Source organism: Ochotona curzoniae, unplaced genomic scaffold (genome assembly GCF_017591425.1).
Source record: "Ochotona curzoniae isolate NIBS_2020 unplaced genomic scaffold, NIBS_Ocur_1.0 contig_1957, whole genome shotgun sequence".
Classification (NCBI taxonomy): domain Eukaryota; kingdom Metazoa; phylum Chordata; class Mammalia; order Lagomorpha; family Ochotonidae; genus Ochotona; species Ochotona curzoniae.
The window spans coordinates 90,850-162,938 of record NW_024465270.1 but is presented as its reverse complement, the minus strand read 5'-3'; the positions used below and the strand labels follow the sequence as shown (position 1 = coordinate 162,938).

At 42.5% G+C, this 72,089-nt stretch overlaps 1 protein-coding gene, 1 long non-coding RNA gene and 1 pseudogene across 13 annotated transcripts; 2 read left to right on the top strand and 1 right to left on the bottom strand.

Annotated features, from left to right (window-relative positions):
- The first annotated feature begins 13,323 nt into the window (after nt 1–13,323).
- Nucleotides 13,324–35,427, top strand: LOC121149417 (dimethylaniline monooxygenase [N-oxide-forming] 4-like). 12 transcript variants are annotated; one of them, XM_040970062.1, is made up of 12 exons: nt 13,324–13,470; nt 13,576–13,675; nt 14,900–15,000; nt 15,466–15,596; nt 18,455–18,594; nt 20,659–20,847; nt 21,414–21,576; nt 27,235–27,377; nt 28,754–28,953; nt 30,004–30,356; nt 32,444–32,513; nt 34,704–35,427. In XM_040970062.1, exons 5-12 carry the CDS (start codon nt 18,463–18,465, stop codon nt 35,113–35,115), a joined length of 1,662 nt encoding a protein of 553 aa, XP_040825996.1. In that variant the 5' UTR covers nt 13,324–13,470; nt 13,576–13,675; nt 14,900–15,000; nt 15,466–15,596; nt 18,455–18,462; the 3' UTR covers nt 35,116–35,427. The 12 variants fall into 12 exon arrangements, 10 of the variants coding, with proteins under 10 accessions (XP_040825996.1, XP_040826003.1, XP_040825993.1 ...); XM_040970069.1 differs by lacking the exon at nt 14,900–15,000 and having other exon boundaries at nt 13,612–13,675; XM_040970059.1 differs by lacking the exon at nt 14,900–15,000.
- A 9,491-nt stretch (nt 35,428–44,918) lies between these two features.
- On the bottom strand, nt 44,919–48,654 carry LOC121149457 (annotated as a pseudogene).
- Nucleotides 48,655–49,210: 556 nt separating this feature from the next.
- On the top strand, nt 49,211–55,965 carry LOC121149467. Its single transcript, XR_005882660.1, has 7 exons — nt 49,211–49,767; nt 51,300–51,402; nt 51,684–51,898; nt 52,737–52,794; nt 53,439–53,501; nt 54,104–54,291; nt 55,438–55,965. It is a non-coding gene; the product is annotated as an uncharacterized LOC121149467 (long non-coding RNA).
- Nucleotides 55,966–72,089: the final 16,124 nt, after the last annotated feature.

Sequence of the window (72,089 nt, the reverse complement as noted above, 5' to 3'; positions counted from 1 at the left end):
CACATGACCACCTGGCTAATGACTTCATTTCCCAGCATTCCTCCCAGTCAGTGTAACTATGCAATCGAGATCTTGCAAATAGAATGTAAATATTAATGTCTTAAATTTCTCCTTCTTGACTGGAAAGGGAAAATAATTACTCCAAACTTCCTTACTCTCTTTTCTGCAAACAATTCACTTTAGCATACAGCAAGGACAAAATCTTAAAAAAACAACCAAGTAATGAGATAAAAAGAACAAAATTCCCCGAATGATCCAGTTCTCAAGACTACTTTGTGGACTTAGATTTGTCAAGTTGCTTCATAATAGAGAAATATGTTTTGTCTTATTTGATTGATTGTTTCAGTAGGTCTCTCAGCTACAGCTTAGCTTCTATGTAACTAATATAAAGTCTCCAGTGATTGCCTTCTCAAAATTCAAATTTGCATTGTCAGGCAACAGTGACTTCTCTGTCCATCATCTTGCTAGTTAAGTAAGTCCTGACATTGCCACTACAGACAATGGCAGAACCCTATTGTCAAGACACATGTAGCAGAATCACTGGGAGTCCATCTTTGATTTGGAAGCAGACATACATACTACACCATGTATACATTCCCCTAAATGAGAAGCCACAAAACAAAATCAATAGCAAGAATAAGGTTAAAACAAAAGATTTACAGCACCATGGAGTTAAGTAACGTATTACTGAATAACCGATGTGTCGATGAAGAAATGAAAAAGAAAACAAATGCCTCTTGGAGGAAATGATGTTACTGTGTGATCTATGGGTCTGTGAAGAATTTAATAAGAGAAAAGAAACTATTTCAGAGAAATGAAAATAAAAACAAAAATATCAAACCTATGGGTTGCAGCAAAAACAGTATAGAACGGGTTATTGATCTTACAATTTGCATGAAGGTTGACTTATATCAGACAGGACATATGGTATTTGTCCTTTTGGGATTGGTAGAGTTTTGTTCTTTTTAATGGCTGAATAGTAATTCCCATGGAGTAGATGTACCAAAGTTGCCTTATTCACTCCTCTTTGGATGGGCATCTGGATTGTTTCCATATTTTTGCCATTACAGATTATACTGCTGCAAATATAAGAATACAGACCCCCTTCTCATATGCGGTTTTCATTTCCTTCGGGTATATTCCTAGGAGTGGGATAGCTGGGTCATATGGCAGGTTTATTTTCAGTTCTCTAACACTCTATATACTGACTTCCATAGTAGTTGTACTAGCCTGCACTCCCACCAACAGCGAAGCAGAGTACCTTTCTCCCCACATTCATGCCAGCAGGTGTTGTTAGTAGAGTTCTAAATGTAGGCCAACCACACTGGAGTTAGGTGGAATCTCAGTGTGATTTTCATTTGTATTCATCTGATAGTCAGGGGGCCTGAGCATCTTTTCTTCTTTTTAAGATTTATTTATTTTTATTGGAAAGGCAGATACACAGAGAGGAGAGACAGAGAGGAAGATCTTCCATTTGATGCTTCACTCCCCAAGTGACCGCGACAGCTGGAGCTGAATCAATCCAAAGCCAGGAGCCTCCTCTGGGTCTCCCACATGGGTGCAGGGTCCCAAAGTCTTGGGCCGTCCTCAACTGCTTTCCCAGGCCACAGGCAGGGAGCTGGGTGGGAAGTGGGGCTGCCGGGATTAGAACCGGTGCCCATACGGGATTCTGGCGCATTCAAGGTGAGGACATTAACCGCTATGCAATCGTGCCAGACCCTGAGCATCTTTTCATATGTCCATTAGCCATTTGAATTTGTTCTTTTGAAAACGTTCTGTTCATTTCTTTCACCCATTTCTTCACAGGAATATTTGTTTTACTGTCATTGATTTTCTGAAGCTCTTTGTAATTCCTGGATGTTAGTCCCCTATCAGTTGTGTAGTGTACAAAGATGTTCTCCCATTCTGTTGGTTGCTTCTTCACTTTATTGATCATTTCCTTTGCTGTACAGAAGCTTCTTAATTTGATGAGTCCCATTTGTTTATTTTGGCTTTGACTACCTGTGCCTTGATTTTTTTCTTTTCAGAAGTCTTTCCCTATTTCACCTGCAGTGTGCTTCCAATTTCTCCATTTTAATGTCTTTTTCTATTTCTTTTTGTAATTGTTTTTTTTTTAGTTTTCATCATAAAGATATTCCACAAATTTATTTAGATTATTTCCTATGTCTTTAAGATTCCTCCCTAATATTTTAAAGGTGACTGTACTTACAATTTATTTCTCAGCCATGGAATCATTTGCATATACTAGCACCATAGATTTGTGTTCACTAATTTTGTATCCTGCTACCCTGCCAAAGTCTCTTATGAGTTCTAGTACTCTCAACTCAGTCTTTTGGTTCTCCCAAGTAGAGAATCACGTCATTATCAAATAGGGGTAATTTCAATTCCTCATTTCCAATTTGAATTTCTTTTATGTGTTTTTCTACATTGTCTTTAATATATTGAATAGAAGTGGTTAGAGTGGATATCCTTGTCTAGTTTCAGACTAAGATGAGATAAGATAGAAAGAATGGGTGCTGCAAATAGCAACACCGTTAACATCTTGTTAAATGTATGCAGCTCTTATAATGACTATCTACTTGTGATGGGGTCTAGGTGCCTTTCTTGACTAGGTGCCTAGGTGGCATTGAGGGGTAGGTTCCAGAAGGTATGCTGGGGGTTGGTGGGGCAGAGCAGACATGGAAACTCCTACAGGTGCTTGGGTCTTGTGCATGGGCATGGCAAAAATGGAAATGTCAGGGCTCCAAGGTGGCATGCAGGTGTGGTGGGCTGTTCTAATGGACTTGCGAACTCATTAACATGTTTGAGTCCCAGGTGGGCAAAGGGGGAAGGTCCCAGGTTGGCATATATGCCAGAGGACTGATTCTGGGGTGCCAGGTGGGTCCCAGTTGGACAGGCAAGATTGCAAGCCAGAAAATGAGGCTGGGGAACCTATGTGTTCTGTTGTGGGAATCAGGTCTATGGATTGATTAGGGAAGAGGGTTTGTGCTGTGTAGGAAGGGGTCATGCTAAGGGAGTTTATTGCAGGTGAGGAATGACTCCTAGGAGACTTCCTTCAACAAGGCCACTGTACTTCCTGGTAAGCAAGGAAGCTGACACTGAGGGATTTTGAGGGGGGAGACTGTGTCAGACCAACGCAGCCAACTACATGGGACCACAACATCCACCGGCTCATACAAATGCTGAGACTGGGGCTAGATTATGCTGGCTAATGCCTTAGAACTAACTAGCATGTGTGAGATCTGGGTGTGGGACTGGGCTTGGTGGGAGAATTTGAGAAACTCCCTAGAGGACCATATCTCGCCCTGGTGAGCATGTGAGTCAGTGCCGGGTTTGGTCAGTCCACACCAGGCTGCTCCACTTGGCAATTGTGCCGGCTGGCTCAGCAGGGTCAGACTGGACAGGGCCAGGCCAAACAGTAGCATACTGGCATGCATAGGAACCTGATGGGATGTGGGCCATACAGAGATATGTTATCACATCTTCCAGTTTGCATGAAAGTCAGGGAGGAGAGCAAGTTGGCAAGGCTAGGCTACAGCACCTACCAGTGAGATAAAAGACTAGGGGCTGGCCAGGTTGCAGCACCCAGTGGCAAAGGCCAAATCAGGGAAGGGGTTATGCTGGGCTGGGTTGAAGCAATCACCTGTACATGCAAGATCTGTGGCTGGGAGCAGCCTGGTTGGGGATTTGAGAGAAAACTCCAGCTGGATTGTGGTTCCTCTGGTGAGTACAAAGGCTGGAATGGGTGTGGACTGGATCTGGGGTGTGCCAGACTGGGTTAGGCTCCAGTACTGATCAGTGCTCACAAGAGCAGGGTGGATGTAGGACAGACTAGATCTCTGCACCTGCTGAGCCACACAAAAGCTGGGTTTGAAAGTGGACCAAGCAGGACTGGTGTGGGCCCAGAATGGGCGTGAGCCTGTCAGGCAAGGCCACTGTCTATGCCAGGACAGAAGGTAGGCCAAGTTCAAACTGGCCCAAGAACCCACCAGTGTGTCAGAGATCTGCAATTGTGGGGTGACTTGATTGAGGAGCTCGGGGAACTCCTCTGTCAGGATATAGTCCTTACAGGTGAGTGCTCCTTACTCGGAGCAGCCCAGGTCAGGCCAGGTTATACTACCCATTGGTATATGGGTGGGTCAGGTCTTGGGGCAGGTTGGGCTGAGCTGAGCAAGATCATAGCACCCACTGGCAGCCATGCGAAACAGGCTGGGATAGGTGACAGCACCCACAGTGTAGCTGGAACTGAAGGTAAACTTCAGCACCTGTAGGTGAATGCCAAGGGGAAGAGGTCATGCCACACTGGGCCACAGCTTCTATAGCACAGTCTTTACTGAGGTGAAGGACTGCAAGTGTGGAAGGGGAGCTATGGAGGGTTGCCCTGCTGGGCTTCTGTTCCCACTGGTGAGCATGAGAGCCGGAATGTGGGGCAGACCAGGCTAGCCAGGGCTATAACTCTTATTGGCCTGCACGTGAGCTAGATTAGCTGGAGAGCCAGGTTGGGCTAAGTGACCATATGCACGGGTGTATGCAGGAGCCAGAGTTAAGTGCAGAATGGTTGTGTTTTGCCACAGCATCAGCTGGCAGGTGCTGGACAAGGGGGAAATCCTGTGAGGCTAGACTGCAGAACCACCTGGAAAGTACAAGAATGGGGGCTAGGAGTGGGCCTAGTAGAGAATTGTGGGCACCCTTTTAATGGGCTTCATCTCCCAATGGTGAGTATTTGAACTAAGGCTGCAGGTGGGTCTGGTTGGGCAGGCGGTAGCACATGCTGGCATAAGTGTGAGCTGAATAGTGGGGTCAGTTGGGTTGAATTAGGCTGCAGCACCCATTGATGCATATGAGAGCTGAATGGGATGGGGGGGCTGACTGGACTAATTTGCTATACATACTGGCATGCACATGAACCAAGGCTGAGGGTGGGCCTGGTGTGGGAGTAAAAGGGTAGTTCTGACTAGGCTTCAGTTTCTGATGTTATGCATCAGGACCAAGTGTGTGGTGGGCAGGGTTGGGCTGGGCTATAGCATCCATTGGTTTGCGTATGAGATGGGGCCAGAGACAGTAGTGTCCAGGAAACTGCAGTGACAGGCATGTGTGTAGGCTGATGTGGGTGATGGCTTGAAGCTGGACCCAGCAGTGGCTGAGACACACAGGAGCCATGTCTGGGGTCATTTCTTTTGAGGTTTATTTAGGGATTCTCCCCTCCCCAACTAGACCACTGCTCTCAAAACTCCAACCACAGGGAAAATCACAGGATTTGTGGTCTGACCACGGAATGCATGTGTCAAAACTGGGCCTCCTCAGTTGCTGAAGCCTATTCAATGGATGGCATGATCAGATGTATGCAGGAGACATGACAGATCATTGAGGCCTGCAGAGAACGTCTAATACCATGGGAGGTAAAACAAATTAGACAACTCGCCCAGGCAAACTTTGACAGCAAGTGTCTGGCCGAGTGGAGACTCTAAGGTGTAGTGGTTAAGTATGTCAGTCAGTGGACCTTGGAAGGATTTCCTCAATCTTGGGACAATGAAAATAATAACTTCAGGACTAATCAAACCATTTAAGCAGTACCTTCAAAACCTGCTGCAAATCAGGGACCCGGGACGATATTGAGGGGCTGTCCTATTTCTTCAGGTACTGATACGGTTAGGCTGCTGCAAGCAACCCTCTGCTTTTTGCTCCTCCCTTCTTCCAAATACAGGAAGAAAAACAAAAAGTGGGAAACAAATGTCTCATCCAATTTCCCCCATCCTACGCTATGCACATGGCACCTGTCTTTCTCCAATATGTAAACACCATCAACAATAAAATTAAAACGAATTTTAAAAGAATGATCACCTACAAGTTGTAACACAGAAAGAAGTCACAACAAAAGGTGCAGTTTTAAAAAGGTGAGCATGCTACAGAATCATGATTGCAACAATATGCTACAACAAAACAGCTTGTTCCTTTTCTAACAACTAGCAAAGAATTGTAACATATTTCTACCATCATTTCACCCGCCTATCTGCTGCTATATTCATATCTCATTGTTTTTACTGTCCTTAAGCCGGCCACACTTTATTCCTGTACTTACATCCTGTATTCCATCTTTCTCCTCTCCTATAATTTCTCTGTCAAAGTGTTGAGTTACCATTTCTATTGGATCATTCTGTACCTAATACAAATATGTTGTATTTTTATTTTTAAGAAGTATTCTTAAAAGTGCGTCTCTTTCAGCAAGCATGTACATGATTGTGATAAGACGTCATTTACAATTTGAAATCGCCATTCCAAAGAAAGATGGGAGAGCAATGGAAGTAGGGGACGTATTCAAAGGTTCTTGAGAACACTTCCAGCAGCAAACCATGTGATGTTAACCAACCTCACACTGTACTTGTTGGAGGCTAGAAAACCATCACAGAAAAAGAAAGCGAAAAGAAACTTAACAGCTACATGCAATTTTTATATGTTATTTTTATTTATTTATTTAATGCAATTTTATTTGTTCCATAATCAGGAAAAATACAAGTACAAAATGAGCATTGGGTTCAATATATATAAATGAATTAATGTGTATACAATATGAATACAGCAGAAGATAAAATAATCATCTAAATGGATACAGAGAATGCATCTTAAACATTCTTTTTTATAATTTGTATTTTTTTAAAGATTTATTTTTATTATTTTTTTATTGGAAAGGCGGATATACAGAGAGGAGAGACAGAGAGGAAGATCTTCCGTCCGATGATTCACTCCCCAAGTGAGCGCAACGGTCGATACTATGCCGGTCCAAAGCCAGGAGCCTCTTCTGAGTCTCCCACACGGGTGCAGGGTCCCAAAGCTTTGGGCCGTCCTCAACTGCTTTCCCGGGCCACAGGCAGGGAGCTGGATGGGAAGTGGAGCTGCCGGAATAGAACCAGCGCCCATATGGGGTCCCGGGCATGCAAGGCGAGGACCTTAACCACTGCGCCACTGCGCCGGGCCCCATCTTAAACATTCTACATAGAACCTCACAAAGGTTTCTGGAGTGATAAAGACAAGGGTGTCCACTCCTTGCACTTCCATTTCGCATAGTACTGGGAATCTTAGAAAGAATAAATTATCAAATAAATAGCATAAAAGGCATCATAGTCAGAAGGGGAGATGTCAAATCTGTAGATATCTGGTGAGGGTCTCCCTTTTTGGTTTATAGATGGTCATCTGCTCAATGTAATCCCACAAGGCAGAGAGAGCCAGATCTAATCTCTTTGTCATTATCTAGTATAACCCTGGTCCTATTTGGACATTTAATGTTTATAATTTCATCTAGATATAATTCCCTCCCAAAACTCCACCTTGTAATACCACCTCATCTAGAGCATTTTAACCTGTGAATGTGGAGGAAGTGTCATAAACATGCAGTCCAGAGCAGACATTTTCTGTAGAAACAGGAAAAGTAAACCTGAAATTCTTCTGAAACCACAACAATCTCTAAACAAATAACCCCGTGAAAGAAAAGAAAAACTACAAGCATTATACTTTTTGTTTAAAACTCTATTACAAATGACAGCAATTAAAACAATCCCTTACTGTCATGAAAACAGAATACAGGGCAATAAAACAGAATAAAACAAAACAAAACAAAAAGAGAGTCAATGAGAGAGTTTACAATGGTAAACTGATTGTATACTAAGTACATATAATGTGGAAAGAATAGACTCTCACATAAATAGGGATAAGATATATGCAAATGAAATAGGACTTTTTTTCTTATACCACATATAATGATGATATAATGATGCGATAAAATCTATTTAATACTTAAGTGTAAGGCTGGTGTTGGTTCAAGTATTTAGGTTCTCAACCGCCAATAAATTGCATTTCTGGCTCCCAGTGTCAGCTTGACCCAACATTGGTCATTAACAGCTATTTGAGAAGTGAAGCCAGTGGATTAGATACTCTTTCCATATCTCCCTCCCAAATAACTTCAAATAAGTAAACAGTGGTATGCCTATAAATGCTTAACAAATATCTCTGAGTAAGGGGAGCCAATGTTTTGACAATTTCTATTTTGTAAATATCCACACTGCGATCAATGTTATAAAAAAATATTGAATTTGGAAGAGATACACCCATTTTCTCTGTGAAAGTCAACTCCAAAACATTAGACATGGGTACTTCATAAAAAACTCACATTGACGAGCCAGGCATGGTAGCCTAGTGGCTAAACTCCTCACCTTGCATGCTCTGGGATTCCATATGGGACCTGGTTCTAACCCTGGAGGCCCGGTTTCCCATTGAGATCTCTGCTTGTGGCCTGGGAAAGCAGCTGAGGATGGCCCAAAGCCTTGGGACCCTGCACCTGCATGGGAGACCCAGAAGAGGCTCTAGGCCTCTGGTTTTGGATAGGTGCAGCTCCAGCCATTGCAGCAGCCTGGGGAGTGAATCAGCGAATGGAAGAGCTTCCCCTCTATCTCTCCTCTCTATATATCTGATTTTCCAATAAAATAAAAATTACATTGACTTTGTTAGATGTGGTCATGGGAGTGTAACTACATAGGAGTGTTCATTTTCTTGTGAGATACACACATCCTGATGCTTGCAGATTACTTTTAGAAGCCTTGGCAAAAGAGAAGTGTGTGTGTGTGTACATGTGTGTGTACTGTGTGTACGTGTGTGTGCATGTATGTGTACATGTGTGTGTGTGCAGAGAGTAGAGAGATGCTCTGTGTCTGAAGATTAATAGTGTGTAACCTCTTTTATTGTAGTAACAAAAATGCTTGTGATGAATGCATTGGTGTTCATTAATGGAGACTCTTCAATGCTGCAACATGTTTGATATTTTTCCCAAAAAAAATGCCAACCTCTTGACAATAGCAAATTTCATATTAAAAACTGACTGTAGTTTTCATTGAAAAGAGCCTGAAGCCTTGGGATACTAGATTCATACTCTCAAATCAGCTATTTACCTAAACTGAATCCTCAGGGGTTGAGCTTTCCACCTGGTGCTTACTTGCCAACATTCTTCATTGATCTTACCTTCTTTATTGTCGTACGCATTTGTATATGCTAGTGCAAGTTTGACCTTGTTTTAACTCTTTTTTATTATTATCACTTTATGATACAGTTCCATAGGCTCTTGGGATTTCCCTTATCCCAGCCCCAATTTCCCCACCACCACCACCTAGTTCCCCTAGTCATTACTATAGTATAGTTCTTTACACACAGTCATATGTCCATCATTGTGGACATGGACAATGGCAGAGAGTCCGGCATCCTATTGTCAAGTATAGCAAACAGTTTCATTGTAAGTCCATCTTTATCTGGAAGTAGAGATGCATACTACAGTGTATCCTCACATCTGGATGTTAGTCTCCTTTCACAGCTACAGTACATCCCCTCAAATGAAAAGTCACAGTACAAAATCAACATTAGGAAGAAAAATAGAAATTTACAATGCCATGAAGTTAAATAATATGCTACTAGATATGACAGTCTCCATTACACAGCTACTACATATCCCCTTAAATGAAAAGCTACAAAACAAAATCAACAACAGGAAGAAAAAAGAAATTAACACTATGAAGTTAAATAGCATGCTGCTGAGTGATTAATGTGTTGCTGAAGAAATGTAAAAGAAAATCAAGAACCTTCTTGAAGAAAATGATGCTACTGTAGAATCTATGAGTCATTGAAGAATTTAATCACAAGAATCTGTTTTGAAGAGATGAAACTAACAAAAGCAAAAACATCAAAATCCGTTAGATATAGCTTCTGCTGATTTTTATTGGTGAAATTTGTCTCCTCCAGACAACAAATAGCTGTATTTTGTTTTTTAATCTAGTCTACTAATCTATGGCATGTGATTGAGCTTAAGTCAACTACTTTCAGGGTTAATACAAATGGCTGGTAATTTGGTCCTATCATCTTAGGAATGGGTTGTTCACTGACTTAGTCTTCTGCTTTTATTTTACTGGAATGTTCTTCCCATTTGCCTTTGGTTTTGGTAGGTGCTATTCCTCTTCTCTCTCAAAAGAACATCTCTAAGTATCATTTTTAGGGCAGGTTTGGAAGAGGCAAATTCTTTTAACTTTTCTTTACAGTACCATACAACCTGAAAATAAACTGAAAATACAATACAATAATCTGAGAATCAAGATGGCAGAATATGGTAAGGACACGTTTCAACAGATGTAGAAATATTAGGTAATGTGAAGCCAAGAGGGCACATTGTAGGAAATGGGAGAGGACAGAACAACAGTAGAGGGGTACCTGGAAACTGTCAGACACAGGAAAGCAGCAAAAGCAACAGTGTGGTGTTGCAGAGACCGATATACCAGCCACATTCAGCTAACAGCGATCTGAACTCCAGCAGCAACCAGGTGGGAAGGGAGGTGAACCTAGACAAAGAACTGTCCATCCTGCTGGTCTGTTTGATTTGACCAGGAGCAGAGACAGAGCAGCAGATCTCAGATGGGCAGTGTGAGAACAGGGTGGATTTCACAGCCCAGTCAGCCCCCTAGAGCCGAAATGGGCACTGTTTTCCTTAAGGAAGCAAAGGCAAGAGAAAGGACTGAGCATTAATCTGACGGAAGTGAACTCATTTCTGACTCAATGCACTGCAACAACATGGCATTCTACAGGTTCCACCCGGGGCAGGTCTGGGTAGCCCTCAGACCTGATGGCAGATCAAGAATTGTAGTAGTGGTATGTCAGGTGCCATTTTGTACAGTATGGCAAAAGTTTAGAACTGCAGGGGACAACAGTGAACTGTGCATGCATTAAGCTAGGCAAAAACTCACTGAGTTCAGTGGATTGCACTGGTCCCACAGGAAAATAATACCAACTGTGGCATCATATGAGTCAAAATAGGTCCATATGGCACCCAGACCTAACGTCCAACAGGTTCCAGCAAGATCAGCACCACCAAGAACCTAATTATATTAGACACCTGGTATCTTTCTAATCCTGGGACTTGCTCCAACGGGAAGTGGGAGAAAGGTTACAGAGACAACAGTGCAGCCTCTGCACGGTATCACAGGAGGTGGAGAGTGGTGAGCCAGGAGCTGCGGCTGTGGAGACAACGGTGGAAATCTAACTTAAGAACGCAGACTGAACTCACTGGAGGTTGTGGCACAAATGGCTGCAAGCAAAAAGTTGGGTACCAAATGCAATAAGTAAAATCAAACTGTAGACCTATGGGTGACACAGCTTAGAAACCTGCCCCAAGGAGAAGACTCTGCTAACCAGAAATATAATGATCAAGAGCAAATGAGGACACACAGGCACAATGAATATTAATGAAAACTCCCCTGCAAAGGAGCAAAACCCTATGCTAACCTCAGAGCTAACTGAAGAAGACATTGAGAAAATGGGGGACACAGAATTCAGAAAACTCATTTTAAAGCTTCTGATCAACACTGAGAAGCACATACAAGAGTTCAAAGAATTTCAGGAATATGTTACACATGTAATAGCAGCAATAAAGCAAATCAAGGCTGATATATCAGAAATTAAGAATGCAGTAGAGCAAATTAAAAGTACAGTGGAGAGTCTCCAGAACAGAATGAAGCAAGCAAAAGAAAAAATCTCAGACTTGGAAGACATTTCCCATCACCAGGGGGAAGCAAACAAAAAGCTGGAAGCAGAGCTGGATCAGGCCAAAAAAGTATTCAAGAATTGAAAGACACTATTAAGAGGCCCAAAATAGAAGCTATGAGAGTCCTAGAAGGTGCATAAAGAGAAGCTGAGTTTGCAAATGTATTTAATGAAATAATCAAGGAAAATTTCCCTAATCTAGAGAAAGAATTGGGAAACAAGATCCAGGAGGGGGACAGAACTCCCAACAGGCTTGATCAAAAGCGATCTTCACCAAGACACATGATTATCAAGCTCTCTTCAATTGAACATAAAGAAAACATCCTTAAATGTGCACGTGAAAAAAACCAATTGACACATAATGGAATGCCAATTAAACTCACAGGAGACCTCTCACAGGAAACTGCACAGGCAAGAAGAGAATGGAGTGACATATTCCAGATTCTAAAAGAAAACAAAAATTGTCAGCCTAGGATAACATATCCAGCGAAGCTTTCTTTTGTGCATCTGTGACTTTTTGAGAGCGCTGTGGTGCAACAATTAAGTTGTCTCTTTCGCCACTGGCAACCACACTGGAGTATTGGCTTAAGTCTGAGCTTCTCTGCCTTGCAAGCTGCCTTACGATGGCCCAGGTGCTTACCTCTTGAACACCATGTGTAAGACTGGGTGGAATTCCTGGCTTCTGGCTTCAGCTTGGCCCAGCCCTGGTTCATGCATCCATCTGAGCAGCAAAGCAGTAGATGGAAGGTGTGTGTGTGTGTGTGTGTGTGTGTGTGTGTGTGTGTGTGTGTGTCTGTGTGTCTGTGTGCATGGAAGGGTGTTTTCCTCTTTCTTGCCTTCAAATGACTCCTTAAAAAAGGACAGAATCATTTAATAAATCATGTTGGAAAAGAAGCCTGAGAACAGAACCTCCAAACGTCTACCACATTCGTTTTCAAGTGTGCAGTGCAGATAATGAAAATGGTAAGTGCTCAGTACTCTATTACTGCTACTGCTTCTGTAACTGTTTGTGCCCTAGTTGAATTTCTCCTGGTTCCCTCTGTGGATTCCATCTGGAGAGTGACACTGCTTGCAGAGTCTTTTAAACCTGAAACTTAAACTCACACTTCTGGGATTTAAAGAGCTACAGGGGCCAACGCTGTGGTGCGGCAGTTGAAGCTGCCACTTGCAGCACCAGCACCCCCTGTGATCAACAAAATTTGAGTCATAACAGCTCCAACTGCTGATCAACGCAGCATGTTGACAGAACATGCTGCTAAAGTGTCTGGGTCAGCAGTGAAAGATGACATACGTCCTTACCCCTTAACCCACACGGGAGTTCTAGAAGAAACTGCTGGCTTTTTTTTTTTTTCAGAGCAGCCCAGCACTGCTGTGACTACTGCGGATATCTGCAGAGTGAATGAGACCACGGAAAACTTCTCTCTCTTTCCTTGTCCCCGTCTCTCCCCGTGAGTGTAACTTTGGCAATCAAATACATTTTAGAAGAAAAAAAGAGTTACAGAGGTGGAAACATTTGATAGGATGTTACTCATTGAAAGTAAGTTCTGCTTTTTTTTTTGCATAGTTCTCTATAATAATTAAGAGAAATGGTAACATGAAGGTAGGTTTTCTAAGTTTGTTTTGGAAAGCAGAACGCCCTTTTTTTTTTGCTAAGGTTCTGCTTTGGAATGAATGACTTTGGCGCCCTCTAAAGGCTATCATGATGAATGCGCAGCTTCGCCCATCCTTGCCACAGGTTTTAGGCTTTTCCGGAACTGTGACGTTGAGGTGGGCGGGAAAAGGACAGAAGTGTGTTTGTGTGTATTTGTGTTCTTCCAATCCGATAACTGTATTCTAACTCGTCATTTTGCCCTGTCTTGGGATCACGGAAGCAGGAAGCTCACATCCTAAGCAACTTTTCTCTTGGTGAGTATCCTTCCAGCTGTCCCAACACCGCAGAAAGAGAAGTTCTCTTTTGTTTTAAACTTATGAACACTTTAACAGCCAGCGTTCCATTTATCTTTGTTTTAGAACGAAGAATTCCCGTCTCGCCTTTTTTTTTTAAAGGCAAGTGTTATCCTTGGCTGTCAGCTTTGAGAAGCAATATGTTTATGCTGTTTATGCTGACAAGGTAAGTCTCCTGGGTTGATTGATTAATTATCAATTGATTTACTAGGAAAATGTTTCCAGGAACACTTGCTGGCCAAAAATATCGTCCTTGGGAAATGCATTCCTTAAGAATGCAGTTCTCTTCTGAAGTCTCTTGATTAGGGCTAAGTCAGCAGTATGAGAGAAAGAAAAGAAATGGAGGGAGGAAGAGGGGAGGGAGGGAGGGAGGGAGGGAAAGTGAAATCCTAAGAAAGCATATTTTCTTGGAGAAACCAACCGCAAGGGATGTGCCCATGAGACTAATGAATTAACAGCACAGGCAGTGACGTCAGGCTCACTGCCAATGCTGAATTCATCTTAGAGTGAGATGAAAGTGCCAGGTATTGCACACAGAATATTCCCCAGGTGTTGTGATGGAACACACCCGGACAAACTAAGGATGGGCTGGGATTAAGAAACACACATGATCAAAATTTCAACATCGATTACATGATTTGCAGATCAGCTGTATCTCGCTGTCTCAGAATTAGTTCCCGTATTTGCTGATTAGCAGGCAGGAGTGGAATGTTCCTGCTGTACAAAGGTCCAGTTCAGTAGATCAGAGCTCTTTCTGCCAAGGGACTAAGTGTAAACAACCTTTGAGCAACAAAGTACCTTGTGTTTGTAATTTGCATCAAGCTTGCCTACCGCTTGGACTCTTCTGGTCCTGCAACCTGCAGTGTGGTCTCCTACCGTCAGACTCATCTATTTTTGCAAGAGTCATTGGTTTTCAAACACAAAAACAGTCGTTTCAAGTTTCGAAGGAACAAACCCTCCAGTCCACAAGTATAAAACCAATAACATGAAATAATCAGGAGTTTTGCTGAAGGTTATGTTGCTGTTGAGAAGCCAAACCAATGCTGTTGAGCATTAGCAGTTCCCAGTTTACCACTTTGAGTTTGTTAGCTTTTTAGCTGCAAGGAAGTTCCAGACAAGCTGTTTATGAAGTCAAGGAATGGTTATTTAGTTCATGATTTGGGAGGCTGAGAGCCCAGTGGCATGGTGCGGGCTTGTGGTGCGAACCTCACCTCGTAGTGGGTGGTGGACAGAGGGGTTTACACAGCTGAACCATGGAGCAGAAAGAGACTGAATGGAAACAAACTGGGCCTTCTGTAGCAATCTTCTTTCAAGAAAGGTCTTCTCAGGGCAGTGCCCACGTGACCCAAGGGCCGGACATCACCTCTCCTAATGTTTTATCCCCCAATAGCACAGCCCTGAGGACCAAGCCTTTCATGTCTAACCCTTTGAGAGACATTCAACACCCAAACCCCGTCACCCCTTTCCAGCTTAGACCATATTTGAAAACAGGTGTGTTTCTTAAAGAAGTCCATAAGCTGCAAATATGTGTTTACTTTAAAAGATACAAACTCTCAGTCTCCTTTAATTTCTTGGACTCCTCATCAGCATTCGAAAGGTACACTTTCTGTAGTTTCTTTCTAGCCTGCAATCCACCCCTAGCAGAGTTAAGCAGCCTAGAGCATCTGGAGGCATCAGAGTGGCTGATGTTAAGTGTTGCATATCAGCCTATCATTAACTGACAGCATCGTGAGGGCAGTTACTATGTCTTTATCTCTTTGGTTTTGTTTTTTTGTTTTAGTACAGCTATTTATCCCCTGAGTCTTAGTTCTCACTGGGCCCCAGCCTGGGCTCGGTGCTGGCACTTCCAAGTAGCATGGTGGACAGAGTGCGACTGTCGAAGGAATGAATCTGCTGCTAGTCTGTTCACTTGTCAATTCAATTAGCAAACATTCCTGTTGTGTCACTATTACATAGAAAGATCCCAGCGGAGATCTGACACCACCAGACCGCAAACCCGAAAGTGAACTGCTCTTATTGACAAAGGCAATTTGCATTTGGTTGGAAACTCCCAGTCTTCCTACTCCCCAACCTGAAGAAAACTACAGGTAGGCTTGCCAACTTTTACCAAACCCATTGATCAGTTTTTTTTTTTTCTTTTCTAAGAAGAGGAGAAATTTGGAGGAATATAACTAGGAGGGTAGAGAAGAAATGGAGTGAATATTTTGTGTGAAACAGATTTGTTATTAAGTAATGTTATCATTTTAAAACTTATATGAGGTAGCTATTTGGCACAGTAGTGAATATGCTGTGGGGACCATCACATCCAGCACAGGAGTCCCCAGGTCAGAGTCCTGGCTCCAGCTCCCTAGTTCGTGCATCTTGGAAGGGAGGAGAGGCAGTTCAGGAAGTTAAGTCTCTCCCACCCGAAGTGGGAGTTCTCAGCTCCACTGCACCTGGGAGTTGAACCAAGCGATGATAACATGCTTAAAAGAACAATTCTTAAATGTAGGTATTTTCATACTTTACACATACTAGATTTAAGGGTATTTTACTGGATTACTTGAGGGTTATGCTGGTTAGTCAGTAACAAATTTCAAACAGAACTTTGCTGCTTTCAAAGTCCATTTTCTTTGACCCTCGAGATCTCAAAACAAATTAAGAATCTAGATGCAGAATTACGCATTTTTCAATAGGCATTGAAACGATGCTAGTGTTCTCAGCCTTAAAAATAGTGACAATGCAAACAAGGTCGAAACTAGGCAACCTCAGGAAATATCTTTGTTTTTCATTCTAAGTCCAAGAGCTTTCTGCACTGCCGGGGGAGTCCGTGGAATCCTGCGGCTCAGAGCACTTCCTTTTTTTCCCACTAGTCAATAAATCCACTTTGCTTCTGTGTCTGAGGTCTGTGTTTTCAATGGGAAGCAAGTTACAATGCTGAAGGAATAACCTTCTGCAACCCTCACCAAAGGTACAGCACCGAACCTGAACTCGGCAAGAGAAGCAAAGAGAGTTAGAGATGGAAGTCAAGGAGGCCTCAGGCCACTGGACCAACATTGTGTACAAACCGGCTACCGGAGCCAGAAAGCCACAGAAGTGCAAGCTCTGCCCCTTACTGATATCGATGCTCTGTTTTTCCATTTACTGGTCCTAAGAGTTCAATAAATATTCACCACCCTGGTTCCACAAGAAAATATTCATACTATTAGAAAAATGGCATGAGATAACTAAAATCACATGTAGGACAGACATTGGGCCTAGCAGTGGAGACACCAGTGCAGATGTTTGAATCCCACATGGGAACACCTATGTCAGTTCTTGGCTCTGTCTCCTAGCTCCAGCTGCTCTCTAATGCAGACCTGCGAGGCAGTGATAAGGGCTCACTCACACAGCTGAGTTCCTACCATCTATATCTGAGACTCAGACTGAGTTCCAAGCTCCCAGGATCAGCCCTGCCCAGCCCTAGAATTTAAGGCCATTTGTTGAGGGAGCCAGTAAACTGGAGCTCTGTCTGTCTCACCAAGTATGTAGGTAAACACATTTTTTTTTTCTAATCACACAGGCAAAAAAGAGCTACATCTCTGATCAGAAAAAAACACTTTGTTTGCAAAGGCAAAATCAAATGAATTATGTATGTTTTTATGAAACAAGAATATACTCTGAGGCTTCATTTAATGTTTATGCATTTTCTGGATTGACCAATAGGATTGGAGCGAAAAGCAGCACTTGCAATTAAGTCTACTTCCACAGATTAGCTCATTTGTTTAAGGTGAAAGGGTTGTTGGGGTGTTGTGGGAAGCCCTGATTACAAGATGAAAAAAAAAATGGACTCTAAATCCCTGTGCCTCATACAAGGGTACTTCAAAACATTATGGGGAAGAGAACTGAAGGCTAAATTTATTTTAGTGTAATTTTTGTTGATACCTACACAATTTTCATATTATGCATTTTATGACCTTTTAGATGACTGTTTATAAACATAGACATGTGCTTATGAACTTTTTCCACCAAAGCAAACTGATCTTTTAGTTCCATTTTTCTGAGAACACATTGGAGTTCTCAGCAGGAACATCCTCCTTGCCACTTGACCTCTGAGATTCCAGAATGTCCCATGTGACTTTCCTTGGGGACTTCGTTCTTAATTATGTAAGTCTGTGCAAGCTGAAGAAATCTTCCTAAGCCAAATTCATGTAAAATCCTGCTGTTTGGTATGACAAAGGCCTAGTTAGTTATTTTTCAGGACTTCAGATGCTTTGAATAAAAAGGCAGAATTTTCACTGACTCCAGTTCTTCCGGTATAAAGGACAAGGCAATGAAGGAGTGCCCTTTAATGCTGAACAATCAAGGGCCCCATACGATCAAGGAACTGGGCCTGCAGAGTCATAATAACTCCTTCTGTACTGTCGCCTTACTGCCAACATTATCCCACGTATTAGTGCACTTTAAAGAATTTGTAGAAAATCAAATTAAATGATGTTTATTTAATTGCAAAAAAGTTGGAATTCCTATACAGTTTTTTCATAATATATATTTTGGCAAAGTTTGGGGGACTTCTTTTATGTGTGAAGTAAGTGCTCCGAGATAAATTACCTTGTAATTCCATGTCCCATTCATTTTTCAAAGTACCCGCAGGTGTCAGCCATTTAAATGTCACAACCAGTTTTTATACCCATTATGGTCATTATCATCATCATCATCACAGCCATTTTACCATCTTATGGATGAGAAAATAGAGGCACAGAAAAAATTAAAAGCTCAATGACATGCATTTGATAAGCAACGAAACCTACACTTAAACCAAGACACTTTGATTTTAGACCTTTCATTTTTAGCCAAAACATGATTCATCATTTACTCAAAGATGAACAAAGGCATTTCTGTCAATATCAAAGCTGAGTCCAGTGACGGGGCTTCCTCCCAAACCTCTCATATATAAAAGAAACTCTATTTGATCTTCTTCAAACAGAGTCTACCATGGCCAAGAAAGTTGCAGTGATTGGAGCTGGTGTGAGTGGCCTGACCTCTATTAAATGCTGCTTGGACGAGGACCTGGAGCCCACCTGCTTTGAAAGAAGTAATGACATCGGGGGACTATGGAAATACACTGTATGTGGTTCACATCGTATCATTCCCATCTGTCATAATATGGTTTTTTCTTAGTCTCTGATCAGATACGATGGCTTTAGCCTGTTTGATGGACAGGTAACTCATTGCAAGGATGCTAACATGTCCATATCGCACTGTGGACCACTGTGCAGGATGTAGTCTGATAAGTGAGGAATCCTGAGAATAGGCAGGGCAGGGGCAATTGAACAAGAGAAAAGAGTTAACTCTGACAAACATAATGTTGAAATCTTAGGATGATTTCTGGATCATGCATCTTCTAATACAGAGTAGCCAGGTATCTCATCAGGTAAACTGAGTGGCAAATAGTGGCTGTGGAAGTTGGCATCAAGTCTGGATCAGTAATCCTGGAGCACTAATCCTGCAGACAGTGTCAAGGTATTGGGAGGAGAACTGGCAACAATGAGGCAGGACAGCTAGACCTCCAAAGAACCAATAAAAAGAAGCCCAGACACTGACCCACCTTTCTTACAAGTGAAATCTGCATCCTAGGTGGGGGCTGTGCAGGGCCAAGTAAGCAGTCAGGTGATTTGAGCATCAAAAAGTGGGGCTAGAGAGACCAGAATGCACCATCACAATATAAAGCCATGGAGGCTTCAGTACCAAATGCCTCCAGGGAAAAAGAGCAGCATTAATTCAACTAGTGTGAATGAGAGAAGCCTTCATAGAGGAAATAACATTTGCTACATCTTGGATGGATGGTGAAGAAAATAGAATAAGGAAATGTATGAAGGTACTGTAAATGCTAATGCACAATGAAAAATACATTTATTTTGCTGCAAAACATTTTGAAATCCATGCATGATATCTTCATGCTATACATGTTTTAAAATATTGAAGATTCATCATATGTAAACAAAAGCAGTTACAATCCTGACAATGTTTGTTTTTTTTTTTCTGTTGTATTGTAAGCCCCATTAAACCATCAAATCTGCTTTATCACGTGTGGCTTGTGTACCTTCTGTTATTTGATCCCATTATTGGTTTTATTTCCAACTCTTACTCTAAAGTAAGATTAATTTTAGAAATTAACATCGCCAGGTAAAATGAAAAAAAAAATAAGTAACTACTTGAGATCAATGCTATTAAAATGTCATGGTAGTTTCTTCAGTTATGCATTCATTCGTGCTATTTTTCAAAAATACCATTATAATATTTGCATTCACTCCCTTATACTATGTCCTGCGAGTACAGAATGATGAACAAGGTAAACAAGGGCCCTACCTGTCTTATGTTCCGATGCAGAGCATAAATATTGAACAGGTGCTTGCAATGTAATGTGCTCAGAAGTACAGGTGGAGAGCTGCAAAAGCTACCGTACACAGACCTGTTGAGTCTTCAGACTCCTTAGAGAAAACGACAGCTGAGAAAGAGACTTGAAGGAAAGGGACCTTAGTTTCAACCAGAAGAAATCTGTCAGTTCTTTGACAATGACCTTTGGTTTATAGTTGCTTTGTTAGAAGGGGATGAAAAGCGAGACCGATGAGTTCCACAAGTATGTGAGGAAAGAGAGGCTTCCGCCATGCGACAGTTCTTTCACGAAGACAGAGAAGATAAAGAGAGACGAGGACTGACAGGGAATTTGACTGACGATTCTGTTTTATTTCTAAAATTGGAGTCTCCAGCATTTTAAGTGCCAAGGATAAAGAGTCAATAAAGACAGAATGAATGAAAGTACACATGGACATGAATGGGAAGAGGCAGAGGAACGGCCAAGAGATGGGCAGGACATGACGTGAGAGTGGAGAGAATAGCCCCAACAAGAGCACAAGGAAGAGATGACCAAAACAGATTTACTCTAGAACAGTGTTGGGCGTACCGAGTAAATTTACTTAGGTGGTGTTGTCACTTTAAATCGATACTGTCATTATCCTAGTCTTGCCGAAGATTTACAGTCACGGTAGCATGGAGAGGTGATGCTGAGTTACAAGTAGGTCTTAAATTACGTGGGGCATTGACTGCAGATGAGCTGGCCTGAACCACCAAAAATTCTTTCTCTTCTTTCTATCTCTTCACCCCGTCAAACTAACCATGCCTTCTCTGCAGGAAACTGCTGAAGATGGGATGACCAGAGTCTACTGGTCATTAGTGACAAATGTCTGCAAGGAAATGTCATGTTACAGTGACTTCCCTTTCCGTGAAGATTATCCTAATTTCATGATCCACTCAAAATTTTTGCAATATCTGCAAGAGTTTGCTGAACACTTTAACCTCCTGAAATATATTCAGTTCAAGGTAAGCTACTTGGAGTTACAGAAGGGCGGAGAACAGGGGCTGTTTCAGGAAAACTGCTCTTGGTTTTAGGCCTGGATGAGTAAGATGGGTACTTTATGAATCTTCAGACTCTTGTGCCTCTCTTGTTTTATTCAAGTAAATCATTAAAATACTAACATTTCTGATTCTTCTCCTAAAAGTAATTACTCATTCAGATTAAAAGTTACTCTTTGTTCATAAAATCCACTGGGAAAAAAATTGCCTATGTCTAAAGCATGAAAATTATAATCATAGAACTCATACTTTCCTGATTTTTTTCTAAAGCATCAGGCAATGTATTTTGTCTCTTTCTCCCCAGAAATTAACTGACTGTTATTCCTTGTCCAAGGGTAGGATTCCGTATCTTGCATCCTATTCTATGTTACAACTTTTCAGAGTTTCTGCAATTATTTATCTGTGGATATTTGTGAGTTTCCTGCCGTGGGACTTGACTTACGTAAAATAAGACGTGGTTACCCTGTGAGCCACTGCACGGGGTCAGGAGAGGTCTCACTGCTAGGAAGCGAGTGCTTGTCTTTTGCTTTTAGACCACTGTGTGCAGTGTAACAAAGCGTCCAGACTTCTCCACAACTGGCCAGTGGGAGGTTGTCACAGAGACGGAGGGCAAGCAGCAGAGAGCTGTTTTTGATGCTGTCATGGTTTGCACTGGAAAATTCCTGAGTCCCTGTTTACCTCTGGAGTCCTTTCCTGGTAAGTTGTTTCTACTGAAATATGCTTGTTTTTTCAGGAGTCTTGCAGAAGGAAAGTCAGTTTCTTTTTTTTTTTTTAATTGGAAATACTTCCAATAACTACATAACACACATAACCGTGTGGGCATTTGGCTTATTACAGTGCTGTGTGATATCTCATATCAAAGTACCGAGCTCTAGTTCCACCTTGACTCCCAGTCTCATATTCCCACTAATGTGCACGCTGGAAGGCAATAGTTGATGATTAAGTGTTTGAACCTGTCACCACCACAGAAGACCCCGACTGATTTCCTGATTTCTCTGTTCCCCTGGCTCCGTCCAGCCGAGATCATGGTAGGGAATAAACCGGAAAGTGGGAGATACTCCTCTCTGTGTTTCTCTCTCTCTCTCTCCCTTGTGTTTCTCTCTACTTTCAAATTCATAAAAGTGTAAAAATAATAATTTGTGCAAATTACTTTGAAAGATATAAAGCCCTATACAGACCCCCCCAGTTTTGTTATGGAAATAGTTTCTGTTTTTGTATCAAACATGTCTGATTGAAGCTCAGTGATAATACTAAGTTCTAAACTTTCAGAGCTGTCACAAAAAGAACAAGATGGATTTGGGGAAACTGAATTAGAAGTCATGTACAGTCAGATTGACCAGACATTTGAGAATTCAAAAATGACTGCGAGTGTAAGTGAATTTGACACATTGATACATCATTAATAAGAAAAGCTAAAAATTACACGTGGAAAGGTATATATTCACCCTTCAAAATATCACCACACTATGCCTTAGTTCAAGCTACCTACAAAAGCATCAGATTTTTACAAATTCCCTTTTGGAAATGCTTTTGAGGCCCAAGGTATATTCTTTTTAGTATATACATGGCTGACAAATCTCTAACTTTGAGAACAAAATCCTCCATTTGGAAAACAAAAAGCTATTCAAATTTTGCTAAAGCAAATGAAATCAAATTAATCAACCAAGAATTACTAAAATGTACTAAAACTACTCTTTACTGTCGCTTATCTGTGATCCTATAGTCAACTGAGTGAGGTTTGGACATTTCTTCAAGGAACTGAACATTTTTAAAATTTTCATTTACACTGGATTATTTTTAAACTAGAGACGCATTTTAAAATTTTGTTCATCTGAAAGGCTGAGACTGACAGAGGTTTGTCATTTTCTGATTTACTCTGCAAAACCTAGAGTTGGAGGCTGGGTCAGACCAAAGCTTGGAGCCTGGAACTCATTCCAGGCCTCTCACATAGCAGGAATTCAAACACTTAACCCATTACCTGTTGCCTTCCAGGGTACAAATTAGCAATAAACTAGACCAAAAGTGGAGCTAATGCACTCCATGCTAATGCACTCCAATTAGGAACTTAAAAAGCTCATGTTTCCTTAAACAAGTACGTGAAAGCAAGCAGTAACGTAAAGGATAAAAGCCTCAAACCTTGACTAAGAAAAGCAAGAGAAATATGACTCTTATGAAAGCAATCAAAAATTAGTGAAGTATTTCTTCAGCACAAAATGTATTTAGATGCCAAGTGAGAATGCAAAATTTCAAAAACCAGCATTTCTGTAAACCCAATCAAGCTAAACACACAACACTTGAGTAGGAAGACATTTGCAAAGACCTCTTTTGACCATGTTCCTGCGGGAAAAGTGAGTTACAAGAACCAAAACTTACCATACAGGTGCATCTGAAATGTATTGTCTTGTCAGGTGTGGGATGCCTTTTATTTTATTGCAATCCGCTTCAGTTCGGCATCAACTGAAACTTTTTAAGATTCCTTTCCTGCGTTTGATTAAATCAGCATCTACCTTCAGGCACAGTTTTGACATATCTGTTGAAAAGATTCTTTACCCTGAGAACATGAAAGTGTAAAAAGCTCCAGGGTCCATGAGGCGAAGCTACAATAGCTGATAGTCTGAATCTCCACAGTTGTGCCCTTCTGATCTCCATCAATCGGCCTTCCCTTTGTTTCTGAGTTAGGAGTTTCGATTTAGTAAGCAGACTTTTCTTTCACTCTGTTTTTCAACATGATGCTGACATGATCATTGACTCAGAACTACCTGCACCTTCCCATCTTTAAAAAATCACGTTCACCGCTCAAATGGAGAACCATTTCAGCCATTTTCTGAAAGATACAAAATGTGTGTACTGCTATCGAGTCCTTTAGTAAAACCGCAGTAAATGATGAATATCCCACTTTTTAAGGCATTGATGCATATTCTCAGTATTCTTTCTAATCATGTCTCACATTTCTTCATTTTTACTTTTTGACCATGAAGCAGACATGATTTTTTTCAACACATAACTTCTGTATAGACAAAATATAAAAAACACCACAGTAAAATAAAACAAAGATGATGTGTATGTAAAATATTAACATTCTTAAGCATAACAGAAGAGACTAATACTACAAAAGCATTGAAAAAAAGAAACAAGGGACATAGAATGAAATGACCCAATTGACCAGACTATAGGGAAATGAAATCACCTAAGGCTTCCAGGAGATAGAAGCAACTTTAGTTACTTACATGGTCAATCATTCACAATGCAGAAATCAGGGCTTTAATTTGGTTTACCGGATAAAGCCACTGCCCCCCCAATGATGTTATCCAAGTTGAGGACCTATTCATGTCCTGGGTGCTCTGCTTATGACCTTCCTCCTGCTGATGATCCTGGGAAAGCAGCAGAAGATGGTCCAGGTGTTTGCGTCCTTGCACCTATGAGGATGAAGCTCCTGGCTCCTGGCTTCAGCCTGGCTCACCTCTGGCTGTTGTGACATTTGTCTATCATCTATGTGTAAAAGGATGCCTTGGAATGAATAAAATTTTCTTTTTTTTAAAGATTTGTTTTCTTTTTATTGCAAAGTTAGATATACTCAGAGGAGGAGAGACAGAGAGGAAAATCTTCCGTTCGATGATTCACTCCCCAAATGGCTGCAACCGCTGGTGCTGCATCAATCCGGAGCCAGGAGCCAGGAGCTTCTTTCAGGTCTCCCACATGGGTGCAAGGTTCCAAGGCTTTGGGCCAGCCTCGATTGCTTTTCCAGTCACAAGCAGGGAGTTCAGTGGATGGCACGGGTCACACAGGAAAATAATACCAACTGTGGCATTGTACGAGTCAAAATAGGTCCATGCCATGTGGCACCCAGAGCTAACGTCCAACAGGTTCTGGCAAGATCAGCACCACAAACAACCTAGCTATTTAAGACACCTGCTGTCTCCTTAATCCTGGAACCTGCTCCAACCGGAAGTGGGAGAAAGGTTGCAGAGACAGCAGTGCAGCTTCAGCACGGTATCACAGGAGGTGACGAGTGATGAGCCAGGATCTGATGACATACACAAAGGTCTATTAATAGTAGCTAATACTTTCTAAACTTGTGAAGCATTTTTAGTTTTAAAAATATCCTGCAGAATGCCCTTGTATGTTGAATGGCGCACTGGAGGCACTACCAAATGTGTTCCTTTAAAAATCAGCAGTGTTATGAGTCAGAAAACATGAGTTCCCATCCAGGCTCTGCTGCTTGCCAACAGCTTGTGATAGGTTAATTAGCCTTCCTCTGCTGAAATCATAGGCTTGGTAAAGCTGAATAACAGTGTGCTACACGCTCCAGAGTCGTGGTGTGCTTTAATTTACCTAATACGTATAAAGCCCATAGAGCAATGTCTAAGATTGTATGGTCTAAATGACTGTTAGACACCATGAGTTCATTCAGCTACCTCTACACTCAAGGACATCTTCCCTAAAGGCAGGAACTACTGTTTACCCTCTCGTCCTTTAGCATCATCTGTTGCTTCACAGTAGGCAGTGTTCAACGACAAGTTGTGCAAGGTTCAGTTATTGGCAACATTTGTTTTCCTTTTAAAATAAAAACCTTATCTATGGGGCTGGTCCAAGGCTGCCTGCGGATGTGACCTCACACTGACTCCATGGCTTTTTTGCTGACATTAAGATAACAAAAGTCCTGTGATCACTGTTTTTTTTTCTCTCTCTCTCTGTGTCTCTCCTCTTCTCCATAGATATGATTCCAATAAAAATAAAATAAATAAAGCTTTAAAAAAATAGTCAAGTAAAGAATTTAAATGTTTAGGTACGAACGCCTCAAAATCACTTAAATCACTGAAGCCCATACTGCCTGGATCTTTAAATGGCTGAGCTTCTTTCAGACTGGTTGCTGTGGCTGTCTGTTGTCTGCCATGGGCTCCTCTGGGTCAACTGTCTTGGTTTCCTTGACTGCTGTTTGCTGTCATAAACACGTTTACATCTTTGGCTACTAATACCGGCTTATTTGAATACATGGTTTATGTCTGTCAAGGAGATAATTACCAAAACAAATGGAAACTAGAAATAGCTGGGTTGCCCTTCTTATATTTATATTTGTAAGCATATGAGTTAAGTTCCCATTGGTGGAATAGAGTAAGTTGGAAGATTAATCAGAAGCAAGCATACTTAGCATGAATCAAGTGAGATGGTATATGTAATATTAAACATGAAATATTAAGCATATAATCGAGCATTAAGTGAAGCAAGCATGAAATATACGGAGCATGAGATTAACTCAAAAAGTAATTGCTTTGTTTACAAAAAATATATTTCTTTTGTGGAACTTTTAAATTAAGTTGGAATGCAATTTGTAACGATTTCATGCAAAATTCACATTATTTTTTTTTAAAGCTCATTCATTTTTTATTTATTTGAAAGGCAGACAGAGCAGGAGATTCCATCTGTTGTACCTCCAAGAGTAAGGCATGGACCAGTCTGAACCTTAGAGCCAGAAACTCAATCCACATCTCCCGCGTGTGTTGCATGGACCTAAGTCCTTGAACTGCCGCCTGCTTCCTTCCAAGGGGGATCTGGAATTGGGCGTGGAGGAATGAAGCTGCACTCACACCCAGACGCTCTGTTGTGGGGTGCAAGTGTCCCGAGCAGAGTCTTAACCATTGTGCCAAATGCCTACCCCCACAGATCACAACCTTATAGGACGTATTTAGAGGGTAAAATAAAGTTCATCAGCACCCTCCTTTTATGTCAGATGCATATTCACATAGAAGAAGGGTAGCGGTCATGGAAGGGATCTCAGTGGGATATGCAGTCATGCTTTGCTTACCCGTGGAAATACACTCTGAGAAATGCATTCTTGGGTGATTTTGTCATTGTGTCATCACAGAACGCACTTACACATGGCTAGATGGTGAAGCCTGTCATTTCCCTGGGTTCTATGTCATACACCATCATACACGTGGCCCATTATTCACCAAATGTTCTTCGGAAATACATGGCAGAAATTGTCAATGTAAATGAAACATAATGATGTGGCCCAGAAAAAAAGTACTTATCACCCAAGCAGTTCAGAGAAGTGATGGATTGATGGATTTTTCTTATTTGTCTACAGTGAACCTTATTTCCCACACTAATTGCTTTTGTAGGGGAAAGCCCACGTTCCCTTATTTTCAGCAAGGTAGGTTGCATAAAATCCACATGAGCTCACAGCACCCCAGGGAAAATAGGCTCATATATTTGCTGTACTCCTGCAACTCATGGTGGAAGTGAGCAATTGTTATATTACTGAGCTTCCATATGCCCATAGATCCCCTACCTGCACTTTAGAGAATTACAGATTTAGATGTTTTGAATTTTCTGTTGCTTCTCTCCCCTCAGGAATCCAGAAGTTTAAAGGCAAGGTCCTGCACAGTCAAGAATACAGGATTCCAGAAGGCTTTCGGGGCAAACGTGTCTTAGTGATCGGTCTTGGGAACAGTGGCGGAGACATAGCAGTGGAGCTGAGTCGAACAACATCTCAGGTATGGGATGAGGTCGTAGCTCTGCTGCCAGCAGCTCCTATGGTGGCTACAGAGAGGTGATCCAAACCAAAAACACACATTGTGACTTAGGGTAAGTGAAAAAGCCTTGACCGTGCTTCCAACTGCTTTGATTTTTTCTGAACTAGTTAGAAAGCCATAGACGGTAGAGTTGAGTCATCTCCAACAGGTCCAGGGAGTGTGTGAGCAGGCAGAGCATGACGCGTTGCACAAAAGCGCATCAGAAGCAGTAACAATAGGTAAATGGCTCCATCTAGATCAATTAGCTTTGCTTTATATTCTTCTTACAATTCTCACAAAGCCTGCAAAGGAAGAACTGAAAGAGAAGCTATTTTCTTCTGAATTTTCTACTACAAGTCAGATTTTTAAAAAGTTTTATATTATTTGTATTGGGAAAGCAGATATACAGAGAGGAGAGAGAGAGGGGAAGATTGCCCATCTGATAATTCACTGCCCAAGTGGCCGCTACGGCTGGAACTGAGCTGATCTAGAGCCAGAAGCCAGGAGCCTCTTTCGGGTCTCCCACACAGGTGCAGGATCCTAAGGCTTTGGGCCGACCTCCATTGCTTTCCCAGGCCATAAACAGGGAGCTAGTTGGGAAGTGGAGCTGCCGGGATTAGAACCAATATCCATCTGGGATCCTGATGCATGCAAGACAAGGACCTTAGCCATGAGGTGACTGTGTCGGATCCTGCAAGTCAGACTCTCCCCGCCCCACCTGTCTTCAAGAAGCATAGATACCAGGATGATCTCCCAATGAAACTGTTGAACTTGTCTGGACAATAAGATGCTGGACTCTATGCGTGGTACACGCTCGCAATGAGGGAATCATGACTGGATATGAACTGTAATACTGCAACAATGCGAAGGAATGCAACATGGAGGGAGGGCATGGGGAGGGGGAGGGGAATCCCAGAGTCTATGAAACTGTGTCACAAAATGAAAAAAAAAAAAAAAACTTAAAAAAAAAGTCTAACTTTAGAAAACCCAAGCATAGATTCTCAAATTAGGAATCTATTTCATTTCAGCATAAATTATAGTATGATTAGATATAAACTTAATAGCTTTTTCTTTAATTCAGCTAAAGGTATATTTTCTGGATCTTCACTTTAAATCTTACATAGTTTACAGGTGATATTACTAAGTCAATATCATACAATTACTGTTATTTACAACTTCATAACCAATCCAAACGCTTAACAGATGTATAGATCAGACGAGGCAATTCTTCAGAATCATGACAATTCACCAGTTTTCTGTTGCTGTAATGGCAGAATATTGTGAGACCATTTAAACTTATGGAAGAAAAATGCTAACATGATGGGTATGTATTTATGCTTCTGGTTTTGCTTTTTTAGGTATTTCTCAGTACTAGAACTGGAGCCTGGGTTGTCAGCCGCTCTTCACCTGGGGGCTATCCTTTCAATATGATGCTGACAAGAAGATACCTTAATTTTATTGAACAAGTTGTGCCTTCGTGTATCCTAAGACGGATTAATGAGAAGGTGTTCAATAAAAGATTTAACCATGAGAATTATGGATTGGGTATTACAAAAGGGTACTTAAATAGTTTTTTTTTTAAAACTGGAAAAAATAGTAAATAAGTATTTCTTATTCAGTTTTATTTAGAATTCGAAATTGCCTAAGTTATGATATTGCCTTCATTTAGCCAAACCTAAGTTTGTTACCCTAAAATAATGTCCTTTAGGTACCATAGCGTTTCTTAAAGTATGAACATTCTTTGTCTTAGTAGTGAAGTAGGAACATACACAAAACTAGAATAATATGAAGAATGAAAACTTTCATTCCAAGCTTGAAAACTGGAACATTTAAATTGATTTTCTGGAATCTTTAAGTCACTACCGTCTAAGTAATTTGTATCATTAACTTGGTCAGATGGTCAGCTCGTGCTAACTTCAAGGATGTGTCTATTCTGGTTAAATGATTAGATATATGAATTTCTAGTAGAAATTTATGAAATGATGTTTTAATCCAGATATATTGGCAAAGGAAAAAAAACAGGAAATGCATGTAACATCATTAAATGTGATTTTTATTGTATGTACGGTCAACGTACAAAGAAGAAAGCAAATGGCAAAGAATGATCTGCAATGTAAACTGGAAAAAAACAAAATACATCTAATGTGTTTAGGAAGAATAATCCATAGGGAAAATATTTATCAATAGAAATAGGCTCAGGTTTTTTTTTTAATTCAAAGATTCTGTTGATAATTTCCCCTTTGCCCAATGTCCCTCTCGGAGCTGCAGGTGATGCGAGACAGCCTGATCGTCACGTGTGCTGTGTGCTCTCGCTCATGTACTAAGAAAAGCATAGCTTCAGCAAGTTTATTCCAAACGATAGAATTTGAAGCTTCAGTTAGGAAACGTTCGTTTTCACCACTTTCCACATATCTTCTATCAGGAACAAGAACATGCAGTGATACAAACACTCTAAAATACTCATGAGTCAACTCCCATTCTTGGCTTGGCTGATCATTCCCCTCAGTTAACTAAGTAAAAACTTTAAGTAAGCAGAGACTGAATAAATATTTGCTGAGATTCCTTATCGCTATGACTATGGTGAATATTTTTCTCCTCTGCCTCCCAGGAAAGGCCCCAAATTCATTGTGAATGATGAGCTGCCTGCCTGTATCCTTTGTGGGATAATCAAAATGAAAGCCGGAGTGAAGGAGTTTACAGAAACCTCTGCTATCTTTGAAGACGGGACAGTTGAAGAAAACATTGATGGTGTGATCTTCACTACAGGATATGTGTTTTCTTTTCCCTTTCTTGAAGAACCTCTCAAAAGCCTTTGCACAAAAAAGATGTTCCTGTACAAGCAGGTCTTTCCCTCCAACCTGGAGAGAACAACAATGGCTTTTATTGGCCTGATTGGCTTAAAAGGGTCCATCCTCTCAGGCACCGAGCTCCAAGCACGATGGGCCACACGAGTTTTCAAAGGTACCTTGACTCTATCCAAAGCCTTCTGTAATCAACTGGATCCTAAAGCTATCATTTCATTTAAATCAAATAGATGGGATTAAGCATTGGGGAAGGATTTTTAAAAATCCTAATGAACAATTATTTGTACATAAGTGCAATATTATGACAGGTATGCTTACTAAGTTACTTCATGTGATTCAATAGAAGACATTTTTTTTTAATTCTGGGGAAAAGATAGCAGAATATGTTTAAGTTTCTCATATGAACTAAATTTATAGTGGAAGTTTCAAGAGTCTATTCTACTCTGTCTAGTGTGCACCACTTAATCATGTCTCTCCATTTATTACTAGAAGTAGAATTTTCCATTTCTTCCAAAGAAAGCTATTGGAATAATGAAGACTGTGCATAACATTCAGATGTGAAGAGATGGTAACCTTTAAGAAATGGCCATACAGTCAGCTTAGATCCTGACTAAATACTGCCAGTTGTCACTGTAAGAGCACAAATGCTCCAAAGCCAACGCTGAACCTCCGGGTCTGTGAGCTCTGCCAATCTCACCCCTTGATTTGCAAGCTGTCTTGAGGCAATAGATAATGTGCACAAAGCCATTAGCACAGTTCTTGAAAGTAGATGCCCTTTCAGATTTACCTCCTGCCTTACTATTGCTATCATTATCACACATTCTAAAGTAAGACTTATTAGATTTGTAAGCATTTTAAAGAAGTGTAATTATCTTTATTTTAAAGATGAAAAATCACAGTTGAGCCAGTCAGCTGTCCTTTATTCAGTACTTAATGGTTACAGACAATGATCGGAAATTTGTAAATGATAAATAGCATGTACTAAATAACGATGACATCCATCACACTTACAAACGTAATAGACGTCAAACATGCTTTCAAATCACACGTTCTCCTAAATCGGTGAACATGTTATTTGAAGGAGGGAAGAGAAAGAAGGTGGTTAGGAAATCACCTTATTTACATTTGCCGAAAAAAAAAATTCCACAACTCTTCATTTAATTATCAAGCATTTTTCTTTCTTTAAAGTGAGCGAATAAGCTATAATAGCAACATCTGATTCTGTTAAAATAATCTGAGCTGAGCTGCAAAGTGCCTATTAGAATGATAAAGATTAGATCATGCAAAAGGATTATTTCCATGCTTCAGCACAGAAATTCCAAAACGCAGTTCAGAAACCATCAATTAAAATTGTGCTTTCTTTTCACAGGATAAGGTCACCCCAATAGAAAACATACCACATGGCAAACTTGAGTCTGTGCCCTGTGGACACCAAGTCAACACCTGAGTTGGGTACTTGGTGCTGATGGGCAGGAGTAGCCAGAATGGCATGGCCAACAGGGTGGGCTAGCAAGGTCACAAGTAACCTAGAGCAGGAGAGTTTGAGAGGAAAAGAAGGTCAGCTTTCATGGTGGAAACAGGCATGGAGGTCCCAGCAATCCAGAAGACGGATGGATTTTTTCACCCAGGCAGCTGGGCAACTGGCAAAGGAGGCCAGGTCCAAGTGAGAGGGTTATACTGTTTACATGTGGGAAGAGCAGATGCCAAATGCTGAACCTGTCTAAATGGGAATCTGACAATGAGCAGGTCCTGAGATAACCTTTATCAGACTAAGAGACCTCCGGGATCTTCCACGCATGAGGCTCCAGGTACAATCCAAAAATATGCGCTCAAGTAGGATTATGAGATAGGGTCATGTTAAATATTTCCATGTATTAAATAGCTTTGATGCACACACAGGCATGCTGTGGGGATGTAGACACAGTAGAACATATATGTATAATATGAGAGCAGATGGGGAGGGGTGGTCAGCAGGCAGGTACTAGGGTCTTGTGAGTGTGGTGTGGACTGACAGCTGGATGATGGACGTGTTGTCTCACAAGCTGGCAGGACAGATCCCTGCTTAAGTGAGCTGGGAGGGGAATTTTACCTCCAGCAAGTCATCTTGCATACTCTCATCCCACTTTAAGCTTTGACTGCCACATGCTCAGAGGTTGGGGCCTTAGAAGGCCAGACATAAGAAGGAGAAGACATTAAGGAAAACCCACATGTGACTCTAGATTTTGTTTTCAATTTTCCTCATAGGGCTCTGTAAGATACCTCCATCCCAGAAACTGATGGCTGAAATTACTAAAAGGGAGGAGCTCATTAAAAGGTATGATGTCATAGGGAAAATTTGGAAAAATACTGTTAACAAAACAAGACAAAACAAATAAGCAAAATGAAACATGAGTTCTTAGAACAAAAAACATTCCAGAGAAACACTGTTGCAGTTAAAAATCACTCTTTTTGAGAAGCCAGAAATGATTTTAGTCCTAACACTGTCTCCAATTATACATGAGCCTAGATATGGTCCATGAAGGGACCAGGTCTGCTCAGGGCGACAAGGAACCTGGATCCTGGATTATAACCCTCTTTTCTCTTCCCTTGTCTTCCCACCTCAGAGGCTGCCCTATTTCTGTGCTTGCTGATGTCTCTTCTTTCTCAACCCTAAAGATTGGTGAACCCAAAACTTTGGCTCAGCCTTCTTTCCACTTCCGTTTAGAGCCACCCGGATGACCCTCTCCAGACCTGTGTGTTTCCACAATGCCATAAGCGCCTGGCTCCCAAACCTGCATGTTCAACTCATGTCATTTCCCAGAACTCCAGCTGCCAAGCAAACTCAGACATTGAAATTGAATATGTCTCTAAATGAATGCTGAGTGCCCCCCACTACCTCACTGTCCTATGAATGGGAGGCTCTGAGGTTTGTCTCTGTTCTGGCTGACTAGTCAGAAAGCCCAGTAATTCTTTTCCCTCCTTTTCTTTCATACCTCACATTAGCTGGGGATTCTGTCAGCAGCCACCTTCCAAGTGAGGCCAGGATTTAGACACTTGTCACTGTGTCTGCTGCTGCTCTCCTCCATGCCAGGTCACCCATCTTTGTCACTAGGTCACCTGTAGCTATGTCCACAGTCTAGTCTTGATATGGCAGCAGGAGTGAGTCACAGCAGGTGGCTCTGTTCAGAACCCCCTGATGGCTCCTTTGTACTTCCACAACCCTAGCCCACCCCAGAGGAACTTGGTCTGCCTTCACTGCCTAGCTGAACTGCTCCAGGCATGCCAATCCCTTTCTTCCCTTGTAGCCAAAACTATACTGCCCTTGGAATACTGCCCTGGAATACTGTCCCCCAGACACCAGCATGGTCACCCTATGAAAGTGTCACCTCATAAGAGAAGTATCTGACAACCCACCCAGTGAAACCATTGCCTCTTTCCCTTACTCTCCTTTATATTCCCAATGATACCCAGATTTGGCTGGGTTTTCCTTTATAATATACTGATTTCCCCTCCCTTCAGAATAAGACTATTTTTTTTTAAATAGCAAATGCGGTTTTTGGTGGCTTTTTTGTTTGTTTATTTGTTTTAACTGTTGATTCCTCAGCACCTACAATGGCTGCTTGAATGTGATCCTTACTTATTTATGTAATCATTGAAAGAATGAATAGCATTGCACCTTACTAGCAATAAAACAAAGAATAAAAAGCCTCCACACACTCTTCACTGCTATCAGTGTCAAGTTCAGTCTCAGTGCAGCAGTTATAGCCCTCATAATTCGCAGAAGGTGTTAGTGTAGACGTGGTTGCTGCCTATGCATGTGATGCTTTCTGATCATGTTCCTTCTTTCAGCGACTGTTGTAGTTGGACTGATCAGATGTTACCCTCATGACGCGTTCCAGACCACAAGCCTTCTCTGCTAACATCCTCCTCTACCACCATTAGTCAGTCTCCTAGATAGCCTCCATAAATAAACTTTCATTTTTCCCTTTGAAAACAGTGAGATCATCCCATATGTAGTTTGATTTGACTCTGAAGAGAGGAAGGAAGGAAGGAAGGCAGGCAGGCAGGCAGAGAGAGAGAGAAAGAAAGGAAAAAAAGAAAGAAAGAAAGAGAGAGAGAAAGAAAGAAAGAAGGAAAGAAAGAAAGAAAGAAAGAAAGAAAGAAAGAAAGAAAGAAAGAAAGAAAGAAAGAAAAGAAAAGAAAGAAAGAAAGAAAGAAAGAAAGAAAGAAAAGAAAAGAAAGAAAGAAAGAAAGAAAGAAAGAAAGAAAGAAAGAAAAGAAAAGGAAGGACGAAAGAGAGAAAGAAAGAAAGAAAGAAAAGAAAAGGAAGGACGAAAGAAAGAAAGAAAGAAAGAAAGAAAGAAAGAAAGAAAGAAAGAAAGAAAGAAAAAGAAAAGGAGGATGGAGGGAGGGAGAAAGGAAGGAAAGAAAAAACTGGTGAGAAGAGAAATGGCTGTAAGTCGCAACTTGAGAAATGCAGGACAGAACGTGATTATCAACAGTTATCCATCTTTTTTCTACACAGGGGTGTGATAAAAGATATCAATGAAGAAAAATTCAACCACATTTCCTACCTGGATGACCTTGCTGCACGCATAGGTGCTAAGCCCAACATCCCGCTCCTGTTCCTCAAGGATCCCAGACTAGCTTGGGAAGTCTTCTTTGGACCATGCAGTCCTTACCAGTACCGCTTAATGGGCCCTGGAAAATGGGATGGAGCCAGAAACGCCATCTTCACCCAGTGGGACAGGACTCTGAAGCCTTTAAAAACCCGAAAAGTATCTGATTCCTCCAAGCCTTCTTTCTCACACTATTTAAAAGTTTGGGGTGCACCTCTCTTACTTACCTCGTTTCTGCTTATCTACAAATCCTCACGTGTTTTTAAATTAGTGAGAGAGGAACTACAGAATAGAATTTTCCCTTACCTGGTGCTATAGTTTGAGTGTCTTCCTCAGAGTTGATGACTTGTGGGATTGGTCTCCAATGTGATAGTATTGGGAGGTAGATTGGGACATGAGGTTACACCATCATGAATGGTTTAGTGCCACTTTGGCAGGACTGGGTTATTCACCCCAACAATGGGTTCTTACAAAGCAAAGTCTCCCCTCATTTTGCCTGTTTTGCACTTGCTAATTTGCTCTTCCACCATGTTATAACAGAACACAAGATCCCCACAGAACATGTCACCATATATCTTTGGATTATCCTGTCTGTAGCATACTGAGCCAAATAAAATTCTTTAGACCTTATGCATTCTTTGATAGTCTGTTATATCAACAGGAAATGGATTTACCACAAGGGATGGAAGAAGCCCAAATCCTTCCTCGCAAGATCCAAGGAACCCTGAACGGTCTGCAGAAACAGAAGAATAGCAAACTTCTTTCAAGGCTAGGGAGAGGAGCTTTCTCTGGTCCTTACTTAGTTCCAACTTTGGATCCTTACTTACTTAGTTCTAATTTTGGATACTCACCCTCTCTTGCACAGACCATCAGGGTCGCTCCAGAGCCCCCCTGCCAAAAAGCACACACACACACACACACACACACACACACACACACACACATTAGAATAGATAGGCAGAGAACAACAAGGAAAGCTTAGAACCAGACAGGATATGGTCAGCATGGACTCACACATACCTTACTAGTTAGGACACAAAGACTAGTTACTCCTCACTAAGGTATTGAAGATTTCTCTGCACACCCCTCCTAAAACTGTTCTGTACCTCAATTGTTGACATATGCCTTGTTAGAGTTATAAGCCAGTTTTGACTATCCTAAAATCTGCCAAGTTCAGTTGAATTAGGCTTCCACAGTGTAAACTGCTAAATACTAAAATGGAAATAGAAATGAGACAGCTGAATAGTACCCTATAGCTATTTTAACGTGGATAGAAGCCGGTAGTATATAAACCAAAATTGAAATGTCAATGAAGTAGTCACAGGATGTGGTTAAGAACTTGCATTTTTTTTTAACATATTGGTTACCCAATACCATGTCCATTAATTCCATAATGTTGTAAATGGTTGTTGATGTTATGTTGTGGCTTTAAATTGATCAGGATGATATTCTGCTAGCCATGCCTGCAGACCAGAGATGGTCTCCTCAGGAAACCGTTGAATTTACCTGGACAATAAGATGTTGGACTCTTTGCTTGCTATACACTTCCAACAAAAGAATCTTGACTGAATTTGAACTGTAATACGGCAACAAAGTGGAGTAATCCACTATGGGTGGAGGGTACGGGGAGGGGTTGGGGGAATCCCAGAGCCTATGAAACTGTGTCACATAATGCAATGTAATTAATAAAACAACAATTTTCAAAAAAAAGAAAAAAGAAAGTAAATAATAATTTTTAAAAATTATTATGGTAACAGATTTCCCCCTTTTACCTGGCTCTTTATCAGGTTGAGACCTAATCATTACAAATGCTTTTGTAGAGTCCACAATGGTTCCAAAATTACACTAACATGTGCTAGTCACCACTTTCACTGACTTCATTACTGCACCATTACTCTGCACAGATAACAATGTTACCCGTAACAAATTGACACAAGGTATTACCTTACCAAGAACAGCCTTTAAGGGCAGGGCTTCATCACCATCTGTAAGCTACTGCTTTGAGATTCACGCCATTTCTCAGCTCCTGGTTAAGGACCCAACTACTCCACTTCCGGCTCAACTTGCTGCCGAAGCTCACTCTAGGAATCATCAAGGGATGACTCAGGTCCCTGAATCCCTGTTCTTCCTGTGGGACACCTGGATAGAGTTCCAGGCTCCTGGCTTCAGTCTGGGTCAACTGTGGCTACTGCAGAAAACAGTCTTTTTTTCAGCCACAGAGGGCCTGTACAAAAGTAGTAATATATGGTAAACTTTTTATGTTAATGACTTAAGTATTTCTCTCTTTTAAGTACGTACCATCAGTGCTAAAGATGAGCCCTTAGGTGCTACATCACTGTTTATAATCTTCATATTCCTCTCAAGTAATTTTTATTATAAAGTGTCTCAATCAAAGGTACATATTCAAATTTCTTTTCTCATAAATATTTTTGAGTTTGTTGATATTAGAAAAAAATTTTTCTCTCTCTTGTCTACTCTTCCAGGCCATCCTGCGCCATCTAATGCATGCATTTCTGCTGCAACTTGAGTAGTTTCAGGATTAGAATCTTCCCTCTACAATCCAGCCCATCTGGACAGGCCTGTGACATTAGTGAAAAAGTCTTCAGAAAAACTCCTTAGGGCCAATTTTCTGCATAACTGTATCACTTTCTAAATAGAGCTCTTTTGCCTGCTGTCATCTGTCGCTAAATAATCTAATAACTGGACACACAGCCTTGCTTTGCTCTCTTAGGTGAGCGTTATTTCCACTTTTCAGTGGACACTCGTGCAGTGTGCGTGCATGTATGCGTGTGTAAGAGAGAAGCAGGCACCAGTTGGTCCACACGTCTGTCTTAACCGGGTCAGTGATTTCTGATATTGCTACTGTTATCCACATTCTCCCAATTTGTGATGGATACAACCTTCGCTAATTCACAGCAATTTCTTTCCTTTCCTTAGGCACCTGGGTAAAGTATATGTGGTGTGTATCCATGTATTCATCTGCTGTTTGGGGAGTGTGGGCAAGCGTCAATCTCTGTAAGGAAATCCCCATTCTTGCTTTCTGGCACCTGTCTATCATCTTTTGTTGCTTCCAATCCCTGGCCTTCTGCCACTGAGGTCGGGGGGAGACATCAGTTCACACCCATTGATGCTTTCAAGGAGCTTTTCCTGAATCCCCAACTCTCTGAAATGCCTTCAAAAATAAATAAAAGATTTATCATATTTATTTGAAAGTAAAAATGAAAGACAGGACCTGGTACAGGAGTCTTGCAGCTAAAGTCCTCACCTTGAACATGCCAGAATCCCATATGGGCACCCATTCTAATCCTGGCGGCCCTGCTTCCCAATTTGTCTGTGGCTTGGGAAAGCAGTCAAGGACGGCTCAAAGCTTTGGGACCTTGCACCGCTCATGGGAGACCCGGAAGAGGCTCTGAGTTCCTAGCTTCAGATAGGAGCAGTTCCAGTGGTTGCAGCCATTTGGGGGAGTGAATCATCGCATAGAAGATCTTCATCTCTGTCTCTCCTCCTCTCTGTAGCTCTGCCTTTGCAACAAAAATAGAATACATCTTTAAAAAGAGCGCAAGATAAAAACAGAGATAGAAAAAGAGATCCTCCATCTGTTGGTTTACTCTCCAAACAGCTGCAATAGCCAGGGCTGGGCACACTCAAAGCCAGGAGTGATAACATTTTGTGAACCATCTTCCTCCGATTTCCCTGGCAATCAAAGCTGGATCAGTAGTGGAGCATCCAGGACACAAACTGGTTCTCTGATATGAGTTAATAATATTGCTGGTGGTGGCATGACACTCTATGCCAAAATGCTGGCCCCTAAAATGCTTGGTCGGAATGGGATTTGGCCACACAGACCTCTTCCCTATTTCTTTATCTTTGCTTTTCCCAGTTTAAGATTGAGTGGATCTTCTACTCAGCCATTTTCTCTCCTGCAGTCTCTTCTTCCCGCTCACATCCTGAGCCAGTATTGACTAAAGGAGAAAACAGAGAGCATCTAACTTTACAAACGGTCCACAGGGGCACGTGTTGGGTTAAGTCACCCACTGGAGGACCTGCATTCTCTAACTCCATCTCCTCCTGGCTTTATCTTCCTGCTCTCATAGACTATGAGGGGCAAGAGTGATGGTTCAAATGATCTGGTTCCTGACTCCCACACCTGGGCTGCATTCCTGGCTCCCAGCTTTGCCCTCTGATCAGTCTTGCCTCAACCCAGCCCCAGCCATGATAGACATTCCGGAAAGGAATCAGCAAATGGAATCTCTCTCAAATAAATAAAGAAAAAGTAAAATACGCTCTGCCTTCCTCAAAACCACTAGGGTTTACCCTTTAATACACAAAGCCCTAAGCATCAGTCAGGGATATCTTGAAAACTCCATTTTAGCAGATTTTCTAAGTGACATTTGCATACAGTTCTTTCTATTGATCTTGGCACTTCAAAAATAATAACTCCTTTAGTCATCATGGTGACCTTTGAGATAAGTTTTCTTGTTGTTGCCCTCATCTTACAGGTGGCAAAATTGAAAAAGAGAGGGGTCATAATGCCCCTCAGATCCCACAGCTTCTAGAACAGGAAACCACGATTGAAGGTCCTCACTCCGGAGTCCCTGTACTTGCCAGACTCATAAAATACACTGCCACTCCACCCTAACGTTATCTCCCAGACACTGCGGGTGAGAACAAAGGTTTCCGGCTCAAATCTGCTTTAAAAAAAAAAAGATGCGAAACATGGAAATGCAATCATCATTTTACAGTCCTCTCAAAGATTACCTCATTTTTTTTTAGGCAAAAGTTATCATTTTCTGGTTTTTCTATTTACTGTTAACTAGTAAGCAGTGTCTGTGAAGTTATGTTGGCTCGTAGAACTATTTCCAATAAACTTGCAAATTATTTCTGCCTAGTAGAGGAGATCCGCTCAAAGATTACATTGTATTGCTCTGTGATCTATTAACCAGTTTGGTTCTAACCCACAATATTTATTTTCTACCATTTCCTTACCAACTCCCCTATGCTTATCCTTACGTGATCTTCCAACAAGCCATACTGTTGTACTGTTTCCCTACTAATTCATGAAAGAATTTAATCTTTGGTATGTGTTCTGTTCATGAAAAAAGAATGTTTAACTTCAGAAAGTAGGCTGTCATGTTCTCCAAGCGAGGAAACCATTTCCCGGGGCTCTTCTGACATGGTTTTCACGTGATTCAACCTGGAAATGCTTGCTTAGCAGAGACTGCTGCTCAAGGTCACAGGAGCACGGAAAGGTGTGATCTTTAGAGACGCACAGACCCGTGGTTGCATTCGTTTTCCCTTTGTGTATTTGGGAATTTTGATCTTTCTAAGTCTCAGCCTGTGTTTGTGAAATGACGTGGAGTATTTCTAGCATCCAGGTTAGTGTGAGCATTAAGTGACATAATACACCCCGTATTGAACATAGTGTCTGGGTTCCAACAGGTGCAACAGACACTTGCACTTCCCTAAGGGCGTCCTGGCAGCTAGTCATCAACCAGCTTCCCAAAAGAATGTCTTGTCTGTAGTGTTGGTGGATTTCCGTGGCGCACATACTCCTAGGCTGACAGATTTTCACCCAGCTGTCAGAACCAGAGGTAGGGAGAGACCCACACAGCCGTTTCTCCCAAGCTTGTCAATGACTTCTTCCTTGCATTCTTTACCAAGTGACTCCTCTTTTCGATCTCAGTTCAAACACTTCTGCACCAAGGGAGGTGTCCTAATCCTGTGATTATTACACTTTCTTGTTTAATTCTTTACATTTTCTTTGAATATTTTTATGCACGTATGTTGTAATGCATCGATATCTCTGAGCGATGGAGAATGGCCTCGTGATATCAACCCAGAGTCCTGATGCGGTGCACACTCTGAGGGTTCTGCCCAAGTCCTTTCAATAGTTCTAAAATGTTGTCAATCTCGTGGATCCACAGTTGAGAAAACCCTTGACATGTCCCTTGGCTGACATACTCAACCTTAGAGTCTCCATTCGTCCAGATTTTTGCTATTATCATTTGGCTGGGGTATTTGTCCAATTTGCTCTGTTCTCCTTCCTCTGTTATGGTACCAGACGTCCTCTGCAGGTCCCAGTGGGCTGCCATATCCTCCATGTGTTTCCAGGCCTGCTAATCACTGCTCTGTCTTTGCCATTGAGGAGGACAAGTTTTCCCAGGTGGGCCCAATGATGATCCAGGCCCCACCTGACCTCCTGTCCCTGTGCTCACAGACCTAGCACCCACCACGCAGGCGAGCCCAAGGACCCAGGCCATATGAATTGGCTCCTTTAAACAAGAACATGATGTTATTACAAAAGGAGGAAATAGAACAGAAATGAGTTTGCAGGAAAAAAAATTAAAACATAAGAAATTTATATGAAATCCACCTAGGAATCTGAACATCTGAATAAATGGACTTTCAGAAGAAGAAGCAGGATAATGAGCAAGTAGGATAAAAGTATCAAAAAATACATTTCCCCCGAAAAACTGGGGACTCAGCCTTCAAGCTCCCACAAAGCAGCTACCAAAATAAATGAAGAAAACCTTTTAACTGACCGGATCTTTACTCTGTTAGACCTATCTTCAGACCATAGAAGGTCTCCCCAAGAGGCCACTGAACTTATCTGGACAATAAGACGCTGAACTTTATGCTAGGCATGTGTTTGCAAGCAATGAATCTCAACTGAACTTGAACTATGGTTATGCAACAAGGTGGAGGAATCCACCATGGGGGGAGGGGTATGGGAGGGGTGGGGGGAATCCCCAGCGCCTATAAAACTGTACTACATAATACAATGTAAGCAACAATAAAAAAAAAAAAAGAAATGAAGAAAACCTCAAAGTCTAGCACAGACATATGACATTTAAGCACCCTTTATAAATACCCATGAAAATAGCATTTAAGTAGATGTAGCCGTCAGAACTCCAGGGGAAAAGTCAAGATTGCAGATTAGACATGTGCATCGGAAGTCATTGGGATGTGAATTTAAGATCGGAATGATGGGAGCGCTTTTTCAGAGCGGTGGTGAGGACGCTACCTCATGCGCCTATACCAGATACCACAGAGCTGGGCTTCAAGCCTTGTCCTGCTTTCAACCGCAGTTTCCCGCTCAGGCACACGCTGGGCAGAAGCAGGCGATGCTCACGGACCTGATGCTCTGCCACGGTGAGCCCATGTGAGAGGCCTGGATTCAGTTCCCGGCTGCGAACTTCTGCCTCATGCACAGGGTTTTGCAGTCATTTCAGGAGTAAACTACCAGGTAGAAAATATCCTTTCCCTCTGCCCCTCTTTGTCCTCCCACCTATTTCTCAAATAAATGAACAATTTAGAAAATTAGTTAGCTTTGTTTAAAAGCTGGGATGGTGACTACCAAGCCCTAAGTCAGCCAGGCTAGGGACTATAATATGAAGACAGCTGGGTCTCACGTGTGGTGCACTTGCAACAAACCGTGACTGTAATAAAGGAAACGCCTTCTAAATCTTAAATATGAATAAGCTTTATATCTTAAGCCTATTGTAGGAAAAACAATAAAAAGCATCATGATTTACGTAATAAACCACGCCCTTATTTGCCTTTCTCTATCAGTATGGCAATACATGCTTTAACTCATCACTGAAGCCCGTTAGCTATCAGCAGCTATTCTTCCATGTTTATTCAGGTATTCTGTGTTTTCAGATATAGTTGATAATCATATAGAATCTGTATTGTTGAAATTTGACTGAAGGTATGTGAGACTGAATCCTGTGAGAAAGTTATATAACTTACATGCATCAGGCTTTCACAACAGCTAAATCTGTTTGTTGGAAAAAATCCTTGATTTTTCATGCAGACTCTCATTCTTTCCAGCAGTATGCATCTGACATTATTGGAGCCAAAACACGAAATAAAGCAAGCTAAAACAATCTGGAAATGGAGAACGGGAAAACATGAAATCAAGAGAAAAGGTGGGAGATTGGCTCAGAGCAGAAGTGGGGAGCCAAGGAGCCGCCAGCCGAGCAGTCACGAGGCCCCTGAGTACACGTGATGTGTCAGCACTTGAGGAGGCAGTGTTTCTGTTAGACCAGCAGGGTCAAGGGTCCAGTGTGGTCAGGATGGCTTAGCAATTCCCCCATGATCTGCATTTCACTTTCCAGTTTCTTAGGAACAATCACCATCAGAAAACAACAAATAAAAAAATTGCAGGAATAAACAACTCAAAGGTGCTGAATAACTTGAACTCCATTTATTATAGAGCATTATTATAACTATTCTATTGTAGTATTTGTTGTCATTGTTCATCTCTTACTGGGCTTAATCTGCAAATTAAGTCTTATCATAGACATATGATGATGCAAAATGACACCTGACATTAAAATATAGTTTTTTTCTGAAAAGAAACATAACTTCACATTTGTCTAAATGAAACATAATTTAGCATTTCTGTCTTAGCCTGTAAACGAACTCAACTATTCATCCAGAAATACCCCTCCAATACAGTCCTCAGCTTTTTTTTTTTTTTCTCCAAAGAAAATCCTGTCCAGGAATCAATAGACAAGCATTCTTTTCCTTACAGCACTTGAATTTGTCCCAGCCACCATTACCATTGCCAGTAGAACTGTTTCAACACAGTTAACACCTAAGGAAATTCTTTTTGAGTACCTCCCACACTTACATTGACTTATTCAAAGTGGTTTTAACCTATTTTGTCATATTTCTAAGATTAGCCATTTTAACTGGCTCAGCCTCTTATCTATAAATGTGAGTGCTATACGAGCTTCCATCCTTGCATCTCCTTTATGTTTTTCTCATCCTAGTTTCTGCCTCTATGATCCAACCTTTTTCAAACGACTGAGGCATTGAGTTTGCATAATCAATGTCTAAATCTGACTTGGTCTTAGGTCTCCTCTCGATTTCTACATCTGTATTTCTAACCATGGGCCAAACTGAACCATCTGAATATACCGTTTTTTTTTAAGATTTATATATTTTCTTTGCAAAGCCAGACATACAGAGAGGAGGAGAGACAGAGAGAAAGATCCTTCGTCCAATGATTCACTTCCCAAGTGACCACAACGGCCGGTGTGCTGTGCCACTCCAAAGCCAGGAGCCAGGAACTTCCTCCAGGTCTCCCACGTGGGTGTAGAGTCCAAAGTCTTTGGGCCATCCCGACTGCCCTCCCAGGCCACAAAAAGGGAGCTGTATGGGACAAGGGACCTCCGGATTTAGAACTAGTACCCATATGGAATCTCAGCGTGTCCAAGGTGAGGACTTTAGCAGCTAGGCCACTGTGCCGTGTCCTGAATATATTTTATTGTCTGTAAATGCATCCTTCTCTCTTCTCCCAAACCTTCTTATGTTTGTTGTCACCCTTGGTAATATTATGGAGTCATTGATGATGTTTCTTTTCCTCACCTTTTATTTTTGTTATTTAGTTAAGGGATTGGATTGATAAAGTGTCTTTTTTTTAAAGATTTATTTATTTATTGGAAAGTCAGATATACAGAGAGGAAGAGAAACAGAGAGGAAGATCTTCTGTCTGATGATTCACTCCCCAGTGAGCACAAGGGCCAATGCTATGCTGGTCCAAAGCCAGGAGCCAAGGAACTTCTTCCGGGTATCCCACATGGGTGCAGGGTCCCAAGGATCTGGGCCATCCTCGACTGCTTTCCCAGGCCACAAGCAGGGAGCTGGATGGGAAGTGGAGCTTCTGGAATGAGAACCAGCGCCCATATGGGATCCCGCGTGCTCAAGGCAAGGACTTTAGCAGCTAGGCCATACCGCTGGGGCCTAAAGTGTCTTTCTAATCTATCCACGTTGCTTTTCATTTTAAACTCCAATGCTTTCATCAGGACTTCATTATTTCGCTTTTGAAACCTTCTGACTGCTTCTATCTTAATCTCTCTGCTTTGATCTCTTACAATCAGAATCCATTCCATTGATATAATCATATTACTTGATGCCTGGAAAATAAACCTCAGACTCCTGAAATATTTGATCAAGAACCTCACTAATCTATTTCCAACCACTTTGGGAGACTTAACTCCTGCCCACACCCTTATTTCTCTAGATTAGGTTATGTACTTTATAGTTTTATGTTCTGGCTCATGGTGTTCGTCAGCCTGTTGTTTGTCATTTTTCCAAAGTTGTTTATCTTTTCAGTCTATGAAATGTGAGTCAAGCAATCTTACACATGCAGGATAAAGATTATGAAATTCATTTGCTGATTCCCTTGGAAGAGTAAAACGGCAAAGTCCTACTGAAGGTCCCAGCACAGCAATAACACCTTCCAAATGACAGCCATAGTCTGTTATCATAGCATGTACCATGGCCATTGCTACTCCTAACAAAGTACCTTTCCAACCAGCGTGAGCAATTCCACATGCTTTTTTGACAGGATCTGCAAAAACTATGGAATACAATCAGCACCAAGGGCTGCTATTGTGACTCCTCTCTGATTTGTAGTTATTCCATCGTAAGATGCAGGTTCCTTCTTCCCACAATCCAGATGTCACTAGCACGATCAGTCAATCCAATAAAATTTCTTCACATTAAATCCCACAGTACTTGCCAATCTACATGGATTTTTTTGAACAACTGCCTTGAGATCTTTCCTTCTGAAACTACTGAAGAGATTGAATGAGCTGTTCTTGTTGTAAATGTATGTGTGAAAATATCTGGGATCAAAGCAGATGTGATAATAGTTAATTCTGCCTTCAGTGCTGACAAACTACTCAGCTACATTTCTATCTCATTCTGGATTTCTTCTCGTTTTTGAGCTGTGGTGATATATTCAGGGGATTGTTGCAAACTCTCCTTCAAAGTCATCTGTAACTCTTCAAACTCAAAATTGGAAACATCAGTGAAGAGGTGGTCTATAAAGGCCTTCATTAATGCTTTCCTATGCAAGGGGACAATGACCTTAAGGCTGCTCGGATTTTTTTCATCAATTATTTTGTTTAATAGTATACCCTGAGGCAGCCATGCTGGGATTGTTAACAGTCTCAAATCCTCTCAAAAGAAGTGATAATCCATCTCTTGTTTCTAAGTCACAATTGTCATGTTCACCATTCTTTAAATAGCTGATGGAACTATAACACATTATGCAGAGGTATTTGGCCTTGGCAGCATGGTTGATTTGACAGCATTCAATGCCTTCAGTAATCTCTGATGGCAGTTTTTTTGAGCAATCAGTTTCTTTTTTTTTTTACATACATATATATATAGTATATACACTATATATATATAGTATATACACTATATATACTATATAGTATCTATATATATATATAGATACTTTATATATATATATATATATATAGATACTTTATTAATTACATTGCATTGTGTGACACTGTCTCACAGGCTCTGGAAATTCCCCAACCCCTCCCTGTACCTTCCCCCCATGGTAGATTACTCCACTTTGTTGCCGTGTTACAGTTCAAATTCAGTCAAGATTGTTTTGTTTGAAACATATACCAAGCAAAGAGTCCAACATCTTATTCTCCAGATAATTTCAATGGTTTCTTGTGGAGACCTCCTCTGGTCTGCAGGCAGGGCTGGCAGAATATCATCCCGATCAATTTAAAGCCACAACATAACATCAACAACAATTTACAACATTATGGAATTAATGGACATGGTGTTGAGTAACCACTATATTAAAAAACTACAAGTTCTTAACCACATTCTGTGACTACTTTATTGACATTTCAGTTTTAGTATATTAACTACCGGCTTCTATCCACGTTAAAATAGCTATAGGGTACTATTCAGCTGTCTCATTTCTATTTCCATTTTAGTATTTAGCAATTTATAGTGTTGAAGCCTCATTCTACTGAACTTGGGAGATTTTAGGATAGTCTAAACTGGGTTATATCTCTCACAAGGCATATGTCAACAATTGAGGTATAGAACAGTTTTAGGAGGGGTGTGCAGAGAAATCTTCAATACCTTAGTGAGGAGTAACTAGTCTTTGTGTCCTAACTAGGAAAGTATGTGTGAGTCCATGCTGACCATTTCCTGTTTGGTTATAAGCTTTCCTTGTTGCTATCCGTCTATCTATTCTAGTGTGTGTGTGTGTGTGTGTGTGTGTGTGTGTGTGTGTGTGTGTGTGTGTTTTGGCAGGGGTGCTCCAGAGTGACCCTGATGGTCTGTGCAAGAGAGGGTGGGGATCCAAAGTTGGAACTAAGTAAGGACAAGAGAAAGCTCCTCTCCCTAGTCCCAAAGGAAGTTAACTGTTCTGTTCATGCGGACCACTCAGAGTTCCTGGCTGTTGTTCTGAAGACCCTGGATCTTGCAAGGAAGGATTTGGGCTTCTTTCATCCCATGTGGTAGGTCCAAAAGAGGGTGGATGTCTCAGAGTTTTCAGCCTCCAAAGGCACTCCAATTCCCTGTGGTCTCCTTGGCAGTTGGGATATAGTCCTTGGTGCCTGTACTGCTAATCCTTGGTGAGGATCCGGGAGTCTCCAGTGTTGGGATACTAGCCTCCTCCTGTCCCCCTGCTCCAATCTGGGGTCCCCCCCTGCTCTGTGCATATGATCTCCTTTTAAGAGGTTGTTAGGATTGCTCTTGATTCTCCCTTATGTCTTTGCAGTTTTCCTATTGTCTAATGCTGATTTGAATCTGTTGTCTATAAGTTACCTGTTATGATCTTGATAGGTTATACTTCACGTTTTCCTCACACATTCTAAGGAGAAGGAAGATTTCTCTGCTCTCCCGCCCCATTTCTGAGTAGCATAGGGTGTTAAAACTATATTAAGTTTTACCATTTTTTGATGTAGATCATAAAGAGTCTGACTCACATTGATTGTTGATTCATTGGTTACATCACAATATCTTATTGCATGAGATACAGGCTGTTTGGGGCTGAAATAATATTAGAGTTTACAGGTACTGTTTTTCGGATTAACATCATTTCAGGTTAAATTAAGGCAAACATGTTATCTAACCTTTTTTGCTCATTTCTCTTAGCCATAATGGTTTCAAGTTGGGCCCATTTGGCTACAAAAGGCTGCATTTCATTTTTTGTCTGTTTGTTGTTTCTTTAATAGCTGAGTAGTATTCCATGGAGTAATTGAACCATAGCTTTCTTATCCAGTCAAAACACAAATTCAGGGCCCGGCGGGATAGCATAGTGGTTGAAGTCTTGGTCTCACACATGCCAGGATCCCATATGGGTGCCGGTTCTAATCCCAGCCACCCCGCTTCCCATCCTGCTCCCTGCTTGTGTCCTGGGAAAGCAGCAGAGGATGGCCCAGAGCCTTTTGACCCTGCACCCATGTGGGAGACCTGGAGGAGCTCCTGGCTCCTGGCATCAGATTGGTTCAGTTCCAGTCATTGTGGCTGCTTGGGGAGTGAACCATCAGACGGGAGATCTTCCTCTCTATCTGCTCCTCTGTATATCACCTTTCCAATAAAAATAAATAAACTTTAAACACACACACACACAAAGTCAAACAAGAAGAATGAATTGCATTGTGAAGGCTGAATCCTAATTTAGACTTGAACCTCGACCTATACATTTTCAGTAGGCTCAAAATCAGTCAATTAATGTAACAACTATAAGAAAAAATCCATAAGAGTAGTCCTGGACTCAGTCGTTTCATCTAGGGATTTTCAAAGATTTGTCTGAAGCTAGCACTGAGCACAGCAAATTAAACCACAACTTGTAACACCAGCATGGAATACGAGTGTAAGTTTTCGTCCTGGTGGTTCCTGTTTGCTAACATAGCTATGCTTGCTACAGAAGATGCTCTCAGTGCATGCCACTCTATTATGCATGAGAGTAACCTGGTTAGAGTTCTATGTTTTTCGACCTTCACCTTGAAGCAACACTGGTTACCATGGTCTTATGGTATCAAAAGAGTAGAAGGAATTTCTGACCTTTGACATGCTTTTTATTAAATGGAAATATTTAAATTGCATGATGTGCTTTATTTGCTTGAAGACAATTGGAAAGATCTATCACACACTCAGCACTCCCCGGATAACCACAATGCCTGGTTGTGGACCGGCCAGCACAGAAGGAGGGGACCCAGTCTGGGTGGCCCACACAGGTGGCTACGGGAGCCATCATCTGCTACTTCCCATGTTGGCAGCAGCAGAAATTTGAAGTGGAAATAAAGCTGACATGTGATTCCAGGCACTTTGATCTGGGATGCAGGTGTCCTGGGATACATCTTAACCACTATGGCAAATTCCTTCATTCTCTCTTTCTGAAAAAAAAACATATTTCTAATTCTGAAAAAATATATAGGATATGTTATAACCTTAAAGAATGGTAAAGTGACAGAGGAAAGTGACATTTTTTTGAGAAATACTTTCTGTGACACATTGAATGTCAATGAAGTTTGAGGAAAGAATTGTGACTCTATATTCAGCTAAAGCATATAAACTAATAAAAATGGAGAAGAGAAGATGGTTCCATCAGTGGTGATTTCAGAAAGGGTGCAGGAAGCATTCTGCATCATCCAAGCTTGACCAAATGAAGAGCGGGGCTCTTTAAGAGGCCATGACACCCTCCACATTCTGATACTGCTATGGCAACTCCAGATTGTTACCTGCCACTGGACCCTTCCTCCCACCCTCAGAAACATCACCACAGGCAGTGGCATTCGCTTAGGGCTCTGGCAACTTCATCCTTGTTTATCTGATTAAGAACTCTCATTTATTGAAGGGCACAAAGTGATTCTCTACAGTAAGTTAAGGGTGACAGCTATTGTCATCCATGACTCCTTCTTAATTAAGCTCTTTGACTTTGTTTGTTTGAAACATCATGTGCTGTTTTCTCTAAACCTAGATCCTGGATTAATGACTGCCAGAACCATCAGCATGGCAGCATGTTCCAGTGCTCCAACAGCTCCAGGGATAGAAATGAACCTCCTAGAACACCAGATCTTGTCCTGCTAGCTGGCCAACACTCTACAGGAGCTTGAAGATCTCAAGGAAAAGCTTCTTCCATCTGAGCCTACTGCCTATGCCCTGGACAAGCAGCTACAAAACACCGTAAGTTCTGGAGAGGATGGGTGATTGTATTTCTTCTGAGAGATGAGATGAGGTGTAGGTTAGAGCTTGGGTTAAAATCCCTGCTACTGAATCCTAGTACAGACACAAAGGAGCTTGTTTATCGGAGGAACAGGTGGAATGCTCTTGTGTTGGGATCCTCTGTGTACTGCAGGAGATTGTGTAGACATGTAATATCATGGTGGTCTTCATGGCAGTCTGTTCAATATTGGAAGAACAAATGGCACAACACTGAGCTTGTGACACTAATGGAAACTTGGGTAATCGGCACATGATTTCAGTTTGAAAATAAAATGAAAGTTTGATCTTCTCTGACACACAGAGGTAAAAACATTGATGATGTGCAAACAGCATGGTTGGGGAAGTCCTCCTCCTGGAGCCCAGGTTTGTCTTCGGATCCCTTCAATGTCAGTGCAGCCCTTGTTTGAGGGTGTGCTTCTGGGACTTAACACACTCTCTCAACATCCTCTGTTTCTACATTAGTGAAGACACTTTGGGGATGCAGGATGGAGAGCATGTCAGGGTCCACCTTGATTCCCAGGAACACAAGGGCATGCACAACAGGTGGATAGTGGCATCTGTCTAATTACGAGTCAGCCAGAGTCATTCCTACAGTTTTCTTACAAGAAGAACTCTTGAGGGAATAGATTCATTACTAGGTTTGAATCAGAATATGGAAAAAGTAAATGAAGAAATGTATTCTGAGTAGAGATAAGCTCTGTTTGACTAATAATCTATTTTCAAAATCTCACATGTGAATGGTTTTGGAGGTGAAGAAAATGCAGGTAACAATGGGATTCTTTTCTATGCTAACACTGTGCAGAGAGCAGGAGTGCTGGCTGGTCTCCTGCTCTCTGGCCAGGTTTCCATCTCCTCTGTGTCTCAGTGTGTTCCTGTCTCTATATCTTATAGAGCAGCACCCACCTCTCTGAGCCAGAGTGAATTCATGATGTCATACAGAATTAATGGGGCACTTCCTGTGGATAGCGTTGAATAGTGTCTGACACATGTTGGATTTTGATAGGAAATCAATCAATGTATTGTTTCTTTCAGACATGTGTGGTCTAAAGACATAATATATTTGTGTATACACATGGGTTTTGCTTTGTCTTTGATATTTTGGTGTATGTATTTTGCAATGTTTGCACACAGGCCCTTCACCGGTATCATCCTCTGGTGTTTGCCAGGAGCCTCATGCCCAAGCTCAGCATTTGAATTGCAATGTGTTAAGCTGGTGAAGAGGCCCAAGTCTCACATTCTCACTGTAAGGGTTAGGGTTGGCTCTGACAAACATCCTTTGTGTCATGCTAGGTAGTTTCTTCCTGGACTTTAAGCTTCCATTTGCTCATCTTCTCCAGGTGATCTACTAATTCTATATACTTGGGTCAGTGAGAAACAGACATGGAAGTTTGTTAGCAGTGTATGTCCAAGCTAGGATGGACCCTGGTTCCATGGCCAGGACCTCAGCAGCATGTGCAACACTCATTGAGTCAGGTGGGTCTGTGTTTTCTCAGAATGTGAGCTGTGCAAAGTCATCATGCAGCCTGTGCTGGGGGAGAACATCCAATGTGAGGAGGAGCAGCTGGCAGAGAGCCCACCTGTCACCAAGAGGCTGAGGTAAGGACAGGCAGCAGGTTCAAGCTGAGGAATCTCTGGGGTGGGCAGTGTAGCCAATGGAGCTGACAGAGCTACACTCTCTCCCAAAGTGACTTTTTCCCAATTGCTGTAGTTTTCTGGTTCTGTTAGGGCCATATGGAGTGTGAACAGAGGGGAGATCACTATGTACAACCCCCTTCTTTTTCCCAGGAGAAAGAAATTTCTGCACATTCTTTTGAAGGCCTAACAGCCAGTCCTCCACTGACTTCCAACTGTGAATCTTCCCTTCTATTCCACATTAGGGAATTCAATATCTCACTCCATCCTCACACAAGACAACTGAGACAACTAAAGCAGAAGCTACAGGAACAGAGAGATGCCTCCATCTTACTCCTTCAGCATCTCAAAGATCTGCTCACAGTGGACAGCCCTGAGAGCTGCCTGAACCAGGGCCTCTGGGATCGACTTTCTCAGGGACATCATCTGGCAGAGCACCGTGCCCACAAGCTCAGCCAAGGTACTGTCCGAGGAAAGGAGGGAAGACCTGCTAGGACAGAGGCTGGGGAACTCCACCCTCTTCTTTTTTTCCTGAGGGGAGGATAGCATTGGAAAGTCAGCAGTGTCCTCAGAGGAGGCTGTGACAGGAGGAGCTTCCTCGCAGGGAAGGGACCTGGGCTAACCAGGAGGGCTCCCAGGTCTGTGCTCACACTGACTTCAGAGAAGGCATTCAGTGACTTCCTCTGCCTGCATTTCTGGTCTGTCATCTCCTCAATGGTTAAAAACATGCTGCATAACAGTTGTAGCAGTCAAACTGGAAGTATTTGTGAATGTGCTATAAGCAGACAGAAGTCACTCTCTGGGGCTGGCTGAGAGATAGATGGGGTGGGATCTGAGGTGAGATGTTGGATGCTGTACAACCATGACTGAGCAGACACAGGTCTGTGGGGGTGTGCATAGCAGAATGGAGAGTTGGATGGGCACTTTGTGGGTCAGGGCAATTCTTTCTTTCAGGAACCAGGAGTAGGTTTTCCCTGAGAGGCATGTGGGAATATTGAGCTATGAGCCTGGGACCCAGCTGTGTGATGGGAAGGGGGATAGAGCAGCAACCGAGAACAGGGCTAGAGAAATATTTCTTAGGATGGCACCTTGTGCCCCTTTGAAAGACTCACCCAGTTCCATGGCAAGGAGCTGCAGGATGTATCAGATGATGTGACTGTGCTGAAGGATGAGAGTGACAGTGAGTATGCTTGTTCAGAGACAAACGTGGAGCCTTCTCTGGTCACAGCCATTGTGCTCCTCTAGGTGGAACTGCAACTGTCCAGTGTGTGAGTGACTGTTTCTGAATTTGTTTGTAGATGTTCATGACCATCTGAAAGAGCAAGAACAATGATCCCTGGCATTTCTGGCCCTCAGGTAACACACAGGGAACAGGAGGAGTCATGGACAGGTGAAATGTGAGAGGTTCTGGGAAGGAACTGCTGTGGGTTCAGAGGTATCCACATTCCTTGGGGAGCATGCAGACAATCTGCTCGCCAAAACTGCTTCATTCCCTCTGCACGTCTACAGCCTCTGTGCTCTCTGGAGTTGGTGCCTTCTGCCTGGCCCTGAGTGACCTATCCAGGCCCTCACACTGCAGTCATTCTCACTACCTTCGGTGAAGTTTACACACTGAGTCAGGTGCATGGCTTTCTTCTGTATGGTTCACCTTAGCTTGTCAGCAGGTGCTCATTGCTGGGAAAGCCAACAGGCAAGGTTGCTGTTGCCGCCTCCTCAAGGGTGGAGTGAGAGACCTGGACATCACTGTGACTCTAACATCTCTAGCAACACAGGGGCCTGTGGTCACTCGACCATGCCTGTCAGTCAGGTGCCTAAAGAGATACAACAGGCAGAACTCAAAATTCTGAGTCAGAATCACACTTGGAAGGACTTTGTGGATGCTCTCACTCATCTTTGTCAATGTCATCATCACTAGCTTTACTCCTGTTCCACTCTGGAAAGTTCGGGTATCCAACCTAGCAAATTCTGATTGTGTCTTCTGCTCTTCCCCATGTCTATAGTGTCAACAGTGAGCAGCCTGAGAGGCAAGTGAATGATGTCCTATTAGATTCATCAGCTAAGAGGTATTTCCCACCTTATCATCACATTATGTCCATGAATTTAAAGACTCTCTCTGCATGTTTTCTGCTTGATAATCCGGAATTCAGGTGTCAATTTTATCCATGCAATGGACATTCACCAGAGCAGGGCACAGTCCCCTTCCAGGTTGAGTGAGGAGGAAATCATGCAAGAGGCATACAGAGAGTTTTAACAATGGAGAAGGAACAAGTCAGGGGAGAATTTGGAGGTCTTCACACTAGTGACACCATTGATGGAGTGAACCCAGGACAGGATGAGACCAAGAGATTGCTTGAATGCAGATGCTGACAATCTGATAGAACAGAAACAAAATACCAGGGCATGTGTAAGGAAAAGTGAACAAGCAAGTTGAGAAGGAGGTTGTATGCAGGGGCTGGTGAGAGCAGCAGCCAGGAGCAAAGAGCAGGCATTGTAACACCTCACGGCTGTGCCTGCCCTGGCTGGAAGGTGGAAGTGGAACTTCCACTGAGCCTATTCTTGAAGAAATACCCTCAGCTTTGTATGTCAATATTACTAACTTGGACCAATATCACTTCAGATAGGACATGCACACCAATGGGTCTGAGGGCTGCAGTTTTCTTTTCAGAACTGTGATTGGATGCTCCCTTTCTATTGAAGATTCCTCGCAACCTGCAGGGTGATGCTCATGAACGCTCACACACTAGCAGCCACGAGTGTCGTGTCTTTGACCACCTGATGATGAAAGGAAAGCTGCAATCAAGGAAAGTGGAAAGCATCGTGCAGAATCCCAGTCTTCCAACCTAGGATGCAGAGGTAATCAGTCCTTTGTTCTTAGATTCACTGGTAGTAATGCCCTTAGTACATTGCTCCTCCTTCTCTCTGCTGTCTCCATCAGCTGATGCAACCTCTCTCTGGACTTACCCCAGTGGCCCATAGGCTGCCACTCTGCCAGCCCCTTTCTCTACATCTCCTGTTGTCACCTTGACCTCTGCTGTCTTCTCAATTCCGAGGCCAGAAGTTCCTCTGCAACTCCAGGCCACAACCAGCCCCACTAGTGCTCATTTTCATCCACATAGCAGCCTGAGAAGTGAAACATTATCATCTCGTCTACAATCATACACTTCCTTTTCCTTTACTCTCCCTTCCCTGGTCCTCAGCTCCATTGTCTCATTCCTCTGAAGGCATTGACTTCAGAAATCACTTACCCACGAGTGTTCCCTCTGGGCCTCCTTTTGGAAGTATCCCACAGGCAGGCACTTTGTTATAGATAGGAAGCAGAAGTAAAGTCCAGAGAAACAAAAATGTTGTAGGTTGACTCTGTTCAATCTGAAAACCAACCCTTTACTCCACAGAACTTCCTGGTTCTGGCTATTGAGAGTATTCCTAGAAACACCACAAGGCATAAGCATTTGTAGAATCAACTGCAAGGATTTAGGAGAGAATGCTGGGCCAGGGTTATATTTCCTACTCTCTTGATTCCGTTTGAATCTCACCTTTTCTTTCATTCTGAGGCACATTTGGAGGAGGTTGAAAACACACAAGCATGGTTATTAGGGTCTCTGAAAATTGCCTACTTCATGGTAGGCAGATAATATCCTTCAGATTATATCCTTCCTCCAAGCTTTATGGAAGTGACCTACATACAGCCGATGTGCAAACACTAGATTATCATTAGCACACCATGTGGCCCTGAGTAATATCAGCTCCATCCTCCTCTTTCCCTAAAGTCAGAAAGGAGCTTGGATGGTGTCTCCAGTCCCTGCTGACTTTCTTGTCTTCGGTTTCTGCCATGGCTTGTCCACACGGCCCTCAGAGACTAGGAGGTGGAGCTGAAACCAAGTTTGTATTCTCCTCTCCCCTAGAGCTCACTTCCTTGCCTGGCCTCAGTCACACTGACAAAATGCCCATCTCATAGTACCTGCAGAAGATTCTCATTTGGTTTTTCTCTTTTTCTCTCAGATACCAAAGATTGCTGCAGTTATGAAAGGATACTGCAAAGATATATACCCAAATGTGCTGCAACAGTCAAAGAAAAAATATAAAAAATATTGCAGATATATATGCCCAAATGCGCTACAACAGTCAAAGAGAAAAAAAAAATACACAAAACATCAATGCAAACAGAACAATAGAAATGAATTTCAATATCACATTCCACACTTAGCAATTGATATTCCCACAGGCAGGTTGGAGGAAGGCCATCAGAGTCCATCAGCCTCCACCTGGTTAAACACCTAAGCAGACCAAGGCCCAGAGCCTCAGACTGTTGGGAGTCTTTAACTCTCATTGCCATCCTGCCAAGAAGCAGCATCAAGACCAGCTGCACTGTGACAACAGCCCCACTGGACATGCGCTGTCTCCACATGGGATGCTGCAGGAGCAGTCAGGAATAAGGATGCAGTGCTCTTGATGAAAAGGTTTACCTGGAGGGAATCATGAGGAGATGACCTGAAAACAGGAGAATATAGACCATTGATTGAGACATTTGACTTGACATGTCTCCTTCAAGGAATAATGCAACAAAAAGAGGAGAGAAGGCTATTTTGGACTTAAACAAAATATGAAAATTGACTGCTGTGGTGCTTTTAGTGACTACTGAAACAAATGCACTTCCTCCCTTTTTTGTTGCATTGATGGTCATGACAGGTCAAATTTCTGGCTCAGTGGTTTATATTCTGGACTTTTCAAGCATAATTCTTCATGATTCCTTTCAGGTGAGACAGTTAAGCAAGAACACTCCATCCTTAGTCCCAGGTGCTTCTACCCCAGCCCATGTGGAGGCAGAGAGTTCAGTGTGTCCATCGTTGTTGTCAGTTGGTTAGGCAGGAGACTAACAGATGTGTCCTTTGGGAAGTCACACCGTGGTGTCCGTGATGAAGAAACCACGGGAGTGTTCAACTGAGAATATACAGCATCTCATTCTGCATTTGTCTTCCTCTGACGACTTTAGAATTTATCAGACACCAATGCCTGTGGTCATTCAGATATTTTGTTCATTTCTGGCATTTGTTTGGAATCAATACTAGCATGAGTCTTAGATTGGCTGGTAAAGTGCTTTGAACAACAATATTTGCTTTCAAAATGTTAATGCTAACCAATATTTTTACACTACAAAAAATAAGACCAATTCTCAAACGAGAATTTGAAATGTATTCCAAATTGTCTCCATTCGTGAAAAAGTACATTTCTTTCTCAGAATTTTCATATGAATTATTATTGTCATATGCCAGCAAAAGAACTCTGGTCTCTAGAAGATTCAGCTTAACCAAAATGGTCTTTGACTATGGAAAAGAAGCTCATTTGAACAATTGTAGTGTTAATCCTAATCATCATCTCGCACAAAATGCAACTTTCCTTTCTAGAATGTCAACCATAACCAAAACTTCCTACAGCTATGGAAACCTCTGCTCTCCCAAATTTAACTTCATTCATGAAAATTATTTGCTGCCTGATAACAGCTCTCCTTTCTTTCAAGCAATTTGACCTTGACCAAAATTTTCTACAACCATCCTAAAGGACACTCCTTCCAACCCTTTAAATGTTAAGCAAAACCATACTGTGTGACAAAGAACAGCTCTCCATTCAACAATTTCAAGCTTCACCAATTTTTCCAACAGTTGTAAAATCTGCTCTCCTTTCCAGAAATGTCCTGTACATCCAAATTGTCTTCTGCTGTGAAAAAAACTCTCCTTTCTAGTTGTCGTACCTAACCAAAACGATCCTCAGCTTTCCAAAGAACACTGCTTTCCAATGTTTGATCACTAATCCAAATTTATTGTGTGACAAAAACAACTCTCCATTCTAGAATTTCAATCTTCAACAATTTCCTACAGCTATCAGAACTGATTTCCAGAATCTAAACATCCCCCCAACCTCTTTTCAAATATATAACAATCCTTGCTCCATGTTCAAACTTGACCTTAACATTCTTCATCTCTGAACAAGGACACTCATTCCAAAAATTGTGATGTTCATCAAAACTTTCTTCTACTGTAAAAACAATTCTGTTTTCTAGTATTTCAACATTAACTACAATTCCCTCTAGTTAGGACAACTTCTCCTGTTTTCCAGAAATTCTGTGTTAATCCAAAGTATGCTCTACCATGAAAATGACTCTCATTCTACATGTTTAACCTTTACTGAAAAGTCTTCAGCTCAGGGAAGGGACACTCCTTCCTAGCTTTTTAATGTCCAGCAAAATGTATTGTGTGACAAAGAGCAACTCTCTTTCTAGAATTTCAACTTAACCAAAGTTTCCTATAGCTTCCAAAACTTGTCTGCTCTCCTGGAGCTTAACTTTAACCAATATTTTCTTCTGCCATGAAAACGTCACTCCTTTCAGAAAGTGATGTTGATCAAAACGCTCTGCTATCACAAAAAAAGTCCATTTTCTGGAAGGTTTACCTTCACCAAAGTTTTCTTCAGCCTCCAAAAGGACACTCATTGCCAGAACTTAATTCATACTCAAGATTTTCTGCAGTTTTGGAAAATATCTCTGTGTTCTTCATTATGAATATCAATTGACTATTCTCAGATGATTTAAAACTAGTCTGCCTGCTGGAACTTTATCTTTACTGAAATGTCCACAATATGACAGCATCTCTCCGGATTTTTAACTTTAATACAAAATTTTCCTCGACTATGACAAAACATTCCCGTCAGGATTTTCATGTGAACCAAAACTTTCAATCGCTAAAAAAATAAAAAAACAAAAAACCCCAAAACACAAAAAAAAAAACCATAAAAAATTTCTCTCCTTTCCATACCTTAGTCAAAACCAAACTTTTCAAATATAAAAGCAAGTCCTCTTAATTTTAACTTGATGCAACTTTTCCTCAAGTATTATAAAGAATATGTTTCTCAGAAATTTTAGCAGGAAATAAAGTTTTCTTCTGGTACAAGAAAACAATTCTGATTTCTAGAAATTTAGCTTTCACCAAAGCTTTTCTTAGCTGCAAAATATAAATACACAACTTTCTAGAAATTGATACTTGTCAAATTTTTCTTCTGCTTTGAAATACAAATTGATTTTATTGAACACCATTAAAATTTCTGATTTATGACTTTGGACTTGCAGTGTTTTTATTTGTTCAGTTCATCACCATTACATAGTCAATTTTGAGAAAATTGCAAGCCTGTTGGGGACTGCCAGGAGAAGGCTGGGGTTGTAGGGATGTGAGGTCCCACAAGGGAGGCTCGGGAGAGACAGGACCAGTCCTGGCACACCTAGGGCTGTGTTGCTGTGACAGCTTGAAGGGGAATCTCCCCTTGAGGCACAGGTCAGCCTAGAGCTCAGGCAGTGACAGAGGAGAACTACCCTGGCCATTGGCGCAGCAGATTGCAAGAGAAATCACACTGGACATAAGTGTAGAGTGTTAAGAAGTGTATTCACTGGCAATCTAGGCAACTGCAGCTCCTGCTACATCCAGGAACCACGGCACAGTAAGGGATATTAAAGCACTCATCCTTCAGTCCACTTGAAATCTGTGCAGTACAATATTTTGGAACAGTCCAAAACAGTTAACTAAGGCAAGAGGCAGGAAGGTAGCTGCTAGAGCCCCAGTGTTTCCCTGTAGTTAATTAACCTAAAGTAGCATGCTAGGAGGCAGGAAGGACCAACTATCAAAAAATCTCATGCCATTTTCACCCCGTCAAATTAAACGGACACATCTATTCAATCAATTAACCAGGGAAGCAGGCCCTGTCTATCAACTTATTGCACCCCATCACATTGGTTGCTGGAGATGGTTGGTACGGATGGACGCTGAATTCTGTATAAATACAATTCCATGGAGAGTTGTTCATGACTCATGATGGGTGCTGAGAGAAGTGAGACGTTCTGGTTTTGTGGGTGGAGCTCAAGGGGCAGTGCATGCAGTGCTGGCCCAGCCTGTGTTTCCCTGGGCTGTTGCTGCTGCTCAGCCTCCTCACCCCTTTATCATCCCTTCTCCCAGCCACTGAAGCACTTGTGTCCATCCTCCTGCCAGCTGCTAGGACTAGTGCCCTAGCCCCTCATGACCCTCTCCAGGCCCAATTATGCAAGCGTCGGAGGAGCAAAGGGAGCTAATTGTCATTTAGGTCTGGTTATTCAATGGGACTCCCAATCCCTGCAAAGCTTGACACTTCATGGGACTCACCAGACAGGAAATAAAACATCCTACTCTGGGGAGCTGGACAGGGAGGTGAGGGCTTCCTGTGGATCAAGTGCCAGGAGAGCAGAGGGAGTTCAGGTTCCCGAGACTCAGGATCCTGGAACAGCCTCAGCCTTGGGGACCAGTCATGTCCAACAGTGACCCAGCACAACTCTCACCCTGATACTTTCCACCTCACTGCCCTATTTGCTTTCCTCTGCAAAAAGTGTGTAAGATAATGACAAATCAATACCTCTAAGAAGCACAGATGTAAAAACCCTAAGAATGTAATAGTATAAACCCAACAGCAAAAACAATATTTAAACATTTGAATAAGTGGGTTAAAGTTACAAATGATAGGTTGTTCAGCATTCAACTTACTCTAATTATTTAAAAAGGAAAAAAAAATACCCATGATAACATTTCGGTAGATGAACAAAATAAAGTGTTAGCTCTCATATTAAGTAAAACAACTTTAAAAAGTTTTCTTTGTAGAATGAATTTAAAATGTTCTTTCTTTTAGAAGTCAGACTTAGGGAGAGCAGGAGGGATAGAGAGGGAAACATCTTCTATGTGTTGGTTCACTCCCCAAATGGCTACAAAGGTCAGCAAATATTGATCCCAAATGAGGACTCAAAAGCATCTTAAAGTCTTCCATTTGGAAGCAGAGTCGCATGGCTTTGGGGCTATCCACACTGCCTCTCTTTGACATGGCAACAGGCAAGGAGCAGGCTTGGAAGTAGAGCATCAAGACACAAACCAACCAGGACCCATATGGGATATCAACACTTGGGTGCAGAGGATTAGCATCTAGAGCTAAGGCACCTACCCCTAAATGATTTTTAAATGATGACCTAATAGTGTTTGAGATCTAGTATTTAACCAGATTTACTCATGTATTGAATGAACTGTGAGAAAGGGAAAAGTCAAGCTTTCAGAAATGTTTCCTGTTCACCTGGGTTGGTTGACTGTTGTGTTGTCTTGTTACACAAATTCAGTGCTCCTGTGTGTTTATGCATATTGCAGAAGAGAATCCTTTTAGTTTCCTTGCAGTGCAGAACAAATCACACTCACTCTCTTGGTGCACAACTCCACCACCAAGTAGAACTAAAATGAACAGGTCAGAGCTTGGCCAAGGGGCTCCACACGTGGACCTCTCATTGGGGTGCAGAGGGTAGGACATGAAGGAAGGTGAGTGGGACATGTTTTAGTCCTCTTTTTTTTTCCATTAAGTGTCTGTATGGGAGAAGAGGTGAGGGAGGCACCATGCTGTCAAACTACTTCAGCGATAGTGGATTGAACATGGTCTTTTAGTGATGCTTAGATCCCAATGTTGCAAAGAGTATTCTGAGGGTCTGACTTGTGTGGTTGTGATAGCCCTAAGATGTCTATTTTGTTGTTCCAGGGCTGAGAAAATCTTTCCAAGGTCTACTGGTTGACAAAGTTCATTTAATACATCCACAGAGTGCAGTCTGGTCTGGATATAGCTGCTGAATCTCTTAGCATGTGTGTGGGCTGGGTATGGGATGCGCCACACTGAGCTAGAATCCAGCCGCCACTTGTATTCATGAGAACCATGGTAGGTATAGGAAGGGCTAGGCTAGGTCTCTGCCCACATTGTGCCAGGTGTGAGCTATGTCTGGGTATGGCTCAGGCTTGGCTGGGCTGTATAACCAACAATATGAACCAGAATGGGTGAGGGCCAGTGAGGAAAGGCCGGTGTCCCTGCTAGGACAGGAGGAGGACTAAGTAGGGATGGCTGGTGGACCCACCAGTGTGCGTGAGATCTGGCATTGGGAGAGATCAGGTTGGAGGAGCCTGTGGAACTCCTCTGTGTCTCCTCTGGAGACACTCTCCCTGCAGGTGAGTGCAAGATCCAAGATGGGGAGCAGCCCAGACCAGGCCAAAATACCAAACCCAAGAGCAAACATTTGGTGCAGGTCAGGGGCAGGCTAGGATGTGTCAATCCATATCACCAACTGGCAAATCTGAGTGCCAGAATGGAGTGTGTGTCAGGCCAAGAAAGGGTGCAATAACAGCCAGTTCACATGAGAGCTGGGATTGGGGGCTGGCAGAGCTGTAATAGGATGCAGTCCCCACCAATGTGAGTTGGAATTGAGGATAGGCCTGGCCTGGGCAGGCTACAGCACCCACTGGCAAATGCCGATGTGAGCGGGCTGTGCCAGACTGGGCCAGAGCACCAAACCAGCACATGTGAAACACGGGCGGAGATGGCCCCAGTGAGGGGGCTGAGAAGCTCACCCTACTGGGCCACTGCTACCACTGGTGAGCATGCGAGCTTGGATGGGGGCAGACCAGGCCAGGCAGGGCCACATCCAATGGCCTACAGGTGAGCTGGATCAGAGAACAGCCAGGCTGGGCTGACTGTACCTTCTGGTACATGCATAAGCCAGTGTCGGTATGGATTGATTGGGCTTTGCCCCAGCATCAGCTGATAGATGCTGGCACAGGGACAAAATTCTGTCAAGCACAGGCATGGCTTAGGCACATGGTGGCACCCGCTGGCACCAGTGTGGACTGGATAGTGGGGCCAGTTGGGACGAACTGTGCTTCAATGCCCATCAACATGTGTGAGAGCTGAATCGGATGTTGGACAGATGTGACCAGTCTGCTGTACATACTGGCAAGAACAGGAACCAGGAATGCGGGGTGGGTTCTGGTGGGGTTTAGTGAGTTGCTCCAACCAGACTGCATGTCCTACTGGTTTACATGAAGGTCGAGTATGTGGCGGGCAGGAGCCAGCTGGGTTCCAACACCCATTGGGTTTCGTAACACACGGGGCTGGCGTCAGAACTGAGCCAAGAATTGCAGCTGCCAGTGTGTGCATAGGCTGATTTGGGTGACAGACTGTGCCGGACCTTGTATAGGCAAACACACACAAGAATCAGATCTGGGATGTCCTCAGGTGAGTTTTCTTGGGTGATTCCCTACCAACTGAGACACTGTACTCAGAACCTTATCCATGGAGAGAATTGCAGGTTCCATGGACTGACTGTGGGAGTGGATGTGTCAGAGCTGCGCCTCCTCAGTGGCTCAGATGGAGCCATGGACAGCATATCCAATTGTACATGAAGGATATGGCAGTACATTGGACAATCCAGAGGACACCTGGTCCCTGGCAGAGGATGGAGGACAGAACAAATTGATCAACAACCCAGGCCAATCGTTGCCAGTGAAGATCTGGGCAGTCAGAGACACTAGGGTGGACTATAGCAGCCAGTGGATTCTGGAGAGATTTCATCGTGATTGAAATGGCGGGATCAGCAATTCAGAACTCTTGAACTATCAAAACCTCTTGAGAAATTCATGGTGTTGTAAGTTTCTATTTTTCTTCCAGTTGTTGGTTTTGAATTGTGGCTTTTCATTGAAGAGGATGTGTGGTGACTGTGTAATGGGGACTATCATGTCCACATGTGAGGATGCAGTGCAGTGTGCATCTCTACTTCCAGATCAAAGTTGGACTACGAATGAAACTGTTAGCTGCATCTTGACAATAGGATGCTGGACTCTCTGCCATTATCCATGCCCACAATGATGCACATGTCACTGTTCATGAAGAGCTGTAATATAGTAATAATACAGGGGAATTTTGTGGGCGGAAGGGGTTTGGGGAGAGGACAAGGAAAATGGCAGGGCCTATGGAACTGTATCATAGAATGATGATAATAATTTGAAAAGAAGTGAAATTATGATTTGAAAAAGAGAAGCATATATAAAAAAGACATATTGCAAACTTTACGTCACAGAGGAGGCTAAACACTTTTTGAAAATGTGAGCCCAATTTGTCTTGTAATCACCACTTTGCTAACATGAAAATTATATCTTAGCTCTGTGGGTTTTTTTAATGTAACAGATTTCTTAATCTTTATTATTATTTAAAAAAAGATAGTGTACATGAGTTTAAAATTTTTATGCTATGCATTGTGTTTGATGCCTTCCCTGAGTTGGATAAAATGAGGCATTTTATTTCAAATTCACACTGAACAATAGGATTACAGAATTAAACTAAAGAAATACCAGGCTGTGAAAAACTTATAATACCTACCACAGCACCAAAATGGCTGATTTATTGATTGCCACTTTCCACTAGGCTAGTGTTTTTTAACCTATCTCAGTACCTCAACCAAAGCTTGAAAGAAATAAATGATGTTGACAAGTTTAAACTAAGAATACAACTTAGACAGCTGTGCCTAACTATAAAATATGAAAGATTTGAAATCATAAAATATGTGCTCACACCTTGTATTATCACAAATGATGTGATTTTGAACCACCACCACCTAATGAGACTCAGCTGTCTCATCTGAAGAAAGAAGAATGCTGGTCTATGTGCTTCTCAGTGGCTGTGAACGTAAAATAAGGTAAAGCATAGGAAAGTTTTTGGTCAAAGCCAAGCAAATGATATTTTTTGTTATTCCACAGCATCTACATGTATTTAATAAGAAATCTTTTGATGATGCAAAATGACACCTGACATTAAAATATAGGGTTTTTTTCTGAAATGAAACATAACTTCACATTTGTCTAAATGAAACATAATTTAGCATTTCTGTCTTAGCCTGTAAACGAACTCAACTATTCATCCAGAAATACCCCTCCAATACAGTCCTCAGCTTTTTTTTTTTTTCTCCAAAGAAAATCCTGTCCAGGAATCAATAGACAAGCATTCTTTTCCTTACAGCACTTGAATTTGTCCCAGCCACCATTACCATTGCCAGTAGAACTGTTTCAACACAGTTAACACCTAAGGAAATTCTTTTTGAGTACCTCCCACACTTACATTGACTTATTCAAAGTGGTTTTAACCTATTTTGTCATATTTCTAAGATTAGCCATTTTAACTGGCTCAGCCTCTTATCTATAAATGTGAGTGCTATACGAGCTTCCATCCTTGCATCTCCTTTATGTTTTTCTCATCCTAGTTTCTGCCTCTATGATCCAACCTTTTTCAAACGACTGAGGCATTGAGTTTGCATAATCAATGTCTAAATCTGACTTGGTCTTAGGTCTCCTCTCGATTTCTACATCTGTATTTCTTTTTTTTTTTTTTTTTTTTTTTTTTTTTATCTTAGGAAGTTTATTCCAGCGGGGCAGGAAAAGGGGAAGGGGAAGGAGGGGGAAGGGAGGTAAGAAGGAGGAGAGGGAGAGCAGGAGAGAGGAACCAAGGAGAGAGCAAGAGCAAGAGCAAGAGAGAGAGCAAGAGAGAGCAAGAGAGAGAGAGAGAACCGAGTGGGGCAGGAACAGGGGAAGGGGAGGGAAGGGAGGAAGAGCAGGGGAGAGGAACCAAGGAGAGGAAGAGAGAGAGCAAAAAAGGGGCGAACCGCACCTGGGGGCCTTTTTTGTCTGCCAGGTGTGGGGGGGGCGGGGATTCGGAGGGATTGAGGTCAAGGCCCCAGGGGATTGGTGCCTGCAGGTGAATGCCTGGGGATGATTGGCGAGTGGGCGGGTTTGGGGAAGGGGCTGGGAGATTGGGGGTGGGATTCTCAGGTGGAATGCCAGGTTACATCTGATTGGTGGATGGCTGCACTGGCGCAAATCCCGTGAGCTGTGAGGAAGAAATGGCGCAGGGTCCAGGGTGGGATATTGGAATAAATCCTTATATTCCTCCCTTTTGTTATATATAAAGGAAGACGGGCATTGTTCTCTATGGCTTCTAGGAGCTGTTTTTTCTTGGCAGTGGTTGCAGCCTGGTGGGAGGAATGGGAGATGGAAGAATGCTTCTAGCCCTGCAAAAGAAACTGGTTACTGGTTTGATTAGAAAAGAACTTTTACATTTCAGTGGATGGGAATGGAGGGAAGGGTTATTAAGAGTCCCTTGGAAAAGCTGGCTTGAGTTCATTTTCTGTTAGCCAGGCTTTGTTATACTGGATTCTTCATTACTCCTGAACGGTCAATGCAGACAAAGTAGCTTCACCAAGGAACCAGAGACCCTGACTGCCTATCATACTATCTAACTCCTCACATTTCCAAACAGGAGTGAACAGGGATAACGGGATGACGACCGCTCTAGCTTCTTCGAGCTGAAAGGGGGCGTTGAGCAACTGTAGCAGTAGGGGGGTTCTAGAGGTTCATGGTAGAAGGTAGAAGTCATCAGATGTTTGAAGTACTACTGCCTGGCACTTGAAGGCTTCTCTTTCTTGGTCTAGATAACAAAACATATTAGAATTATAATCTTTCCCAACTTAGCAGGTCATGACTTCAGTTAGAAACCCAGTTGGAATACTTGGGCTTTCAAGCTTAGATATAAAGAATTGTCAGGTTTCAACCTTTGTTAGAGGAAACATTACATTAGATTAAAAAAATGGACTAGATTTATATTAGGTTTAACTAAACTATTTCACATCCCAAATTTTGAAACATACCCAATGAATGCAATGGGACACATGAAACCTTTTCGGTTGTATAAAATTGTTATCTGAAACAATGAAAGGATTAGTATGTGGCATCAGAACATACAGGTAAATGCAAGCCAACTTCTATTTGGAAATGCTATAGTAGTTTTGCATCTAGCTAGGGAATGGGCAAGTGCTTGATTTTTCAAAACAATTATACTTTACCAATCGTTGTAAGCCCTAAGAGTTTCAAGAAGACATCTAGCCTAGAACATAAAGCACAGCACTTAAAACATTCTGGTATAAGATGTACTCATCACATTGTAGATGGCACAAGATGTTAACATCTGCATTTCTAACCATGGGAAAAACTGAACCACCTGGATATACTTTTTTTAAGATTTATATATTTCCATTGCAAAGCCAGACATACAGAGAGGAGGAGAGACAGAGAGAAAGATCCTCCGTCCAATGATTCACTCCCCAAGTGACCACAACGGCCGGTGTGCTGTGCCACTCCAAAGCCAGGAGCCAGGTCTCCCACATTGGTGTAGCGTTCTAAGGCTTTGGGCCATCCCGACTGCCCTCCCAGGTCACAAGAAGGGAGCTGTATGGGAAAAGGGACCTCCGGATTAGAACTAGCGCCCTTATGGAATCTCAGCGTGTCCAAGGTGAGGACTTTAGCAGCTAGGCCACTGTGCCGTGTCCTGAATATACTCTATTGTCTGTAAATGCATCCTTCTCTCTTCTCCCAAACCTTCTTATGTTTGTTGTCGCCCTTGGTAATATCATGGAGTCATTGATGATGTTTCTTTTCCTCACCTTTTATTTTTGTTATTTAGTTAAGGGATTGGATCGATACAGTGTCTTATTTGAAAAAGGTTTATTTATTTATTGGAAAGTCAGATACACAGAGAGGAGGAGAGACAGAGAGGAAGATCTTCTGTCTGATGATTCACTCCCCAAGTGAGCACAAGGGCCAATGCTATGCTGGTCCGAAGCCAGGAGCCAAGGAATTTCCCCTGGGTATCCCACGCAATTGCAGGGTCCCAAAGTTTTGGGCTGTCCTGGACTGCTTTCCCAGGCCACAAGCAGGGAGCTGGATGGGAAGTGGAGCTGCCTGAATTAGAACTGGCACCCATATGGGATCCCGGTGCGCTCAAGGCAAGGACTTTAGCAGGTAGGCTACTGCGCCGCTGGGGCCTAAAGTGTCTTTCTAATCCATCCACGTTGCTTTCCTTTTTAAACTCCAATGCTTTCATCAGGACTTCATTAGTTCTTTTTGAAACCTTCTGACTGCTTCTATCTTAATCTCTCTGCTTTGATCTCTTACAATCAGAATCCATTCCATTGATATAATCATATTACTTGATACCTGGAAAATAAACCTCAGACTCCTGAAATATTTGATCAAGAACCTCAGTAGTCTATTTCCAACCACTTTTGGAGACTTAACTCCTGCCCACACCCTTATTTCTCTAGATTAGGTTATGTACTTTATAGTTTTATGTTCTGGCTCATGGTGTTCATCGGCCTGTTTAGTTGTTTTGTCATTTTTCAAAAGGTGTTTATCTTTTCAGTCTATGAAATGTGAGTCAAGGAATCTTTTTTTTTTAATATTTTTTATTTTAACAATCTTTACATGGTTAATTTGTGCATAAGGGGTCAAGGGCTACAGGAAAGTGGGTAAGACTATTATTTCCATGTTGTTTGCTTCATATATGTGAGGTACAGGGGGATATTGAGGGAGAAGCCCCACCTGATTTCCCACCCACCCCAAGTCCCACATGTGGGGCATGCTCTGAGATACTCAATGAAATGGTTTCAATAGGTCACCAGTTTTGAAATTGCTGCCAATCTTGCCTCTCCAAACACGATGAGGTTGCTGAAAAATCCATTAATTGACATTGTCCATCATAGTGTCTCTATTTGCCCAGTATTTTGTTGCCAACCTATAGCTGAGGTGATTGATTAACTTGTTCCATCTTCTGTCCTTTCATGGTTAGGGTTCTGAGTCTGGCATTTCAATTGGGTAGATCACCAAAGAAACTTCGTCTGAGGTGTTCCCAGGCCAGATACTCGTATGCACCAGCAAGCACAGGGCCCAGCACAGTCCATCACCCGGTCAGCTGGTAGTTGCAATTGCTGGGTTGGTTCTGTTTTCAGCCCCGCCTTCTACTGGAACCAATGGGTGATGCAGTCCAGCCTGGTTCTGCACAGCACATACTTGGTCTTTACCTAAACCAGTGGGAGCTGCAGCCTGATGAGAGCGGCCCACAATAACCCCCACCAGGCCAACCCCCTACCCTGGTTTGCCAGTATGCGTGGCAGACCAGTCCAATCTGACCCACACCCCCCTTGGTTCTTGTACATGACAAATGGCATTGAAGCTTGGATCTATCTACCCAACTCAACAGTCAAGCCTTCACGGGTGTGGTTGAGTGCCTCTCTGTCTAGCTACCCTAGCCCCTGTCCTAGTTCTCGTGCCTTCCCGTGGCAGTGGTATCCCAAGAGGGGGGGAACCCACTATTTCCCTCCCAGGTCTCTCACTCCCGGATTGTGCACTTTCCAGGTGGTTCTGCAGTTTAACTTGACAGGATGAGCCCCCAGTGCCAGTTTCTGCCAGCTGATGCTACGGCTATGTCCAAACAGCCCTCTTCCATTCTAATTGTAGGTTGCACCCATAGGGACAATCAACCCATCCTGGCTTTTCCCTGGTCTAGTCCACATGAGGCGCGCAGGTGTTGTAGCCTTGCTTAGTCTGGTCTGCCCCCATCCCAGTTCACGCTCTCCAGTGGGAGTAGCTGTCCAGCAGGGGAACCTCCCCTTATTCCCCCGCTGGCTCTGCCCCCTCCCCTCCTGTTTCTCACATGTGCTGGATGGGCACTACGGTCACATCCGGCACAGTCAACCTCCTTGTGGCATTCTGTAGTGTGGACTGGTTTTTATCGCAACCAAACCTGGCTCGACCCTTACTCTGTTCTGGTGCTCAGATTTGCCAGTGATGACGTTAGCTGATTAGCCTGGTCGGCCCCCAAGAAATGCCTAATGTATGCCAGTGGGAAACTTCTTGTGGCCTGCTCTGGGCTGTTTCCATTCATGCTTCTTGCGCTTACCCGTGGGGTCTGTGTCCTGCCAGAGGAGTTGCCCAGGCTCCTCCATCAGAACCTCTCCCAGTGCAGGATTTTGCACATGCCAGTGGGTCCATGAGCCAGCCCTAGCCCAGTTCCTGACTAGCTTTTGACCCAAGCTGGTTCTTGTTGTTGGATATTTCAGCCCAGCCATGGCTCGTCCAGTCCATTCCCACATACGGCTCACACATGGTTCAGTAGGGGTTGCGACCTAGCATAATCCGTCCCATTTGTATCCTGGTCCTCCAGGAGCACCAGACACTACTGGGGTCTGGTCCAGAGTGGTGCGTCCAGTCCCAGTCCACACTTGTGCCAAGGGGGATTTCACTGTAATCCGATCAGAACGCAGCCCCCTTTTCAGCCCACGTGTTCCTTGGCGGTAGCTTTAATCCAGTTAGTGTGTCTACTGGACAAGACCCGTGCCAAAGCTTTAGCATGAACTGGTATTTGGTGGTCAGCATTGCTAAGTGGTAACACATTCTTTAAAGGAAGAGTAACTGTCATTGGGAAAGTTTAGGATGTATTCACCTTGCACAAACATATCGGGTTCAACGTGGAGCCACATAAGCAACAATTCAAACCACCAAAATCCCAGAGCTCCCCTGCCGGGCGGCCAGCAGGCAAAGCCTGGCACCAAATGGTGCCCCGGCAGGCCCAAGCCTGGGTCACCATGTGCCCATGATGGCGGGCGTATCGGATCTGGGCATGAGACGCCCTGTCCCGGGACCCACCCGCTGCCAAGAGGCGACAGGAGGTGTAAGTTCCCAGGCTCAAGGTCGCTCTCCACCCCAATCCCGTCCACCGCCCAATGAGAGTGGCGGGTGGGCCTGCCTAGCCAGGCTCCAGAGACCTGGCCCCTCGGCCGGTGTACTCACCCCGAAGGAAGCAGCCCTGGAACCCCGGCAGGCCCAAGCCTGGGTCACCATGTGCCCATGATGGCGGGCGTATGGGATCCAGGCATGAGACACCCTGTCCTGGGACCCACCCGCTGCCGAGAGTGAGTCAAGGAATCTTACACATGCAGGATAAAGATTATGAAATGCAGATTTTTTCATCAATTTTATGTTTTATAGTATACAATGAGACAGCCATGCTGGGATTGTTAAAAGTCTTAAATCCTCTCAAAATAAGTGGTAATCCATCCCGTGTTTCTAATTCACAATTGTCATGTTCACCATTCTTTAAATAGCTGATGGAACTGTAACACATTATGCAGAGGAATTTGCCTTGGCAGCATGGTTGATTTGACAGCATTCAATGCCTTCAGTAATCCCTCCCTGATGGCAGTTTTCCTGAGCAATCAGTTTCTTTTATATATACATAGATATATTTTTATTAATTACATTGCATTATGTGACACTGTCTCAAAGGCTCTGGAAATTCCCGAACCTCTCCCCGTACCTTCCCCCCATAGTGGATTACTCTACTTTGTTGCCGTGTTACAGTTCAAATTCAGTCAAGATTGTTTCATCGCAAGCGTATACCAAGCAAAGAGTCCAGCATCTTATTGTCCAGATAGTTTCAATGGTTTCTTGGGGAGACCTCCTCTGGTCTGCAGGCAGGGCTGGCAGAATATCATCCCGATCAATTTAAAGCCACAACATCACATCAACAACCATTTACAACATTATGGAATTGACATGGTATTGGGTAACCAATATATTTTAAAAAAATGCAAGTTCTTAACCACATCCTGTGACTACCTCATTGACATTTCAGTTTTAGTTTATAAACTACTGGCTTCTCTCCACCTTAAAATGTCTATAGGGTACTATTCAGCTGTTGCATTTTTACTTCCATTTTAGTATTTAGCAGTTTACACTGTTGAAGCCTAATTCTACTGAACTTGGGAGATTTTAGGATAGTCAAAACTGGCTTATAACTCTAACAAGGCATATGTCAATGGTTGAGGTGCAGAACAGTTTTAGGAGGGGTGTGCAGAGAAATCTTCAATACCTTAGTGAGGAGTAACTAATCTTTGTGTCCTAACTAGGAAGGTATGTGTGAGTTCATGCTGACCATTTCCTGTCTGGTTCTAAGCTTTCCTTGTTGTTTTCTGTCTGTTTATTATAATGTGTGTGTGTGTGTGTGTGTGTGTGTGTGTGTGTGTGTGTGTGTGTGTTTTGGGTGGGGTGTTCCTGAGCAACCCTGATGGTCTGTTCAAGAGAGGGTGGGGATCCAAAGTTGGAACTAAGTAAGGACCAGAGAATGCTCTTCTCCCTAGTTCCAAAGGAAGTTTGCTGTTCTTCTGTTTCTGCAGACCGCTCAGGCTTCCTGGGTATTGTTCCAATGACCTTGGATCTTGCAAGGAAGGATTTGGGCTTCTTTCATCCCATGTGGTAGATCCAAAAGGGGTGGTTGACCTCAGCGTTCTCAGCCTCCGAAGGCACTCCAATTCCCTGTGGTCTCCTTGGCAGTTGGGATATAGTCCTTGGTGCCCATACTGCTAATCCTTGGTGAGGATCCGGGAGTCTCCAGTGTTGGGATACAAGCCTCCTCCTGTCCTCCTGCTCCACTCTGGGGTCGCCCCCTGCTCTGTGCATATGACCTCCTGTTAAGAGGTTGTTAGGATTGTTCTTGATTCCCCCTGTATGTGTTTGTAGTTTTCCTATTTTCGAATGCTGATTTGAATCTGTTGTCTATAAGTTACCTGTTATGATCTTGATAGGTTATACTTCACGTCTGTCTCACACATTCTACGGAGATGGAAGATTTCTCTGCTCTCCTGCCCCATTTCCAAGTAGCATAGGGTCTTAAAAGTTTATTAGGTTTTACAATTTTTTGATGTAGATCATAAGCAGTCTGACTCACATTGATTGTTGGTTCATTGGTTACATCACAGTATCTTACTGCATGGGGTACAGGCTGTTTGGGGTTGAAATAATATTACAGTTTACATTTACTGTTTTTCAGATTGTCATCATTTCATGTTATATTAAGGCAAACATGTATTACCTAACTTTTTTTGCTCATTTCCCTTAGCCATAATGGTTTCA

Coding starts and splice junctions, on each gene's coding strand:
- LOC121149417 (XM_040970069.1), top strand. CDS start 18,463: ATGGCCAAGAAAGTTGCAGTGATTGGAGCTGGTGTGAGTGGCCTGACC. Junction 27,378..28,753: donor TGAGTCGAACAACATCTCAG/GTATGGGATGAG, acceptor TTGCTTTTTTAG/GTATTTCTCAGTACTAGAAC. Junction 30,357..32,443: donor GGCCACACGAGTTTTCAAAG/GTACCTTGACTC, acceptor TTTTCCTCATAG/GGCTCTGTAAGATACCTCCA.